Source organism: Castor canadensis, chromosome 14 (assembly GCF_047511655.1).
Source record: "Castor canadensis chromosome 14, mCasCan1.hap1v2, whole genome shotgun sequence".
NCBI classification, from domain to species: domain Eukaryota; kingdom Metazoa; phylum Chordata; class Mammalia; order Rodentia; family Castoridae; genus Castor; species Castor canadensis.
The window spans coordinates 67,110,361-67,182,300 of NC_133399.1; the positions used below are offsets into that span (position 1 = coordinate 67,110,361).

Here is a 71,940-nt window from a genome sequence, read left to right on the forward strand (position 1 = left end):
CTCCATTTGTACAGCAAACCAGCACCTCAAGTATAAAATTTCTAAAAGCCACATTAGTGTCTCACCTGCATGCATTACTTACATTACTTACATTAATGGCAATTCTACCACCATCCCCATGTCTTGTGTTCTTTTAAGCATTCTCTTAATTTAATCCCTCTCACCTGAACAAGTGGCATCATCTTTTCTCTTGGTCTACTTCCCATCTAGTGTATATACTTTCTAGATTGTTTTCCTTAAACAAAAATGGAGACCATATGATTCCTGTCTTTGTTTCAGTTTCTCCAAAAGCAGACCCTGAAAGAAGAATTTGCATGCACAACAGTTCACTTGGAAATGACCTCAGAATAGTGAGGGGGATGAAGAAGTAAGATAGCCAGTGCACTTCCCAGATTCCCCATAAAGGCCAAGGCTCTCACTGCCCAGCTGCTAGGTGTTTTGGTGGTTGTTGACTCTGATCTGAGTCCTTCATAGGAATTGCTCTTAACAAAACAGAGCAGCCTTACCCCAAGTCCTTACATGGGGACAGCCACACCCATTGACTAGGCAATAAGGGGCCATAAAGGCCCATTCCCTACCTTGATCTTAAATGGGTCAACTCTAAAGGGAAATCCTAGTTCCAGAGCTCTCCTGTGGGATCCTCTGAGCCTAAAATTGGGATGTAGTTCAGCAACTTTCCATCTAATTCTAATTCCTTTTCACCACATAAGTGTTGATCTCTGTACTAGTTTTGTGTCACTGTGACCAAAGACCTGATGTAAATGACTTAAGGGAAGAAGAATTTATTGTGACTCATGGTTTCAGGGAGTTCAGTCCATGGCCATTTGGATCCATGTTTCTGGACCTGTGGGAAGACAGAACCATCACGGTAGAGGGGAGTGTATGGAGAGGAGGCTGTTCACTTCTTGGCAGACAGGAAGCAGAGAGCAAGACAGGGACTGGAGGGCAGGTATCACCGTCAAAGACCAATCCCCAGTGACTTCCTTCCTGCAGCTGTCCATACTTCCTAAAGCTTCCAAAAATCTCTCAGAATAGTAACCCCTGAGAACCAAGCATATAAATCGTGAGCCTGTAGGGGACATTTCACCCCACAGAAGATCTCAAAGATCTAAAAGATCTCAAAGAAATTTCTCAACAAATTTCCTGCAGGCAACTCTCTATGGCGAGGTCTGTCTGTTTTCCAGACAACCCTCCTAAGATAACTAATAAAGTTGAATTAAAAAGTGAGATGTTGCCATGGGCAACTAAGGCTCCATTCGGTTGGAGACTCTGATAAACTGCAAAAACCTTAGTGTTGACTCATCAAGAAACAAGGAAGCTGAGGGATTATCCAGTAACTCCCTTACATTGGTGGAGGAATGTTCCCAGGGCAGTAATGTCCTGGCACTACTCACCTGCCTATATATGGCCAGAGAATACCCTCAGGCAGAAAGCTGCAGGAAGCTGTCATTTGAAGGCATTGTCTGCAAGTGACTTTCAGGATGGAAGATAGGATCTGGGCAAAGAGCACCAGCAGCATCTGCTTCTCACATACATATCAAAAGTCATCTGACTCCCCATTTTCTCCAGCAGGGCTCACAAGGTTAAAGCACAAGGTCATGTCAGCCACTGCTGTGATTCTTGGACAAATACAGCATTCTGACATTTTGCATTTGAACAGGACAATCACACCCAGAGACTTCACACAATTGCTATTTATCCATCCTTGGAAGGCTTTTGAGATTTGGTGCTTTGGTCTAAAAAATAAAGTTCAAATTTCTTTGGCCATACATTTGTCACCATTCATGACCTGTTGTTAAGCAAGCTTTCTATCCTGTGTTCTTCTGGACACTTCCTTCCACCCAGATCCATCTACCTTAAAATGTTGTGTGTGTGTTTGTAAATAACAGAGAAGAGTCTAACCCTTCAGTTCTTTTCCAGAGACTTTCCACTGACCAGAAGATCAAATTAGCCAAATGAGGATCACTGCTGTCTGGCTAACCCCTCTTCCAGCCTCCCACAACTCTTCTCCACACTTACATTGCATCTACACAAAATGTCTGTGGGTCTCTGTCTTCATCAAGGTTCTCGAGAGAAGCAGAACCAATAGATAGATACACATAAGGAAAGATTTATGATGGGAGTTGGCGCATGCAATTATGGAAAAAGAGAAGTTCTATGATAGGCCATCTGAACCTGAAGAACCAGAAAAGCCAGTGGTGTGATTCTGCCCAAGTACAAAGGTCAAGGTGCTAGGGGAGTTGATCGATGTAACTTTCGGTTCAAGACCAAAGGCCTGAGAATGGGAAGGAGAGTGGGACCTAGTGTAAGCCCTAGAGCCCAAAAACCAAAGAATCAGGCAATCCAATACGCAAAAGCAGAAGAAAATGGACGCCGCAATTGGAGAAGGAGAGGGTGATGACGGATGGAAAATGGCAAAGTACTTCACAAGTGTGTATGAAAATAGCATAATTAAATTCATTGAAAATTGTGAAAAAGGGGGTTGAAGGGGGTAAAATAAAGAGTAATAGAGGGGTGAATATGATCAAAGTAATTATATGCATATATGGAAATATCACAGTGAAACCCCTTTGTACAAGTGATACATGCTAATAAAAAAAATGAAAAAAAAAAAAGCAGTGTCCAATCTTTTCTCTCTCTCTCTGTACCGCCAGGTCTGGCATAATGCCCCGGGTCTGTTAAACTATGCCAACTGGAGGCATGCATTGATAGATGAATGGCTGGTGAGATGTAACTCTGGCTGCTTGACTTGCTGCCTTTCTGAGGGAATTTAAGTGCTTGCTCATTAGTAGCTGATGATTCCCTGCTTTCACTAATATGGTCCCTATCCCTCCCACCTTCAACTAAACATGGCCAACCGTGTAGTCAGCTGAGGGCCTTCTCAATTCCTTTGGTTTGGATCTGGAATGTCCTCCAAAGGTCCATGTGTTAAAGACTTGGTCCCCAGTCCATGGTGTTATTGGGAGTTGATGGAACCTTTAAGAGGTGGAGCCTCGTGGAAGGTTTTAGGTCATTGGGATGTGCTGTCAAAGGAGATTATGGGAAATCTTCTCTTCCTTTCTTTCTCCTTTCACTTCCTGTCCACCATGAGGGGAGAAATTCGCTCCACTATGTATTCTTGCGTGATGTGCTTCCTCAACACAGGCCCAAAAGCAATGAGGCTAACTGACCATGGACTGAAACAACCAAAACTATGACCCAAGACTAACCTCTTCTCTTTATTAGTTTATTAACTCAGGTATTTTGTTATAGTAACAGGAAGCTGACTACCACAACTATCTCTGTTGAAGTGGGTTCCTACCACTTGGGCTCCACAGAAGTGCTTAGAGGGAAAGATCAAACCCTGTTCTAGAGACTGGGAGTCATTAAGATGGTGTGGTATCCTGTTTACACTATCTGCCTTTCCGTTCTCATACACTTGCCTGCTTGCCTTGTGGACATACTGCTCTCAGCTCTGGGCTCCACTCTATTCTGGTGACACTATTTTCAGCTAGTACTTTTTCATATACTCCATCCTGACTCCTGGTCTCTGTTGACACCTAGCTCAGGGTGACAAGGAAGAAAGTACCACTTGGAATAAGTGTGCCAGCCTGGGTCTGATAAACACTCAAAAACCTGGATGGGTGTTTTTGCAGTGATTGCCCCAACATTTCAATCCAGTTAGATTCAGAGGTGAGTTGTCAATTATTTGAGAGGTGAGAACAAATGAAAGTGATAATACATTCAAAATTGTCTCCCAGGTTGCTTTTATATTGTTCTATTTTTGTGTGTATAGTACTGGGGCTTAACTCAAGGCCTACACCTTGAGCCACTCCACCAGCCCTTTTTTGTGATGGGCTTTTTCCAGATAGGGTCTTGAGAACTACTTGCCCAGGCTAGCTTTGAACTGTGATCCTTCTAATCTCTGCCTCCTGAGAACTAGGATTACAGGCAAGAGCCACTGACATACAGCTTGTATTGTTCTTTTTTATTTAATCAATAGGCCTCAGGTGTTGAGAAATACATTTTATCAGTCAATAGGTCTGGGTGTTGGGAAATACATTGATACCTTGGTATTTGTGGGGGATTGGTTCTGGTATCCCCCATAAATACCAAAATTCACAGGTGCTCAAGTCCCTCACCTAAGATAGCATAATATTTGTATATAACTGATACTTTAACTCATCTCTAGCTTACTTATGTTACCTAATGCAATGTAAACACTATGTAAAAGCTGTTACACAGTATTGTTTGGGGAATAGTAATAAGAACATAGTCTATACATATTCAGTAGAGACACAATTATTTTTCAAGTATTTCAATGCACAATTGGTTGACTCCGTGGATGTGGAGCCCATGGATAGGAAAGGCCAAATACACAGCAATGAGGCAGCAAACATTGTTTCCTTCAGGAAGCTTTCATTCTAGTTGGGGAGTGGAGGTAACAGAGCACAACAAGAAAATAAGCAAAATCGTAAATGAATACAGACTGAAACTGCTGTAAAGGAAACAAACAGGAGGAATATTGGTTAGCAAGAGTGGTCAGGCCTCTCTGGGCAGGTGGCATTGAAGGTGAACACAGGAAGAGGCTTCCAGAGGAAGCACAGTGCTGTGTGGAGTGTCTGTTCCACACACAGGAAGAAAGTGGGCAAAGTGACTAAGAGCTCTGTGGAGACTTCGGATTGGATCCTCCAGAAACAGGCCTAGTGTCCAGCTTCCTCTGTGTGTGAATGGCAGCCATGCCAAGAGGTGGGTGGCTGGAGATGGTGACCTTTGGAGCTGGGCATTCAGAGAATGTTGGTGACAGCTGGAGAGCTAGGGGCCTTTGGTGACTTTTGGGATGCTTCTCATTGTTCAGAGGTGTCTCCAGTTCAGTAGCCCAATTCACAGATTTTATGGTTTAGTAACAGCTTAAAGTTCATTTTCAAGGGTTAAGGCAAGTGCTGTTGTCATGATTACTACAGACACAAATACCTTGCCTGGGACTGTGATTAGCATTGTATTGAAATGGACTTTTGTACAGAGCTAAAAGGCAGGGCAACATTAAAATATGGTCAAGAACAGGGAGACACTGAAGAACATCCACTCTGAAGAGAGTTAAATTCCCTAAACATATCTTTGGCTGATGTATGTCACCTGATAGAGATTCTTCATTGCTATAGAGGGATTTTGTGAGTATCTTTACATTTTACCATTGTTCTCAGAAGCAACAGAGGCCATTAGTCATTCCAGCCAATATGTGAATGGCCTCTCCATACTGTAGTCTGACAGCAGTTACAAAGCAGGTCAGTGACAGCTGATTCTGAGCTTGACCTTTTATCTTTTGATGCTTCTCAGCATCTTCCAGAGTGTTGCCTGGTCTCTGCTTTGGGAGGTGTCAGAAGAAAAGATACATTGCTATCCCATAAAGTGTGGTTTTATGAACAATTAAACAACCATCTGTTGTTTTGTTTCAGCAATGAAGAAAGCACAGCTTGGTTGCTATAGGGGTCAAAATGGACATGGTACATTTGGGGGCTGCATTTGAGGTTGGTCCAGTGGTCCCAGTCATCATGTTATTAAAGATCCTGCCACACTAGCCAGTAGTTATTTGTTTACAATGGCTTCTCTGCCCAATGACAAGCACAAACTTCACAGCTGTCCTTGTTTGTCCTCTAGGATCCTCCACCCTGTCAGAAGTATCTGGCACAGCTAGACAATCAACAAATTATACTGAATGAATGAATGTTGATCCAACACAAATTAAAAACTCCTCTATTTTTAAAAGTGGTCTATGTCTGTAGTCCCAGCTACTCAGGAGGCTGAGGGAGAAGGATTGAGGTTGGAAGCTGGTCTGGGCAAAAATAGGAGACCCTCTATGAAAAAAAAAACAAACTAAAAAGCAAAAGGACTGGGGTGTGGTTCAAGTATTAGAGCTCTTGGAGGCCCTGAGCTCAATTGCCAGTACCACCAAAGAAAAAATAGAGGAAATTCTCCCTTTGAAACCTACATGAAATGTTAATGTGAGTGGATTTATTTCTAGTCCTGGTCTTTGTGTCTGAGTTTGTACAAGGAGGAGTTTTCTGGGCACGTTTCTCTTCCTTACTGATAAGCTTTAATTTGACCAATGGAATTTCACTCTTTTGGCTCTATTTCTTCCACAGTGGCTTGGTTCAGTGCTTGGGCATCCCTCTGATTGCCTGGTTATAGAAAAAGTTGTTCAGGGGATAATCTATTGGAAGTATCTCCTTCCTTGCTCTCTCTTGAGGTCTGGAATCAAATCATGACTAGCACCTTTCCTAATTCTGCTAGAATTCTTCACTATGATTTTCTGAATGATTATGTCCCTCAAAATTCACATGTTGAAATTCTAACTCTCCAAGTGAAGGGATCAGGAGGTGGGGTATTGGGAAATAGTTAGGTTAGGAGAGAGCAGCGCCCTCATGAATGGGCTTAGTGCCTTATAAAAGAGAGCTCCTGAGCCCTTCTGTCATGTGAGGTCACTGCAAGGGACTGGTATCCATGAGGAAGCAGCCTCACCAGACACTGAACCCACCAGCACATGGTTCTTGGATTTTCTAGCTTCTAGAACTATAAGAAGTAAATGTGTGTTTTTTATTAGTCACCCAGTTTATGGTATTTTGTTATAGTGGTACAAAAGGACTAAGATAGCTAAGTTCTCCTTTCCTTTTATTTATTTATTTTTATGGTACTGGGGCTCGAACCCAGGGCCTTGTGAATGCTAGGCAGACGCTCTACCACTTGAGCCGGGCTGCCAGCCCTCTTCTTTCCTTCTTTTCATGTAGTGAAATGCAACATCATGGGAAACAGGAGTTCTCAGGTCAGCTTGGGATGTGCTTGTTTAAATAAACCTGTCCTGGCTGGTTTTCTCTTGTGAGGGTTATCAGACCTGCAGTGTGCTCTCACGAGCTGTGACTCTCCAAATGGGGTGACAGTGTGTTAGAGGCCACAGAGACATTGGATTCCAGAAACTTCTTCATGGTGAGCATCTCTTGGGACCAGTGTTCCACACAAGACACTTTGGAAGAACAAAAGCATAGTTTGTTGCATTCTCGTGTTTATAGAAGCACATCTTTTTCTTCAGCATTTCTATATATATACAATAACCACATTCTTAATTTTTCCTCCATCGTAGCTGTACCTTAATCAAATGGACTGGTTTATTAAATACATTTTAAAAGGGCTTTATGTGTTTGGCAAATAGAGCAAGGCTTGGGGAATCTTGAGGCCCCTGATCTCTAGTGTACAACTGATGTCCTGCCTCCTTGGGACAGATGAGGTGGGCTTCCCTGCCAGAAGGGAAGTGTAGGGTCTTTTGTGTCATCTGTCTATAGCTGGCAGTGACCTCAGAAGCACAAGGAGCATATTCATTACAAAGTTTTCTAGAAGCTGGGTATGGTGGTGCACATCTGCAATCCCAGCCCTTGAGAGGCTAAGGCAGGAAGATATTGAGTTCTAGGCCAGCCTGGGCTACAGAGCAAGACCCTGTCTCAAAACCAGTCATTCCCCCTCCACCAAAAAAATTATTTTTCTAAGTCCCGATAATCTTAAACTTGTGACTTTCCAGTGGATTTTGGAGCCTTGAAATTTTTATGGCTTGTTTCTGTAACATAACCTCTTACTCATAAAAATGCCAGGTGGCATGTATTCGAGTTTTAAATTGAAGTGGATGAAGATTAAGGTTAATTTTTGCTTTGGTAGAATGTTTGAGGAAATATGGCCTCCTGGGGAAAACATTGTATTTTGAGATCCCAGAAGTACTCATGGCACAGAAGGTCAGTGGAACACAGAATTCACAACTAGTGACCCACGGGTGAACTGTGCCCCCTCTCCTAGCAATACTCCCTCCTGTCACCATGCAGGAATCACTTCACAGGCAGAGTGGCGAGTGCCAGCCCTAGCTGGGGGCAATGGAGTGGGGCTCAGCGATGACAGGATGAGGCTCTGGCTCTGTTGTCCCGGCACCTCCTCTCCCTTCCACAAACCACACACCCAGTATGACACACTTCCTGCACATTGTCCTTTTGTGCCCCCAGCTTGTGACAAAGCCAGACACCAGAAATTTCCAGCTGCCCTGCTCAAGGCTGTCACCCAGGTTGGAAAACTTTCCCAAAGCAATTTTTAATTAATGAATGTGTGTGCTATAGAACTTCCTATCCCTACTGCCTTTATAGCAAGCTGTTTTGCTCATTTATTTTGGTATGCTGTCTCAGGATGCAGGGGATATTTGAGAATTGTTTGGGGTTTGAGAACTTTTTTTCCAAGTCTGGTTTCCTCCTGAACACAGATTTTTGGCATCTGTCCATCCATTGTGTGGCCTTTCCTTTTTGCCTGGCATAGACCTCAGAAACCGCCTCCCCCAAGCACCCACATTTTCCTCCCCTGTTCCGGCCCTAGCTTTTCTTCTCTACCTCCCTGGACTTCCTTCCCACCCCTCTGCTGTAGGCCTTCAGACCCCTCCTCCTCCTGCCAGAGCTCAGGCCTGGCCCAGGTAACTTAATCAACTGCCTACCCATGAATGAGGAGGTTTTACTGGCAATCAAATCAAATTAAGGCTTGTGTTTGCAAAAGCCAAAATTTATTCTGCTGGGGCCCCAATGAAAGCCCTAAAATTCAATTTTGCAGCCTAGGGAAGCAAGATAAGGAGTCCCTGGAGTGGGACTGTCAGCCTTTTTCATCTGGTTACTGTGAGCAGCAGCTGGTGTGATGGGAATAGCTTGGGCTTTGTAGTCAGACAGATTTGACTTTGAATCAGGACTCTGCTATTTGCTGCTGTGTGATCGTAGGAAACTTGCTTAATTTCTCTGAGGCTCAGTTTTCTTACCTATAAACGGGAGGATGGTAACAATACCTACCTTTGAGGATATTGGTATAAAATACGTGAAGTGTCTGGTTCAGAGTGAATGGTCAGTCAATAATAATAGTCCTTTACTGCACAAAGCAGTGTGGGCTCTTGGTTTCCCTGCATATTTGTCTTTGGAAATCCTTAGGACAGACTTCTGTACCTTCCAGAAGTGGGCTTGATGATAGTTAAGGGGGAGGCAAAATAAGGTAATTATTCATTTCTTTCCTCCTTTCTTGGAAATATAAGGTGACAGTAACAATAGGAGGAGAGGAAACTACTTCTAACTGAATCCTGCTAAGGATAGTGTAGTGGCCTTTGTTCATCTCTGTCCTGAACCCATTTCTGGCCTTTTGTCCTTAATTTTGGGGGAGAAAATGCTCCTGGACAGAGAGGCAAGCATGGAAGCAGGCTAGCTCATTGCCTTGGCCACAGTTCTTAGTCCATTGCTCCATTGCTGTCCCTCCTGGGGCTTTTATCTTCTGACAGCAAGTTGAAGACGCTTCTCTTTCTCTTCAGTCTCTAAGTGGGGTTGACATTGGCCCACAAAAGTGAGAAACCATGTTTCCTGTGACGTGGACCACTTATCCCTAGATAGAGTGGGGCTTTTCTCTTCTGCAACCATGAGTTCCTGACTCACCCAGAACCACAGAGAAAAATCTATGGAAGTTGCAAAAGCAGCAGGAGATCTTGGCCCCTGAATTTGGACTGGTGTTTGATGGAAGGATCTCAGGTATCACTGGCTATGTCCACTTGCTTGGAAGGTAGTGTTTTGTTACTAGAGTCCTGAAAACTCAGTCTTTAAAGAACTCTGAAGGAGCATTGCCTGGAGGCAGTTCTCTGTGTGCTCCTGTGTGTTTGGACTCTTCATAATGAATAAGTACCTTGAGTATCCAGTTGCATCAAGGTGCCATGTTGAAGCTGGGTCTCTATTTCTTCTTAAAAATTTACTGACCTTTGGATCAGTGGGAATTAGCTTTGCATTTGGCCTTTCCATAGGTTTTGGGCACCAATAGTCAGTAGTCTCTTCCTCAAGATGAAAACAAGCTCTCAGGCCTGTGAATAAATCTTGTCCATCAGTGTTGGCCTGGTGGTGCATGCACAAAACCCAGCTAGTCCCAATTCAAGTTATCCTCCTTATTCAAGACCTCCAATGGATGCCTGATACCTGGATAGAACTAAGACGTACATACTATGTTTTAATCCTATATGTGCATACCTATGGTAAAAGCTTAATAAAGTAGAACAATTGCAGTTACATACTGGAATAAAAGTTATATGAATGTGCTCTCTTACTGTACTGAACTCACCTTTTTTGTTGACTGCAGGTAACTGAAACTGTAAAAAGTGAAACCACAGCTAAGGAGAGGGATCTTGTATCTAATCTGGACCTCAGTTTCCTTAGCTATAAATAGGAGATGCTGGACCAAAAGACACAAAGTCCTCTTTTTTGGGGGGGGGGAGGGGAGGGTACTGGGATTTGAACTCAGGGCCTTGTGCTTGCAACACAGGTGCTCTACCACTTGAGCCAGTCTGCCAACCCACAAAGTCCTCTTAACTCTTGTCTATGGCTCTGTAGCTTTCCAATATGATTTATAAACTACAGTCTTGGTATATGGAGTAGAATCAAGAAGCAACGACTTGGTATGTTCAGTTTTCCACCTGAGCAAACATTACACCCACAAAGTAGAAATTCCCATTGGTGAGGTAAACAGTAGGGCCACCCTAGCAGAGGAAGAGAGGAGGTTAAAGCCAGGGAGACGGAGATTATAATTTTCTCAGCAGCAAATAACCCTCCCACTCCCAGATTAGAGCTAAAACCAAGGTGTCCAACACAGAGAAATGGTGAAGCAGAAAATGGGTTAACATGCAGCTTCAGAACCTCATCAAGGAACTAAGTCTCACTGCTATATTTCATCATATATGGGTAAGTAGGGTAAAAACAAAACAAAACAAAACTGGGAAGTGTCAGGAAACAAGGTCATGTTCACAGGAAGTTCAACTTGGCTGAGTATGAAATTTATTTAGATGTTTCTCCATGGCTTTCTGATGATCACTACATGGTCAGAAGTCACTCTGGTAATTGTTCTTCCATTAGTAACACATTTTGGGTGGTGGGTTATTTCTTGCCTCTTTCCTGCCTGGATACTTGTAGCTGTATGAGTGTGTATTTGTGTCTCCTTGTGATGTGTGTGTAGCTCAAAAATGTTGCCAGTGTGTATCTGGATGCAGATTTTTTTAAAGTGCTTATACCTAAGAAATGTGAGTCCACTCAATCTATACAGTCTTGTCTCTCCAGCTTGAACATGTTTTCTTCTTTAAAGTTATTATCACTTGTTCCTATTCTGGTTTCTTCTAGTAATACCATAATTTTACAATTGGATCCCTATGTTCTTTATCAGCATCTATCTGTTTTCTCAGTAACTATGTATTTTTCTTTGCCATTTTTATGTTCTTTTTCTGTGCATCCACAAGACCTCTCAAGGTTAACCTCCGGATCAATGACTCCATTTACTACCCTGTCAAGCCCACCAGGCCTGGGCTTTTGCCATCCATTCTTATCTCATCTCTGTTCACATCCTATCTTACTACTTATCATCTCAGTCTTTTCTTTGTGTAAAGTTTCCATAAATCATAGATTATATCTTCTTTCATTCAAAGATATTTATACGTTTTATTTTGTTTTCTGTAGTAAACCTACTTCAGAGATCTCCTTTCCAGAGTCTGTAGAAATATCCTTTCCCCTTTGTAAATAAGCTATTCTTAGTTGTTTCTGTTTGCCTGACCTCAAATGAAGAAGTACTTGGCAAAGGTGATGCGTTTGGAATATTTACCACACACTTGATAGTTTGCAGATATTTTAGCTTTAAATTTGTGTGTTGTTCTCATACATCCAACACCTAACAATGACAGGAAATGTAGATCTTCCATTTCTAAGGTCTTGGCTCAATTAGCCCCCGGGGGGTGCTAAGAGCTCCTTAATGTTTCAGGAGCCTCTGAAGAAATTGCCTCCATACAGCCTTTGGGAATCCTGGATTCTCCTAAGAAAGATTGAGAACTTTCCAAGGATAGGAAAGGATGGATCCTAGTACTTCTATGAGTTTGCAGAAAGATTCAGCCCAGAAAGGGAGTGAATTCCCACAGACTGTGAACTGTGGGACTATAGCTTCTGCTGGTGATGGAAACTGGCATGTCACCCAAGTGCAATATTTTGAGGGCACGTGAGCTTCATGTCAGGCCTGCTCAGTCAGTGGTATCACCGAGGTCTACCTCGAGCTGCAGCTTTAGTGGGTGGCAAGGGCCTCGCTTCCACAGAGGATGGGCTGCAAAAGAAATGACAGTAAGGTCAGTGACCCAACAGTCTAAGACAAAGGGCCTGTTGCAGTTTCTGGAGCTGCAGATACCAACTGATGTCAAGTTTCTTTTTGGAGGGTTCATGTCCAGATTTTATTGTACTTAGAATAATTAAGAGATGTGACTTTGCTTACGTTAGGGTTTTGTGAAGTGAGTCCTGGGAATATAAAAAGTGTTCCAGGCAGGCATTAGTATTTCCATTTTAAAGACCAGGAAACAGAGGCACAAAGTTGATAAGCCATTTCCCAAAGCCTGCAGATCTTCCTGGTAGAATTGGCTCTCTAAGGACCAATGGCTGAGCTCTTAACCACTATACTTCGAATTTTCTCGGCTATGATGGTTACATGAATCTTCATCTTTTTAACTGTCTTCCTATGAGTTTCAGCAGGAAGTTAAAGCAGAAACTTCCTCAAATATTTTATAATAAATGTTTTCTTCTAATAAGCTAGGTCTTGATATTGGGACTAAAAGTTGATGGGTGGTGCTGATTTGATAGGAAGGGAGCATAGGAAAGAAAACTGCTTATTTATTAATCTTAGGAGAAATTTCTAGATTTTATGACCTAAGGAGAAAACTAAAAAGAAAAAAAATGAAAGAAGGAAGAAGGACAAAAGTCAAAGTCAGAGAAGAAAGGATAGGTTATTGTACTTACAGAGAAATGGGGCATGAGAAAATTAAAGGGAGACAAAAGTTCATACATTTTGGGGGGCTTTGCATTTGAAAATGACTACGGTATTAGAAGAAAAATATGGAATGGTGCCAAATATCTTTATTAAGCCTTAATATATTGTTGTGGCAATCTCCAAGGTTTAGATGGAAACACTGGCAAAGTTTGGGTTTGTATATTTTATAGTCCTGGCTATTTACCAAGTAAGACTCATACTAACAGTTATTGGGTTGTTTTTTGGTGAAGTGTAATTTTATAAGAAACTTAAGTAGCCTCTATAACAAATATGCTATTGTCCTCTGAGTTTTATTATACAGGGGGTAAAATAAATTTGTTAGACAGTAACTCCTCATCTGCCCTCCAAGATTTGTGCTTCCTCCAGAGTCTGAGCACAACAAAGTGGGGGGGAGGGCAGGGGAGACACATTCCCAACATGTATGATGTCCTACTTTCAACTGCTCTATTTCCAGCTCCGAAATGGCCTGTGGTTCTGTGTGGAGAAATCTTTAACATGGGATCTGAGAAGGAAAAATGCAGTCAGTAATTCTCTAAGGGATATCGAATGATCGAGAGGAAGTCAGTTCGCTTCTGTCTCTAACTTTCAAAGAAATTAGAGCCTGCTAAAAAACATAGTGGTGCACATTTAGGAGTCTCTGTACATAAATCCTTGTTTTTCCTTCATCCCTCAATGACTTATTGTTTTCTTAACACATCTCATTTTGTGTTCCTATGGGTGCCATCCAGGAAGCCTTGTGAATATCAGGCTGGAACCAGCTGAAATGCAATTGCTTATACAAAATCTGAAGTGCTCGACTCATTCAACTCCAGAGGCATGCAAGAGAAACATCCCAGACCTAACGTACAAGGCACACAGCGGCCAAGTTGCCTGTCACAGTTCTACAAGCAACTTGACATATTTTCCTCCTCAGGAAAATGCATGCCACTTGTCATGAAATTCGGGCTGCAGTTTTGCTAGACCTGGTATCATCTGTCTATAGAGTTACATGTTTAAATATAATTTGTGATCACACTAGTCGAGAACAGGGGATGAATGAGTGAAGAGTATAAATATACATTAGGGTTTAGCCTAATGCTGTGTAAGCCTGTGGCAAGGTGGTATTCCCTAGTTCCCAGCCTCCCACCTTCTCCCTGACCAGCATCTTCTTAAGGCCATTTAAGTCAATAACATGGGCTGTGAAGTCTCCACTCATAGTACAAATTGACTGTGTGTTCTGAGAGTCAAAGCTACAGCAAAAGAGGAGGTGTGCAGCTATTTTCACCCAAGCACAGAGCATAGGCGTATTAGTAAAAATTCTCATACAGCTTTTTTGTAAAATGAAGTGTAATGTGCCCAAAGTCCACAAACCAAGACCTTATTAGAATTATTTAACTTACTTTTCCCCAGGAGCAGGAATGAAAAAAAATGAATACTAACCTTTCTTAACACAATTTGCCAGTATGGACCAAGTCAGAAAACTGTCTTCTCTACGGCAAGGAGGTCTGTGCGAAATAATCAGGAGTGTGCACAAAGATTTAAATATGAAGATGCTTCCCAAGAGTATTTATAATAGGGAAAATTTGGGGGAAAACCCTAGGTGTTTCACAATAAGAAAAGAGTTAAGGGGGTGGGGGTGTAGCTCAGTGGTAGAGTGTTTACCTAGCACATTCAAGGCCGGCCCTGCACTAGACCCTATCTGAAAAATAACTAAAACCAAAAAAAAAGTTAGGTGTGTGGCTCAAGTGTGAGGCCTACCACGTATGAGGCCCTGAGTGCTGTCAAAATAAAATAAACAAATGAAATAAAATAAAGTTGCATATAATCTCTCCGTATAAAGAACATTATGTAGTCACTGAAAAGCAAATGTCAGAAAAAATTTAATACTAATACACTCAAAATGAAAAGCAGTCAAGAATTAAAAGTTGAAAATTAAATAATATCTATCTATATACATAGTACTATGATCCTGATAATATAATATTTATGCACAGAATAAATACTGAACGAAAATACAGTGAATTATACTGGTAGTTATTGCTGAGTGATGCTGAATCTAAATCGATCATTATATTTGTCTGCATTTTCCACAGTGTCTACAATGACCTTGTATTAGTTTTATAATCTAAAAAATAAAAACACAAAGTAAGGAAATCAGGCTCACACAAAGCAGGAGCGCAAAGCATGAACCTGACGTAACTGTGGTCTCAGAGGGACTCTGTAGTTATGTAACTTTTCATTGGTTTTTCCTGGGGATCAAACCCAAGGCTTCATGCAAGCCAGACAAGCACTCCACCACCGAGTTACACCCCAGCCTAGGCACGTAGCTTTTAAAAGAGAGAGCTCTACATCAGTCCCACCCCAGCAACTCCAAAGACCTCAACGCTGAGGAAAACGCCCTGCCAGCCTGTATGAGCTTTGACTGTAAACTTCTCAAGGTCTCCTCACACACCCAGGGCACATTCTCCACAGACAGAGGCTTATAAAGTTCCTCGGTAAGTCGAAGTATTCATCCGCCTGTCCCCATAAAATGTGACCTTGCAAGTCCATGTCAGTGGAATCCGAAAGAGGGACAGAGGGCCCCAGGTAACATAATGCGCCCAGAACACGTCTGCAGCTCTGACAGGTGCAAACAACTCCACTGTCTAAATATAAATCAACTTGGGCAGTTTAGAAACAGCCTTTCCCACTTTCCATTCTGATGCAGCAAAAGAATGTTCTCTTCTTTACTTCTGACTCTTCATGCTGGCTATTTTTATTTAGAGTCTTTTTTTGCAATAACCTTTATTTGAAGAAAAGCAATGCTAGAACTTTAAAACAGATATTGTCTTCCAAAATCTTAGATGAGATTTTTGAAATGCATTAAGTTGAGGTGATTAACACATGAACAGTATTCTTAAAACTTTCTGGATGAGCAGAAAGCTGAGTCTAATATTTAAACCACCAAGTGACCTAATTTTTAATCAGCAGAGTGGAAATTCTAGAGCAGACTCTAGAATTCTGTGTCTCTGCCAGTTTCTGCCTTGCTCTCTCCAATCATCCCTCAATTCCACCTCCCTCCTCAAGTTCCTGCTCAGTGGCCACTTCTCAGAGAGACTTCTCTGACCTTCCCCACTCCCCACCCCCATCCCCTGCTGCCCCATACACCCCCAGGCATCCTCTTAGTTCCCTAGACATAAGAGATTTACCTTCCTTCCTTTCATTCCACATCATTACTTATTAGCCTACGAGTTTAGTTGGAGGTAAGATTGTATGTATTTCCTCACTTTTTCCATTACCACCATCCAAACTCATGGTGGCTACCAATGAAGTACTGTTGAATGATTGGATGGATGGATGGATGGATGGATTGATGGATGGATATGAGAGGACTGAAATGGTCAGATGAGCTTAGGTGCAAGGAAGAAGGAAGGCAGTGCTACTCCTGACAGCCTTGAAAAAGAACAGTTTATGAAAGAAGAATAATTAGCTATGCTTAGCCACTGCTTAGTCTTTTGGTTTATTTTTCTGGGGAGTGTTTTTTTTTTAATAAGTGAAATTAAGTCTAAAATCAATGCCAGATATTTTTAAAGGAGCTTGGTGTGCATTCACTAAAGGGTTGAAATTTTCCACGTTCACTTTCCCTCTTTGTTGCCATGTAATGAGAGAATGGGCCAGGCTAGCTCTCTGGTTCTGGGTCTCTGGACCTGCTGTCTTCTACTGGAACAGTCTCCCTGCGCTTGCATCCCAACTCTATTCTGATCGCAAAAAAAGACTGGGCTCTTTTCAAACTCATAGACACCACACTCCTACCTACCAAGACTGTGGTGTGCCACAACTAAGTTTAGCCCCACTCTCCTGGTCTGAAATAGTCATCTAAACCACACAGGAAATTATTACCCATGGTTTCCTAGATCTATGGAGGAAAGACACTTTCAAACCCTAATGCTATAAAGTTCCATTTACTTGTCCCAACTCCTTCCCAGTGTGGGTCAGATCACCCTTTGCCTGCATGCATTTTGCAATACCTGTTGGCTCTTTATTTTGCCCACTCTTCTAGCATGCTCACTATACTTGAGAAATGCAGCCAGCACTTGGCTTAATACACCTTCAGCCTACTCATCAGCTCACAAAAAGGGGGTTAGAGTTGGCAGAGGGAGTACGCCAACCGCCTACCAACAGCAAGTTTCACAGGTGGTCCTTTACCAAATTTGCCCATCGAAAGGAAGTGAGAGCACTAATGATCACCATTTACCTTTCAGACGGGGAGGCTCTACAGAACTTAAGGCTTGAATTGGATTATCATAACCCATTGGTGTTTTAGTCTTGCATACCTAGTAAAATTGGAAGCTACTCTTATATTAGAGTAGAAATTCCCAAATGCCATTTTCAACATAATGAATCTTCATAAAACTAAATATATTGAATGTGAGGGACTAAGAATATGTCCTTCCTGTATTTTGTTGTTCTTGTTATTAAAGAGTACTTAAATAGAAAAGATGTCAGGATCTGTTTATTTTAGTGTGTTTACTCTGCACTTCAAAAAGTTGGCAACCCTGTATCAATTAACAACATTCTAAAATTTCACTGGTCATTAAAACTTGAAAATTAGGAGCCTTCTTTCTAAAGTGGCTAGCTCAGATCCACTGGTAGATAAGATGATCTCCCAGGACAGGAGGGCCTCTGGCTCAAACTGTACTGGTTCCGACTACTCTGATGGACTTCCAGGTGAATCGAAAAGAACAGAGAGGTCCTGAACATCCGAGCAGTTATTATAATAGATTTAAGTCAAGTGAGCTCTAAAATATACCCACCTGAGAATCCTAGAGTACTGTGTGCAATAGGCGATAGGCCTCTGCCCCGCCCCCCCATCAACATTTTCGGGATTTTGCTGTGTATTTTTCTTCCAAAGTAACACCTGGACATGGTAGGCACAAATCAAGGTTCAGAAATTTGGGACACTAGAAACACACTTGATGTCTGCCTGCCCCTCGGGGCTCCGTGAATGGTGTGGAGGTCAAGGTCTTCTGCTTACGGGCTGCAGTATCCAATGAGTGCCTTGGAGGTCAGGATTCTGTTTCGGAAGGGGAAATTTTGCATGCTGTCTGCACTCAGCCGGCTCACTAAACCATGCGTTCTTGGGTAGGCAATCACCTCTATCCACCCTCTGGCACCCGTCCTCCGGCTCCTGATGAAACGGTGCCCCACCGCCCTCTTCCCAGACCCTGGACTCCAGCCGGGTCACTCCCCGCACGCTGCGCGTCACGTGGCGGAGCGGTGCTCTCCCCAGCCGCCGCTATTGGTCGGTGGCTCAGGTCCCGGCGGCGCCCATTGGCTGCGGAGGGCCATTCACGTGAAAGAGGCTCTGGGACGGGACCCCGAGTCGGGAGAGGTGTCTGGAAAGTTAAAGGGTGTCAGCGCGGCCGCGAGAGCGCGAGTCCTGGGTGACCGGCCGAGGGAAAGGCGAGCGGGACGCTTTAGCGCGCGGACGGAGACCGCTGCTGGCTGAGGGCCCGGAGCTGAGCCCCAGTCCCTGCTGTCGTGACGCTGTCACTGTCACCCTCCACGCGGATGGTGCGCCGGGCTGGCGCGTCTGCCCTCGGGAGTTATGAGTTGTACGGGGTACGTATCTCCCCAAGTTTCGATCCCAGGTTCAGAGGCAATGCACCCGCGGCAAGGGGCGCACGGCGGAGCCCCCTTTTGCGCCCCCCTCCTACACTTCCACCGCCCCACTTGCAGTTACACGCCGGTGATGGAACACGATAGAGGGGTTCGAGTAAACTGTGGCTTCCACGTGGAGGGGCGATCTAGGCACCAGAGCTGGACCTTCATGACCCCCGGAGCTGCGGGCCCGGGATTTGGGGCTGGTACAGCAGACACCCTTGAGCCCTGTTGTCCCGGGTTCGAAAGTGGCACAAAGTTTCCAACCTGGGACCTGAGACTTTTAGAAGTTGTCTACGGAATTGGGCGGTGGGGTCTGAAGCACAAGGACAAGTCGGCTGCCTCTCTTTGAGGCTCGGTTTCCTGATAAAAGACCCCTCCAGACCTTAAATGCTATAAAGTTGAGTTTACTTCTCCTAGCTCCTTCCTGGTTTGATTCAGACCACTGTTTGCTGCATTCAAGAAGGGGACACACTTGGTAGTCTGGGACAGGGACCGTCCGGGCCAGTGTGGTGAGGCGGCCCGCGTGGGGGTGCTCTTGTGGCGCGGCGCGCTAGGGACCCGGTGGCCCCGCCGCCCCGCCCCGTCCTGGTGTGATAACTTGGGCTCCTCCCCCTTGTCGTCTTCATCTCCGGGAACGCAGCCCAGGCCCTGCCTCCCGGACACACCGACGCTCACGTAGTCGGGTGGCAGCGGCCGCCTTGCCACCTCTCTCGGGGCTCTCGGATGCGGCCAGCGAGCTGGGGCGGGGGCTTGTCCGCCGCCCGAAAGGTGGGTGCAGCGGAGAGGAGGGGGACGGGGTGCAGCTCCGGGCCTGTGGGACGAGGAGGGCAGGGGCCCGGCGGGATCCTATAACCTGGACGCACCGGCCTGTCTTGGTACCCAGCTCATGCCACCCTTTAGAGCCCAGAGAAAGAGGTGTGGACGAGACTACCTGCAAAGGAAGGAAGGGGTGAGGATCCAGAACGAAATACGACAGGGTTCTAGGATTCGGAGGCTGGCGAGGTATTGCTGTCTGAAAAAAGCTGTGGAAACACTTGGGAACTTGGGAGAGTTGTTGAAAGGTGGCCGTGGCCACGCCTGTGGTCTTTGTGGCCAGTTTTCCTGAGAGACCCAGGGTCCAGGAGAAGAGTCAGGACTTCAGCTTGAGGGGGAAGAGAAGAGGAAATGGTTCGCTTGGCAGAGTTGTTCAGGAGCCAAGACTAAAGTGGAGACAGCTGGAGGACTTACCACAAAAGTAGAGGTGAGGTATTTGGGGGAAAGCTGGTGGAAGAGAAGAACCTTCCGTGTTGTTAGCAACTTGGAATGTCAGACGTAGGAGGGACTTCAGAGGAGAATCCTCAAGCTCAGAGAAGTTGAGTGAGTGGCCCAAGTAGCACAGCCAGGTGGAGAAATTCTTAGGTCAGTGCTGTTTACCCTGTCATTTTTAGGTGGCAGGGGCTGTGACATTTTAACTTACCTCTTTCCTTGTGATGCAGCCTAATTCACAAATACTTATCCCCAAGTCACTTTGGATGACAGAATGAAGTTACAAGTAACTTTTAAGGTTCTCATGGTCTGCAGACAAAGGAAAGAAAGATCATCTTTACATGGTATCAGGCAGACCTCTTAGAGGGAATAAAAGGGTTGTGTGTCGATGACCTAATTGTGAATGTTTAATGTAATTTGGCAGTTTTCATTGTTGTTGGTGGGTTCCTGTGTGTCTGATTGTTTGGTTGTTGTTTTGGTTTTTTTGGTGATACTGGAGTTTGAACTCAGGACTTCACAGTTGCTAGGTAGGCAGGTACTCTACCACTTGTGTGTCTTATTTTTCTGTCTTAATGTCAGAGAGAGAGGGAAGGAGAAAGAGGGAAGAGAGAGAAGAGAGTGAGAGAATATGAAGGGAAAATGTTTTGGTCCCAATACAAAAACAAAACAAAAACTGCTTCCTATAAAAAGCATAGCCAGAAAGAGTAGCTCAGCTACCTGAAACTAGGAGGGTCATGGTGTTATTTTCTGTGCAGATCTACCATTTTCATAAGAAAAATCACCATGAAGTCTCAGCCTCAAGCCAGATGTCTTGAGAAAGTGTTCTTTGTCACTAGTGGATCAGAAAAGGCACTTCTGCACAACTATCCATGTGCGCTCCAATTTGGAGTTTGCGCAGTTGGGCCAGAAATCCACCCTGGGGCATGGCCCAGTCCCTCATCCGGCAAGGTTGACCTCTGAGATATCCATTTGGGAGCAGAGTATTTGAGATTTCACTAGCCTGGGGGAATGGCCACTCATGCTCCCACGGTCCTGTCCTGCAGCTGGTGTCCAGATTGTGTGTCACACTCTGCAGGGTCAATGTGCATCTACCCATTGACTCTGCTTTTTACACTGGGATTAGAGCAGCCTGAGAGTCTGTAGAGAGAAGAGGCCTGAGATTCAGCCTGGACTGTCTCCTGGGTGGAAGCGATCATTTTCATGTCATTTGCACATGAAGCACCTGCCTGGCTGCTTTCTTTTCAGGGACTTAAGAAAGTATTGCCTTGCATATCTGAGTTGGTTGGAGTGTTTCTGGGTGGTCCTCATTCTCTGTTGGGGACTTCCTGAGCAGAAGTTCAGGAAAACCTACCCCAAACCAGCACCTTGGTGCCCTGACTCAAGGGAATATACAACTTAACAAAAGCTGGAATCTACTGTGAGGACCAGCAAGGTGGCTGACTGTTGACTGAGGCAGCAGGGGTGAATGTCCTCACCTGTAGGTATGGTGACACACAGAAGTAGTGAAGGGATTTGGGTCAGGGTTACTTGTGCAATTCCCTGGGCAGTAGTCCCATGGTAACTCTTGGGCTATCATAATCTTTCATGGAAGAATTTTGCAAAAAGTTTGGCTCTTGACAATGCTAGCAAAATCGTTTAATTAACTCTGGCTCTGACTAGAAGCTCACCTCCCCACCTGTTTCGCTTGTCTCAGGGACATTCACACCAGTGGGATCCAACAGTGCAAATTTGTCAAGATCCTTCAACCTGCAGGATCAGAAATTGGGTGAGGGCTTCAGGGGGCTGCAAGAGTGCAGTGTTTAATTGATCCCTTTGCTCTGGAGCTCTGTTTTCCACAGTATCATGAGAGTTTCTCAACTTGTCTCTAATGAGCTACTTGAAAGATGAGCAGGAAAGTGTGAGGTTGGTCTATGCACTTGGTAGAGGCCCAGAGAGAACTTACAAGTTGACCTTGTGCTGACTCAGGCCAGAAGGATGCGTGGCAGGGGAAAAACCTTTACTCCCTAGATTGCACCCAGTGTTTCAAGGGTGGGCAACTCTGGGATGCAGGGCATGGGCTGTGTGATTGATTGGCTGTTTGGGCTTAACAAACACAAAACAAGAAATTCCTGTTTTAAAGTTAGAGCTGAGGTAAAGCTCCAATAAATTCTAACAAAATTTTGTAATGGGCAGTTGGAACTAAAATTCAAGAAAATTTTAAGTATGGAGTCTTTTTTTTTTTTTTTCAACATTAGTCAACCCACTGATCCTCTCTGAAGCCATCTTGTCCAATTCAGTCAGAATTTTCCTTTCCAGAACAGTTACACGGGTGAAAGAACAGAAAATAGCAAGCAGATTGGCCCCAAAGTTTTTCACTAAGTTGACTTTGTTAGGGGAGAAACAATAAGGCATTAAATATCCTTTCAAACAAATGTTTGCTTAACTGCATATAGCTGTAAGTTATTGTTTTGTCTCTGAATTTGTGTGTTTCTCCAACTGGTCATGGCCAAGTTTTCGAAAAAATGGAACCAAATCTAACATGTCTTTGTCCTTTCTCATTTTTTATTATAATTTCATTAACCAGAATCAGAAGTTGAAAATGATTTATTGAGCCAAACCAGTTGTCCCCCAGTCTTGTCAAAAGATGAGCAACATTTTGGCTGTCCTTTCTCAAAAGCAGCAGTGGTGACCTGAGAGTAGACACCCCAATGTACCACTGCATATCTGAGCCCACCCCATATCTACACCTTTGCATTAAGAAGGGAGGAGTTATGGGGAACTAGTTCAGATCCTGTGTTCTGTATCCTCAGATTTGAGATCTGAGTCCTGTTTTGTTACTCACTTCTTCAATTTAGCCTGTTGTAACTATCAAATCACATAAATCGGCCACAGTAATCAGACTGATAAAAGGTACTCAACTTTGGTGAGGCAATAACATCAGGGTAGGGGTTTGATAATTTTTTAAATAGTTGAATTTTTAAGATTCATTTTTTTCTGACTATAGAAGTATTGTTTTAGAAAGTATAAAAAAATACAAAGCAGGAAAATTAATTTCCTGAGATCTTGTCACCTGGATATTCTGACAGTTTTAACTAGACAAGCACCTCCTCATCTCCAGGGGATACATCCAAGACTCTTGTGAGTGTCTGAAAGCTCTGGTGGTATAGAACCCTGTGTGTACTGTGCTTTCCCTGTGTGCCCTGCAGCCGTGTTACATCTGTCCTTCTCTGCTGTATGCTCAGGTGCATCCTTTGGGTCACCACTCTTGTGCTCTGGGTCATTCTAAGTAAAACAAGGGTAACTTGAATATGAGCACCATGATATTACCACAGCCCACTTGATACCAGAAATGCTCCTGAGTTTCTAGGGCAGATAGCATATATATTGTGATATGCTGACCAAGGGGTCATGGATATCCCGGATGAAGGGATGATTCAGGGCCTGGGAAGAAGAGGAACTGAGCAGGATGCCATAAGATTCTTTCACACTACTTGGAATGGTTTACAACTTAAAACTTGTGCATTGTTTACTTTAAAAATTTCTCATTTAATATTTTTGGACCCATTTAATATTTTTGACCACAGGGAGCTAAAACCAGGGAGACCAAAACCTTGGATAAAGGAGGACCTCTGTATCTCAGTCTTTTTTCTACATGTCTGTAACATTTTCTCCTTACAGGTCTGGTCTTCAGGTACAACTTTATCGTCTCCATTTTTTACGCTAACAATATATTTAAAACATTCCTATTCCATTTAAATATTTTCAAAAGAATGATTTTAATGATGACATAAGATTGATTTAACCAGGTAACTGTCAGTGGTCACTCTTGTTCTCATTATTTTCCTCCTCTCTTCTTCCACTGAACATTTTAGTACATTAGCTTCCTGCACTTTAATTATTTACTTAGGATGAATAACTATGTGATATTGGAACAAAAATAATAGCACTTAGATTGTGCCAATTTAGGCTAATAAAAATATTCTTATTATCTTTTACAATTCTTTCCTAACTTAACAGGCAAAATAAGTACCATTTAGGCTTTAATTTCTTAAATTAACTTTAAGACTAGACATGTTGCATATTTATGGTCCACTTTTAAATTTTTCACAAATTTTCTATTAATGTTCTTGCCTCATTTTTTGTTTGACTGTTATTGCTTTGTAAAAAATCTTTATATATTAGAGTATTAACTCTTTTCTGTCATGCTTTTTGTAAAATATTTTCCCAGTTTGTCTTTAATCTTTTTTGGTTTTTTTTTTTTTACTTCTAGAAAAGCATAATTTATGAGAATTCAAATTTAACCTTTATTTAGCATGATTCTATTTACTTTTTATTCTTGCAGCAACTTTTTTTCGCTTGTATACAAAACAAATGATCGCCCCAGGTAAAATAGTTTAAAAATGCTAAATTGCTGGTTCTTTTTAAAAAGAAAACTATGCTGGAACATAAAAACCTACCATAAGTTTAATGAAAACAAATTTTTGTCTGTCTTTACTACTGAATTCCAGTGTCTAGCATAAGGGCTGGCTATAGTAAACACCAAATCAATGTTTGGGTGATGAATTCATGTCTTTTTATTGGATTAATGCAGTATTTATGATTAAAGCTACAATGTGATATCACCTCGTACCTGTTAAAATGATTATTTTTAAAAAGATGAAAGATAACAAGTGTCAAAGAGAATGAAAACAAGGGACTCTTATACACTCTTGGTGGAAGTGTAAATTAATACAGCCATTACAAAAAATGGTGTGGAGTTTCTTCAAAAAATTAAAAATAAAATTTCCATTGACCCAATAATCCCATTATAAGGTACATATTCCCCCTCCCTTTTTGGTTTCTTTTTTTTTTTGCAGTACTGGGGTTTGAACTTAAGGCCTCGTGCTTGCCAGGAACCTTGTCTTCCTAAGTAGGGGCTCTACCACTTAAGTAGACACACCTCCAGCTACGCAGGGTGTATATTCAAAGGATACACATCAGTATGGTGAAGAGATAGTTGTACTCCTATGTTCACTGTGGCATCATTCACAATAGCTGAGGTATGGAATCAACCTAGGTATCCATCAACGAACAAGTAGATGAAGAAAATGTGGTACATATACACAATGCAGTATTGCTCGGCCACAGAGAAGAATGAAATCTTGTCATCTGCGTAAGTCTGGAGGACAGTGTGTGCAGTGAGCTAGGTACAGAAAATGAGTGCCGGATATCCTCACTTCCACGTGCAATCCAAACAGGTTGATCTCACTGAAACAGATAGTAGAATGGTGGCTACCATGGCCTGCACACTGAAGGACCAGGGAGATGTGATCAAAGAGTCCCCTAGGAGGAAAAAATTCAAGAGGGCCATTGTACATTTAGGAGCTCCAATGTGCATTGTACGTTGTACATGTGATTATAGTTAATGACAATACATTGTATACTTTCAAATGGCTCAGACAGTAGATTTAAGTGTTCTCGTTCCTTTAACATAATTCAGATTGCTTTAGACATTCCGCAACATATATATAGCAACATATCAAGTTCAGGTTGTACACCATAAATATATATGACTTTCCCTTGTCAATCAATAATAGATAGCAGTGTTTACCAAAGTGTGCAACTCAGGCCAGCTGTTTGTGGAATGTACTCCACCAAAAAAGGTATTCTTTAGTCAAATAAGTTTGAGAAATTCTGTAAATAATGTGCCTTTTTCTTTATCCTCCATGGCATGTGAGCATACTGAAGGGCCTAAGACATTCTGACAGGAAAACCTGTGAATTCATTTTGAAACTAGGAATTCCATACTTTTTTGATTGTTTGTTTCAATCTCAGACACGCTTGCCTCCTCCCTGCACATTCACTTAATTTCCCCTGAAACCTGTGTCCTGTGAGACCACACTGGGGTTAACACTGGACAGTAACCACGTGGGCCCAGATAAAAGGGAACACTGTTTGCCAAGTCTCTGCTGGAATGAACGTTTAAACATGTATCTGATCTCGTCACTGTTTTTTTATCTCCTCCCCTTTTGTCAGGATTCTAGCCTATCCGTCTAACCCCATGATGGCTGTGGACATAGAATACAGATACAGCAGCATGGCCCCTTCATTGCGCCGAGAGCGGTTCGCCTTCAAGATCGCACCAAAGCTGAGCAAGCCACTGAGGCCCTGTATTCAGCTGGGCAGCAAGAAGGAAGCCAGTGGAGTGGTGGCTCCAACGGCCCAGGAGAAAAAGGTGAAAAAGCGAGTGTCCTTCGCGGACAACCAAGGGCTGGCCCTGACAATGGTCAAAGTGTTCTCAGAATTTGATGACCCATTAGATATTCCATTTAACATCACTGAGCTCCTAGACAACCTTATGAGTCTGACGACAGCAGAGAGCGAGAGCTTTGTTTTGGATTTTTCACAGCCTTCTGCAGATTACTTAGACTTCAGAGATCGACTTCAGGCCAGCCATGTCTGTCTTGAAAACTGTGTGCTAAAGGACAAAGCCATCTCGGGCACTGTGAAGGTTCAGAACCTTGCGTTTGAGAAGATCGTGAAAATAAGAATGACATTTGACACTTGGAAAAGCTTCACAGACTTTCCTTGTCAGTATGTGAAGGACACTTATGCTGGGTCAGACAAGGACACATTCTCCTTTGACATCAGCTTACCTGAGAAAATTCAGTCTTACGAAAGAATAGAGTTTGCTGTGTGCTACGAGTGTAATGGCCAGGCGTACTGGGACAGCAACAAAGGCAAAAACTACAGGATCATCCGGGCTGAACTAAAATCTACTCAGGGAACCGTCGAGCCCCCAAATGGACAAGATTTTGGAATATCCTTTGACCAGTTTGGAAGCCCTCGATGCTCCTATGGTCTGTTTCCTGAATGGCCTAGTTACTTAGGATATGAAAAGCTAGGACCCTACTATTAGGACTACAGTTGACAGGTTGTGACTTTGTCACGATGGAATGGAGAAGCCAAGAGAAGAGCAAAGTTGAACTGCCATTAGGCCCAGTTTTTGGAAAGAAAGGATCTTGTTCACTTTTCTTTGAAACCAACAAATCCAACCAGGCATAGATCCCAGAACTGGTTTCTCACTGAAAAGAGGAGGTGCACTGGTCCATTGTGGCACCCTGGTGGCCACAAGGGCATGGAGCAGGATGATACAGAAGGGTCTGGAGAGGAACTAAGCCTGCAGGCAGTGCTGGCAATGCTGGAAAGCCTGGCCTCTCCTCTGCAGCCGGATGTGGAAAGTCAGTCACCTTAGAGAACCCTCAACTTTGGGTGTTCTCCACCAGCCGCCCTTTCCTTTGTGGTGCTGCTGTCCCATGAATACTGAGAGCCACCCTTTATCTCTGGGCTGTGACACACTGATGTTGCACATTTCTGTTATAGCTTCAAGAGAGATGGGATCTGCTCCTTTTTATGCAAGTTCATTTGTTTTGCATTTCATTTTCTTCCACAGTTCATCCGATGTTCAAGCAAAGATAATAAAGGCAACTAAATAGCCTGTGACTGAGACAGGCATTTCCTCTCGCCTCCTCCTGACCCCATGTTTATCTTCCAGCATTGGAAAGTCACCGGTTCCTGTGTGGGGTCACAGATTGGAGGGTTATAAGCAGACAGGGCAGTCAGGAGTTGTAGCTTTTCCTCTTGGCTTTTGGTGGAGCTTTCTAAGCACTCACTCTCACCCCAAGTTACCAGAAGTCTCAATGACAAGATTTGTTTTCACTTGCTTGGCTGGTTTGCAGGCCTCTTCTTTATGAAAGAATTGTAGCTCTTCTTTCGGGGAGAGTCTTCCAAGCTGTGTTAAGGACATTTGTTTTGCAGATCCGGCAGATCCTCGAAGCCTTCAGAAATGCTTACTTTTATTTTGCCTGTGCTACACAATGTTCAGGACACTTTACAAGCAGCTAGAGACATTGATTTGGGTGTTTTTATTTATGGTGTGTGAGTATGTAAAAGGACATGGGATAAAAACCTCACCAAGTTCTCATATGTTATTTTAAATGTTTGCCAACTCTGAAATACCAGAAATTAATTGTTCTTAACCATATTGGACTAAAATGTGTTGGTGAATGCTAGTGTGAAACTCCCAGGACATTCACTGTTGGATGGATTCCCCCAAACCTGTGATTTTCTTGGGCAAGATTGGTTTTTACTTAGGGGGTATTTGAAAAATATTTTTCATGTATAACTATAGAATTTTTTCTATTTTTTTGTTTGTTTGTTTGGAGTTTGGTTAAATGACTGATTTTAATTCTCTTTTTGCCTGATCTTAATAAAGTTAGGTTTTCCTAAGGCATATGGGGAAAAGGAGTGCATAGTTGCCTGAATTCAAAGGTACACATGGCTGCTGGATTTGCCAAGCAAAGAATCTTGTGCTTGAATTTTCCAGATTAATTAGAAAAGATCTCCTTGTTCTGTGGCTTTGTACCTTAGTGTCAGGCAGGTATTGAGTGCCTTGGCTCATCGAGTTATGTGGTTGGGGTTTATTTTTATTTTTTTCTTTTTGAATTTTAAAATGTTTTGACTTTTTAAATACTAAGTGGTATTTGTTGTAATTCTTATTCCTTAAACTGGCTGTTACTAGTCTGCAATCTAGTGCTTTGTTTTTTTGTGCCTGTCCCGGGTGGCTAGCACTCTGGGATTACATGATACATGGGTAGATCATATTTGTATCTTATGCTGAAATTGGGCAGGGCTGTGCTTTATCTAAGCATACCATAAGTACACAGACAGAGTGGGTGATCAGAACTAGTAATAGCATAAATCTAAATCAGATGGAAGCAAATTGATCTGATGTGGGTTGTGGATTTAATTTTGTATGAATTTCCTCTCCAATGCAGGAAAGCAAGAGGGTACAGTTACTTGCAGGTCATCAGACTAAGGATCATTCTGTATTCAGAAGAAAATGGGACTCAAGTGATTTTAAAATAAAGTCTGTAAAAATGATCCCCAGACATTCCCAGGTCAAAATTTGAAATATGGTAATTGAGTGATAAGTATCTCTTATAAAATACCCGTAAGCCCTCCCCCTCCCCTTTTTTCTCCCAGCTCACCGCAGCTTTCTTGCTTGGGGCACTGGAGGCAAGCCCCCAGCCGGCACACCTGGGGTGTGCACATATCCCCAGCTCAGCTACAAAGGCAAGTCCCCTCCTGCTTTCAGAGGTCCTTGTCCCTGATCAAAGAGTATGCTTGCCTGATTTCCCTGAAGTCTGTCATCCACTGAGGATCAGAAGAGTCTTCTGTTTATCCCTCTCTCTTCTCCTGACACAGCCCTCCTCCCTCTGGCCTAGTCTGCCCCATGATTCTCCCAGCCTGAGAAACTGCCCTGATGGACTCCCCACCCTTATCTCAGAGCTCCCCATCATGGACAAGCCCACACACTTGGGAGGGGAGGCACCCTCCTTTGCTGGGGACTTCACTGGCCTGACCTGTCACTTTGCCATCACGTGCCTTTTCGTTATGGTGATGAATGGCCCCCATTCATGGCGTCCTTCCCTTATTGCTCAGAAGGACCAACACCTGTTCGGTGCTGTTCTCCAGAACTGTGTTGCCAGATCTGGGGTCCACAAATGGGAGAGCAACTCCATTTTCTTTTCATATTTATTTCCCAAAATGCCCTGAAGTGCTTTTGCAAATAAGGTGCACTAAATAAGCTGGACTACATAAAGATATATAATAAATAAGCTTTCAATGTTTCTTGGAAGATAAGAAGCATGGAATGGGTTTTTGAAAGTGTTATTATAGGAGAGCCAGTGAGAAGTGATGGAGCCCTGTAGTTCTCCAGAAATTGAAAGAATCTGAGTCATTGGTGGAATTTATTTTTATCTCTAAGATTTAATTTTAATGGGGATAAAACATGATACATTTTTAAAGACATAATTTTGAATTGCTTTGTGTTATTCGATCTTTGCATATTATTTGCTTTTTAAGAACAAGCATTACGTGTCATCTTGATGTCAAATGGGCAAAATACGTGCTTTCTTTTAGAAGGGCCCATATCAAGGGTCTTCCGTCTAGATGGACAGTGACCAAAACCTTGATGATCTTTCATTCATTTCTGTTTTTTAAGTCCCCCCACTAGATACAGGCCTGTGGCCCTTTGTTCTGAGGGGTCTGGATCTAGTCATATGTCCTAAAATTGGAGATACAAAGTTACACATATAATGAGATCCTTCATGGGATCTTATAGGATTACCCTAAAACATTATGGCAGCTTATCTTAATTTCCTGAAGTGGGACAATAGGACACCTCAGGAACAGGCAGTATTTCCTGGCGGTGGTTGTAAGGTATTGTGTCCCAAGTTGCAAAACTGAGAATTTTCTTCCAGTTTTGTTGATTGGTTCTAGAGACACCTGGGCCAGTGAGGACTTGAGAATTCAGCTATGAAAATGTCTCACTTTTACTTTGATGTGAATGTAGAAACCAGGACTTGTCTTCTTTTTATACCTAAAAGTGCCTATCAAGAAATTCCTGCATGTTTTTAAGAAATAAATATTTTTGTACACAAAGTTAAAGGGGAAATGCACTTTAAAATCACAAGAATAGATGTTTTGTGTGTGGTATAAGAGAGTGGTTTGTTTGTATCTATCTCAAAAGCAAAAATGTAATAAAGATAGAAACAACAAAACTGAAACTGTCCCTCTATTCTTAGAGCCAGAGGAAAAGAGCAATATTTTAAGTCAATGGGTTTCCACATACACATCTTGGGTTTCCAAAAGTATAGATCTCAACAGTGGCTGCTATAAAGCCATAAGGCACAGAGGTAGGGAAGGGGTGTCATTATGTTTTAAGCTGTCTGGACAGTGAAGACCAGTCATAGCTGAGAAGATAAGTGCCAGGGAGGAGTCCAGGATCAATATTATTCTGTCCCCATTGTTAATGACCCAAGGTCATAGCTCTTTCTGTGCTTGCTTTTGAAGTGTAGCACACACAAGCATATCAAGAAAACTATCAGCGCTGTCATAGTTTTGAACCATGATCAAACTCTGTAACCAGAAGAGGAACCAGCTCCTGGTGGAACATCCCCTCTCCATTGTGTATCAGACATTCACCCTAAGAAAGATTTTCGAAGATGCTTTATTTCAAAGTTCAGAAGAAGGGATGGATAACAGCTTCCAGATGTGTCACATCCACAGCCTCTGCCCCCAGCCCAGGGAAGGTGCCTAGTGGTACTACTGTGGAAGGATAGAGTGTATGAAAGTTAGAAGCTAGGGTATAGATGCAAAAGTAAGTTCATGCATAATTATCTTTCGCAAAAATTGTTGTACACTGTCCAGAGTTGCCTTCCCAGAAATGAGAAGAGGGGGAATAACACTTTTTTTGTGAATGTCTACTCGATATTCAGTACACTTTTCATAATCATTACCTAAATATGAAATCATTACCTCACCTCTGAGATGGCTGGAGTAAAAATATTAAATGAAAAAGAAAACCACTTTTCTAGAACCATGTGCCCAGAACACCAGGTGTCCAACTCTGGATGATTCAGTAGAACATTCGCTGCTTGTCCACCTTAGACAAGGCAGGGTGGTGTTTTGTCCACCCAACCCTGGTAATCGGTGCACATGTGTTCAGTGAGTTCTCTGGTGGGCATAGGGCCTTCAGAAAGGCCCTGGAAGTTGAGAAACCTAAGTCTTGATCTTCCTTTTTTTTTTTTTTTTAATTTTTGCAGTGCTGGGGATCAAACCCAGGGCTTCATGTGTGCAAGGCCAGCACTGAGCTACATCCCCAGCTCTAAGTCCTGCTCTTTATTCTGCCACTGACCTCTAAGGCTTCTTGTCCCATCCCCTGGCCTCCTGAAGGGGACTACGTGTGCTGAGGGAAACCAGGCTCTTAACAGAGCCCTGAGTACCAGTCAACATGTTAATTCTTTAAATGCTTCCAAACATAAATTCCTGTAAGAAGTCCCAGGAACACACATGCCTTCTCCCTGAGAATTGTGAGGGTGAAGACGACCACTTGAACTTCATAAAGTCATTCAGGCTGGAGGGAATAGCAGAGAGAGCTGTCTTTCTGTGGGCAAATAGATGAAGGCCCTGAGTGAGCTTCCTCATCTCACAGGGCCCAGTAGGAGGATGATACGTGATCTTTTGGTTTTTTTGTTTTCCAAGAACTGTCCCCTTGAGTCAGAGTCAATTTCACAGAACTAAGAGAGCAAATTGATGTTTCTTAAAAGTGGCCCTTCATGCTGGAGTAACTCACTTCCCAGGACAGCAGTGAGCAGGACCATCTTTATACAGGAAAAAGCATGTTCCTCCCAAGGGCTTCCCTAGCCTGTACAAGGCCCCAGTGCAAGTGTAAAAGTTAGAAGGAAATGAAGGGGTATCTTTGAGAGCCTGATTGGAACTCAGATGTGACTGGAGGGCAGAAACCACCAAAGGGACCTGTGTTATCACAGTCCCAGGAAATAGACAGGACTCTTGGCCTCCACCTTCCTTTTCCCAGAGTAGGCACTCAGGAAAGGAAGGCTCTCACTAAATCCCATTTTTCTTCCTTCCCACTCTATCCTTTGTTGGGGGAAGAAAGAGGAGTCTCAGCAGATGTCTCTTGCCATCCTCCTGGGATCCTCCAGCAAGTACCATGCTTGAATTGATGTCATTCCACAAACACTGATGCCCCCCCAGCATTGAGCCAGGGCTGGACCTTGGATTTGACAGAGACAGGATACAGAACAGTCATCTATATTTGGGACCAAAGACATCAGTAATGATCCAAGATTCTGGTCCTCCACTCAAAGCAAGTCCAGGCAGTCAGCTACAAGCTACCAACCTTTTTTAAATATATATATTAAAGCAATGGATAGTAGATATTTTGGGTTTTGTGGGCCACAAACAGCCTCTTACCTATTCTTCTTTGTTCTTATCTGAAGACCCTTTAAAAATGTAAAAACAAATCCCTCATTGGCCACACATAAACAAGATAGGGCTGACTTTCCTTCAGGCCAAGTTTTGCCAATTCTGATGAAGAGACGAGTGGCTGCTTGCTGAGGTCTGGAGAGAGGTGGTTATTTTTTATCTGCTTGCCTTGTTTGGTTTGTTTTGTTTTAGGATGGCCATATTACTTATGGTCCAATCTGGGATACTTTTAAGACTGAATAGGGCGCTGTAAATCCTCTGGGAGCACTCAGTGTGTCAGAGCATCCGGAGCAAAGCCTACTGCATCAACACCATCAGTGCTCACCTGTGGGTCCCTTGGGCTTTTCCTAGACTTCCTAGCTCTCTCTTGGGAGACAGAGATGAGACAGCTGAGAGAGCTCGGGGCAGTCGTGTGCCAGAATCCATTCTGTCTGGATAGTGCTTTTCTTTTGGATGAATTATAATAGAATGGTGATTTAGTCTGTGGCTTTGATATATTTTTGTTGGTTGGGTTTTCTGTTTCCTAATTGTAGGGCTGATGACCAAAAGTCTTCTGGAAATTCCAGTCAATTCACGGGTAACAGTAGCTTGTTTAAGGGGAAAGGGGTGATTAATGGTTTGGGCTTGTTTACCCCTGCCCCACTCTACCCCTGTGCCCTAAAACTAGGGCCTGGCAAAGCTAGGAGGTACTTCTTATGGACAGACTGAGGCCACATCTGTCAGCATTCCAAACTGAAGTCCCCAGGAGGAAACATCCAAGCACTCCTGGGAAATATTGCAACCACAAGGTCTCATCTTTCTCTGGTCCCGCAAGTTCAAGAGCGCTTCAGCACTAGAGGAGCCCAGAGAGGTGGGACTTCATTTCCAGAGTGCTCTGGGCCTAAAGAACCCGTTCCCTTAGTGGCCACCATGAGCTGTAGCACAGATACTCTTTTATATCTGTCACCTTCTCCTACAGGTATTTACCAATACCCAGGGCTGAAGATGGGCCTGTCAAGCTGGGAGAACCCCAGTGTTAGTGCTGGGGGGACTTAAATGGTTTGAATGAGGCCCCAATATATCAAAAGGTAACTGCACCAAAACAGGAGGGCTCATTTTGCAGCACCCATCCCTCTTTGAGAAAAGGTGTTTTCTCTGCAAAAATCCCTCCCACAGCTGTTGGCTTTTCTGCTTTAAAATGGCATGGTTTTTCTTCAGAGCCTCTCTAGGCAGAATGCACTCTCTCCTCACCAGGGCACATGGCAACAGTGAACAAGCCACACTGGGTTGGCAGGGCCTAGAAGAGAGTGTAACATGGGCACTCTTTCTGCGGCATTTCCCAGCACCGCCCACTCCCCATCTCAGCCTCTCCACCACATCCCCACAGGGAATGAGACATCTGTCCCAAGTTGCAACCTCAGCGCTGAGCAATGGGTGAACTCAGAGGGGAGTGGCTGGTGGTTTTCCAAGTCCATGAGGCAACGGATTCTGTTCTTAAACCAAATCTTACATGAACCAAATGTGCAAAATAGAAAAGGAGTTGTCGAGCTGTGGCGGCGCTGCTCAGTGGTACGGTGCATAGGCAAGGCCCTGGGTTCAGTCCCTAGAACCAAAAAAGAAAAGAAAAGAAATTGCCCAAGGTGCAGGAAGAGGGAAGGACACCCATGCCCCTCTACAGACCCCCGAGGCATTCCTGAGCTCCAGGTGACAGCCTTTTCCTTAGCACACAGGAGTCCTGTGCTCCACCTTCCCAAGTTCACAGACAGAGCTGAAGGAAATCCTGAAGAAAAGACAAGCAAGCTCACAAACAAAACCATCATGGAGGAAACACAACTATTTAACTCTGTATTATGCAAAAGGACTCCAGTTATGTTTTGGTTTTTTTATCAAGGATAATTATCATCTTCTTTAACAAGAACATTTCACATTTGACTTGTCTATAATGACTTACATTTACAATCATAAATTAAGCTTCTTAACAAGACTTCTATTCCATGCTAATAATACATAAAAATAAATTACCAAGTGCTTCAGTGAACAAGGCTATGATTTGGGCCAAGTGCTCTAGGGAATAAAAAAAGAAAAAGACATATCAGTCTCACTATTTAGAAGCCTCCAATGGTTATTTTAATCTTTTTTTCCAAATTATACATTTTTTATTCTTTTTATTTTCCCAGACTCAGCCCAGAGAACCTTCATATTTTTTTTAAATGAAATGGCTATTTTGAGATCATCATAGATTCACATGCAGTTGTAAGAAATAATACAGACAGAGCCAAGTGCCACTGATATATCGAAGAATGCTTGAGCTGTGTGGAGTCTGGGGCTAGTATGAATAAAGGTGTTATGGAAAGCATACATATAGGTTTGCAAGCAAATAAAATTTTCATTTTCCTAGGATGGACTCCCAAGAGTGACACTGCTAAGCGGTGTGTATAGTCCTACAAGAAACTGACAAACTTTTCCAGAGAGGCTATGCCATCTTACAGTGCCACCAAAAGTGAATTCAACTTCTCTGCATCCTGTCAGCTTTTGGTATTATCCCTAATTTTTTTTTTTTTTTTTTTAGCAATTCTGATAGGTATGTGGAAACATTTCATTGTGATTTGAATTTGTCTTACCCTAGTTGTTATGGTGACCATTTCTTCATGTGCTCATTTGACATCTGTATATCTTTTTTGGTTAAATGTCCTTTCATGCCTTTTGCCCCTTTTCTAAGCGGATTTTTTTGGGGGGGTGGGTAGGAGATCACTATTGAGTTTTGAAGTTCTTTACATATTCTAGTCTTGTTTGAAAATACTTTTACCCAATCTGTATTGTTTTTTCATCCTTCTCACATGGACCTGTTCAGAGCTAAAGCTTTTACTCCATTATTTTTGTCTTTATAAAATTATGCTTTTGATGTGAAGTATAAGAACTCTTTGTCTAGGCCTGGATATCAAAATTTTTCTCCTGTATTTTCCTCTAAATTTTTTCTATTTTTATACTTTAAATTTCAATATGTTATCTATTTTAAGTTAAGTTTTGTATAAAGTGGGGGGTTAGGCTGCCTATGGAGGACCACTTGCTGAAGAAAATGGACATGGTAAGGCTATCCTTACTCCATGAAACTGTTCTTGCACCCTTGTCGAAAAGTAGCTGGACATATTTATATGGTTTATTTATGGGTTCTCTATTCTGTTCCAGTGATGTACATGCTTATCCCTACACATATCAAACTATCTTACTGTGGCTGTATCATAAAACCTAACGTAAATATTTCTTCCAATTTTATTATTCTTTTTCAAGATGTTTTAAACTATTATAGGATTTGCATCTTTTCATATAAATTCTAGAACGATCTTGTCTTTGCCTACAAAAGCTTTTGCTGGATTTTGATCAAAATTGCCTTAAATCCATCAATTTGGGAAGAATCGACGGCTTACTGTATTGAGTCTTCCAATTTATGAATGCAGCATGTCTTCATTTATCTAAATCATCTTTGACTTCTTTCATCTGCATTTTGGATTTTCAGCAGACAGACCCTGGGTGTAAGTATTTCATTTTATTTGGAATGACTTGAACATGAATTACGTCCTTAATTTTGGTTTCCAATGTTCATTGGTAGTAACAGAAATGTGGTTGGTTTTTGTTTGTTGATAGTATACCCTGCAAGTTTACTAAACTTACTTGCTATTCCTGAGTTGGTCTTGTTTTTTTTTCCTTTTGAGGTTGTCTATGTAGACATTTGTGGTTGAATAAGTTGAATAAGTGGTAAGAGTGTTCATTTTCACCTTGTTCCTGATCTTTTGGATGGAAAGTAGTCTTTTGCCATTAAATGTGATGTCTACTGTAGGCTCTGTATCAAGTTGAGGAAATTTGCCTTTAGTCTTAGTTTGCTGAGGGTGTTTTTTAAAATTATGAGTGAGTGTTGGATTTTGTCAAATGTTTTTTTCTCTATTAATTGGTATGATCTTGGGATTTTTTCTTCTTTATAATGGATTACACTGATAATCAATTACCTAGTCTTGCACACCTGAAATAAATGCTCGTTGGTCATGGAGTATAATTCTTTTTATACATTGCTAAATTTGACTTGAGTTTGTGGAGGATTTTTGTGTCTAAGGTAATAAGCCATATTAGCTTGGTGTTTGTATCAAATTAATACTAGCCTTGTAAAATAAAATAAGTGTTTCTTCTCTTTCTGCCTTCAGAAAAAATCATGTGAAATGTTAGCTCTTTAGATGTTTTGTGGAATTCACCATTGAAACACTCCTTTTTGGGAGCTTTTAAATTAAAAATTGGATATTTTCAGTATTGTACCTAATAACTAATATTTTAATTAATTATTTTAGTACACACTTCTACACATTTGGGCACTCAGCAAAACAATAACCAATCATAAATATTTCTACTCAGTATAATAAATTCTCTTGTCTACTGTGCAAAGTTCTTATTTTTATAGTTTAATAGCTTCAATGTTTTAAGCATGTCAGAACTTGCCTAATAAAAAACTTTCATTAAACAAAACTTAACTAGGTATGATGCACTCTGGTATTTTCTGATCTATTCCATATTATTTTTCAACTACTGGCTGTAACTCATTAAATATACTTCAAGACCCACTAAGGCACTCCAACTTCAATTTGAAAAACACTAATTTGCACATTCTCTGCTGTCCTTTCTGTAACTCTATAGTTCCATGACACTCACTTTTTTTCCTTGACTATAGTGCAAAGCCTGTTAGACACTTTAAAAGTTATTTTCAAGTCATTTCCAAAGTGAACTCAAGGCAGTTTACAATAAATGCAGAGTCATTTTTAAGGCAACAGGGACAAATGAGAAATCATGTGAAATGCTTTGCTGCATTTCAGGCACAGAAACAACTATGGAAAGAAAAATAAAGTATAAAGTCTTCCAGCTATCAATCATTTAGTCTAAATAGAATGTCTCTGTACTTTGTTAAAAGGGGATCAGAGGGCGAGCATGGTGGTGGATGCCATGTGAGAGGTAGATGCCTAGAGGATCATAGTTCAAGGTGAACCTGGGCAAAAAGTTAGTGAAATCCCATCTCAACAAACAATCCAGGTGTGGTGGTACACAGCTATAATCCCACTTATGCAGGAGTAAGTAGGAAGATCCCAGTAGGGGATCCGAATTTGAAAGACTGAAAGAGGTTGCTGAGAGTAGGGGAACATCAAGGCAGAGGTAGGTAGACCACCTCTTCCACCAGCAAGAGCCTTAGCCTGCTTTATCCTCCTAGCTAGGAAGGGAGCAACCATTAAGTGCTTTCTGCTGCTTTTCTGTAATTGCAAACAACAACACAGCAACAAAAAACAACCACCATGATAGAGAAGTTTGAATCTCAGTGTCTGGAGACTGGATTTTCCAGTGCTAATCTAGGCTGCACTTTCACTCTCAGTGTTCCTTTTCCATTTCTGGGCTACCAGTCAGGATGTGACCATGTCACAAGGCCTGAGTAAAACAAGGGCAGAAGCACAGATGCTAGGCGATCATGAGGTCAGCCTCCCTGCACAGAGGCAAGCGACGAGGCCAGGGAAACTTGCCGGAAGTTGAGCAGAAAGTTCATGGCAGCAACTGGCCTATGACTGGGGCCCTGGTTACACCCTGAGCCTCCATGACCTGCTTCTCAGCCCTGAGAATGAAACAGCAGATTCAGCAGAAAGGTTAGCCCTATACCAGGGTCATTTTACATTAGCGTCCATCAATATAACTCAGAAGCAGGGAAGGAGGCAAGGAGGAGTGGAAGACAGAAGGGGAGATAGAAGAGGGCTTTGCTTCCTTCTCTCCCTTGTTGACGGTTATAGATTTGAGTCCTACATAAAATATGGGGCGGGGGTGTAGTTCCAGTGGTAGAGCACTTGCCTAGCATAAGCATGACCCTGGCTTCCGTCCTCAAGACCACAAATAGACTGGAACACTGTAGAAAAGCAGGCATGAGTCCTCACCCAGTGTTATGGTTCATGGTCTAGCTAGGAAACATCAAACCTTGAATCATCAGCTTTTAGTCAACTGCTCTCTGCAAGTTGCTATAGGTGGTGACATAAGTGTGCTGTTCTGCCCCTTGCCCTTATGGAGCTTGTGACTGGTTAGGAAGGACTAACAAATGCTCACAGACCAAGTAACAGCTATAGAGCCCAATAAGAACAACCCATGATTTTTTCTGGTGCTAATTTCAACAGAGGTTAAAAGATAGGAACACTTGATCTCTCACATTTCCTTTTTCTTTTTTTTTTTTTTTTTGGCAGCATTGGGATCTGAACTCAGAGACTTGTGCGTGCTAGGCAGGCACTCGTATTGCTTGAGCCACTCCAACCCCCTGATCTCTCACATTGTGTCCAGTATTATGCTGCTGCTAGCACTGTGTCAGATCCACTGGGAGAATGCACAATGGTGAACGTTTAGAACAATCACTTAGCTTTCTAGTTGGCATGGTGAATTTGATCTGATCTGGTGGAATCTGAAGAATAAGGTCCCTCATAAACCCTCAAAAACGTGAAGGTGATAATGACATAATCCATCACAAATGGAGCTCCCCTGGGTAAGCACCTGTTTGTATCTCTTAGGGGTTCTCCATTGGCATTTGAATGGTACAAGCCATTGTCATGCAAAATTGTCCTGCAAGACAGGGTCAGTAATACAACCTCTTGGTACAAGTGAAAAATCTGTTTGTTCCTTGTTCTTCTCTCATTAGGCACGATGCATGTCTAGACCAGTTAACAAGTATTCTGCTGATTAGCAGCATTCAAACCAGCGCAGACAGCCCTATCCCTGCTGCTGGAGCCAGGGCCGAAACACACTGCAGAACTCACAAGTACCACCTCCTCACGCCCCCTGACATGATTACCGTCCTCATGCAGACTTAAAGGTACTTAAGACCATTTTATTTCAACATTTCATATCATACTGGTAGATGGGCTGTCTTACAGTTTAAATCCTAGTGCCTCAGTGAACAAAGAAGTAACTCTTGCAAGTGATCCTTATTTAGCCTTTGCTTGCTCTTGATTCTAATTAAGAAACAATTTGACTTGCTCCTTTTCTGTCCTAATTCAGCCCAGCAGTCACTGGGCAAGCACCAGTAAGGGTGCGGAAGTGGCCAGGGCAAAGATGTTATGGGGGAAGATGGCAGGAACAGCAGGGGATGGTTGGCCATGAGGCCTTCGCAAGGGTGGTGTCAGAGCAGGGTGGGAGCAGCATCATGTAGTCAGGAGGGTGGCTACATATAGAGGATTGAGCAAATCAACATACTAAGGATAACAGAAACAGAGACAGAAGAATAGATTGAAAGGCATGTGTGCATCATTCTTATGTGTCCATGCATTTGGGTATGGATAAAAACACAGAGATTTCTTAGTTTTGTCCACTGAGCGGGCCTGGGGGCAGCAATACTCCAAGAGCAAAGAGCACACTTAGCACCGAGCTCTTGGCTTCTAAATACAAATCTCCATGAAGAGAGGAAACAAGACCCCTTCAAAACCTGGCTGGTCCAGAATTAGAGCAGAAAGCTATAAACTATTCAATCCCTAGCACAAGAAAGGAAAGAAGGAGGGAAGAAAGGAAGGAAGGAAGGAAGAAGGAAGGAAGAGAAAAGCATAATATAGCCTGGAACAACTTGTTGTGATGTGAAGAAGTTGCTCAAAGAATGACAGCCACATGTTAAAGGGCATAGAAGCCATCTTCACAGAACTCAACTGTCAAAATCTGGCTCCATTTAAGCATCAAAATAATTAATGGCTGTGAAGGATTAGAACCCATTGAATAATAGATTATAGTGAATTATTCATAAACAAGTGAGTTTTAAAATGGGAGACGAGTAAGTTCTTCCTTGTAAGAGAATGCTAACTAATGTAGAGAGAATGATACAATTATAAAATTACCACTTGGTAAACATCACAGAGAACAATGCCAGCAAAAAGCATCAATGAGTATTAAAACAAATACTAGATAGCTGGGTGCCGGTGGCTCATGCCTGTAATCCTAGCTACTCAGGAGGCAGAGATCGGGAGGATCGAGGTTCAAAGCCAGCCCAGGGAAATAGTTTGCAACACCCTATCTTGAAAAAACCCATCACAAAAAAACAGGGATTGCTAGAGTGACTCAAACCCCAGTACCACAAAAATAAATTAAAAAATAAATAGAAAGATAAATAAAACAAGTAATAGGTAAAAGCAGAATGAGCAATGGAATATTTGTATAATACTTATTAATTACAAACCAAAAAAAAGTACCTAGTGCCCATGGCTCACATCTGTAATCCTAGCTATAGGGAGGATATTTCATGAGACCCCATCTCCAAAATAATCAGAGCAAAATGGACTGGAGGTGTGACTCAAGTGGTAGAGTGCCTGCTTTGCAAGCACAAAGCCCCAAGTTCAAACCCCAGTCCCACTAAATAAATAAAAATTTAAAAAGTAACTTTGCAGTCAAATATAGGAGCAAGCACTATCTCAATCAATGATCAAAGTTAGTACCACAAGTCATGGAACAAATTGACATCAGGGGCCACTTGGTCAGGTGCAGTGAGAAGACCACAGCACTCTGTGACATTCTTACCCCAAGTTCATGATCCAGGGCCTAACCATGAGGAATCACGGGGCAAACCCACGTTCAGAGTTATTCTACAAAATGCAGTCTTCATAGAGGTGAAGGGAATGACACTGAAAGTTCCAGGTAGATGGAGACTAGGTCATGTTGTCATGAATTGGACTTCCCATAGCAAGCACACCACAGGCAAAACTTGAATGGAGTCTAGATGCAAGGCACACAGTCCTTTGTACAATTCTTGTAACTCTTTTACAAATTTGAATTGTTTCAAAATACATGAATCTTTTTTGAATGTTAAGACAGACTGATAACTGACTATAGGTGGTAGAGATTGTGAAGATGACATAAGTGCCAGCCATGTGTGTGTCAGTGCTCCTCGAAGTGCAGTCTGCAGGCAGATGTTGGTTTGCAACGGTTTCTGTACCGCATCAAGAGAGGGTGCTTGTTCCATTATGTGTGTCACCTGCCTTGCCAGGAACACTGTGGTTTGTCTGACAGGGTTTTTAGAGCCTGACTTTCTCCATGAAGGATCCAGCCCCTCAAGTGATCAGAGACCAACACCTCGAATAGAACTGGTGTAAATGACAATGAAACATGTATTCCGATGGCATAAAAGAGCATGCTAATGGTAGAGTTTTACCCTGGGCATCACAGTGAAAAATAGTTATATAATAATCTATAAAAATAATATAATAATCTATTATAAAAATAGTTATAATGATAATCATATGACCTTCAGGCCATACTCATTGAGGTATTTGAATGGAAGAGACAGATCGGCATCCACCCGACCCAGTTTGTGTCACAAGTGGCCCAATAACCCCATGGCCCTTTATTTTGTCTAGATGATTTCCATCTCTTGGCGACTTTACAGTCCTCCTAGGAGAATGCTTCACTACACTTCCTTTGATCATCATTGATTCTTCACCAGGAAGAGTCAGAACACTGCTCAGACTGTTGAAAGAAAGAAGTAAAAGTAGTAATTGAAGAAAAATGCTAAAGTGAGTTAGTGGAGGGGAATAGTTTTGTACAACTTTAAGAAAAACCTCCCTTGGGTCTAAAAGAGATGTTTCTTGCAGATATCATGTTTAGCACTTGTATATAGTAGGCTGGAAAACAAACAGCTGCACTTGATTTTGAAAGCCCTTAGTCATCTATTCATGATTTTCTTCTTTGAAAAGAATCTTAGTTGGCATGCCTTCTCACATGATTGGAGACAGTTTTCCTGCGTGGTTTTACATTTTGCTTTTTCGGGTGATTCCATTTGCTCATTCCAAACAGTTCTGCTGCCGTTGCCAAGACCTTGCATTGCCAGGTAAATAAGATCACCTGCTTTGTAGACTGCAGTTCAGAGTGGCAGGGAATTCAAGATCCGGTGGCTTCGGGTGGCTCTCCAAGTGGGGTCCAGGGCCTCTTGGACCATCCATGTCTACCAGCAGGAGGAATGATCAAAGGAACCAACAGGGTTTTCAGTGCCAGCCCAGCATTGTCAGTGATTGATTTCAATGCCTGACCTTGACCCTCATCAATTGTCCTTGCTGCACCACTTCTTCTCCAGCATCTGGCGGTGAAACCAAACATGGGGACATCTGCTCAGGGTTGATTGTTCCAGCCAGTGCTGTTTGTCCTGGATTTCCAGAAGCTGTTTCACAGCACTAATAGATCTGATAGTGTTGACAATACATATCTGAACAGCACTGGAGGGACTGGAGGGGTTCTCAGAGATCAACAGGACCCTGGAAAAAAGAGCATCTTGCTGCAAATATGGTGGCTGCCAGGGCAGTTAGAGCTTGGGAATGGAGCTAGCACAATGCTTATAGACGTAGATTCTCCTTCTGGCCTCTGCCTACATCCACATCTCCTGACACGCACTGTGTACTGCCACCAATGCCAGATTGCTTGGCACTCCCCCACAAACCCCATGCTATTTCCTACCTCTCGTCTTTGCTCATATAATTCCTTCTGCCTTGTTGACTAAAGGCCCAGTATTCGGCATGAACCAGATGAGTTTCCGAGACTACAGACTCCTTTTCTTCATGGGGACAACAAAAGCCTCTACAGATTACTTTTTACCCATTTCTTAAGGCTGCTCCTTGATCCATTCCGCACAGATGACAGACCTGACATGTCTCAGCAGTAAGCCAAGCCTAACCCAGAGATCAGAATTTCAATCTGGAGAAAATAACACTTTACATGAGATTAACCAACAACACAAGGATAGCCTACACAAATCTCCCAGATATGGAAGGAATTGCCTCATCCAAACTAAAATATACCCAGGGTGTGACAGTGTCTTTCTTGTGTAAACAAAGCACCTATCGTCATGGTTCTTAGTTACTATGGTAATTTTCTCTGATGACTTCACTTCCATAGATGAGCATATAAAGTCTCTGACACTCCCCATCATTAAGGCAATCTTAGACTTTATCATATAAACTAGGACATTTTTAAAAGCCAGAGGATTGATATTAATAATTACACCAATGCAATAGGTATAAATAGGACCATCCCTAGAAAACTGGGCTAGGTGGCCACTTTTCTCATTAAGGTTTATGGTTATCTTGCAAAACTGCCTCACGTGTTTTCTGGCTGAATGTATATTAGGCTTCTTTTCTCTCCCTAGTTTCAATTTGAGGCCCTAATGAGCAGGAGTGATGTCTACTGCTTTTCTAGATTACCCATAGTGCTGGCTATATAATGTCTGCTCAGAAATAGCTGTTGGCTGACCTGTGCTGAGATGTTTTTCCCAAGTGAAAATTCCCTGTGATTAACAGAAAACACAAGAATGGAGCTTTGCTGAGAAATTAAAGTTAGAATGTTTGGGTAGGTCTTTAGCACAGAAAAATCAGAGCTAGCTGGGAATAAAAATCCTCCCAAGATATTATGTATGTCTCAAGGAAACACAAGTCACTGATGAGACCTGAATATATTCATGGCAGATGAAACCCTGTCCTTTTCTGATATAGAAAATGGCAAAGTTATGGGTTTTTACTATTACTAATACTTTATATTCTGGAAGGGGGAAGGAGAGAATCTCAGTTTAGGTTAACATCAGCCTTTGATAATTATTTAATGCAATAATAATAAAAAGACTTTCAGACAGTTGAAATGGTAAAACATTTTGGACCACCAGGGACACCTGCTGCCTTATTTTACAGATGAGAAAACTAAGGCCCAGTTAGGCCATGAATTTAAATGACATCCACTTAACTGTTGACATTCTGGAAAATTCTTGCCATGAATCTGACATCTGATTATCCATCAGTACCCCTAAGGAACCCCTGAGGGAACTTCAATCTTCATTCCAAGGCATGGATCTTTTCCCCATTAGACAGGAAATAGGAAAGTTTTCCCAAGTTTTGCCAAGCTTAAGGCCTTTTCTTCTTGCTTAGTGACTCTAATATCCTAGAAGGTCAAGATTGGCAAATGTGGACCCATTCTTGCAACCAACAGAAGTGTGAGGAGTGAGAAGCAAATACAAGTCATAAGTAAAGTAGGTGACACCAGGCCTTCCTGTGTGTGAAGACCTGGCCTTGTCATTGCTGGCACATAGGCTGTCAGAGGCCAGCATCCCCAGAACAAACTGAGGAGTTCAGTCTCAAAGTAAATTGAGGACATAAATTTATGATGAACCAGAAAGCTCCATTTTAAAATACTGGTATAGTTCTAGCCATAGCCAGAAGTGTCACCTTTGTAATGTCACTTTATTTTTCCAAGGCTCTCCTAATATTTCAAGAGTTCTTGTCACAAAATTATGAAAGGCAACACTTTGGCATCTATCATTCACAGTTGGACCACTGAAAGGTTAAATTCATTTCCCAGAGTTGTACCATGCATCAAAGGGATGTGTAGTTTGTACTCATAACCTCATCCTAAAACCATTTCTGGGAAGATTGGGGGAGGTACAAACTTTTGACTGTGACCCAGCTATCTTTCTCAGTAAAGTCACTGCAGCACACTGAGTTGGCATGGGCCTCCTTCTCCTCTACTTTCTCTCTTTTTTTCAAGTAGGATGATTTTTCCAACACAAATATTTTAAAGATAAAAGAATAAAAACAAGGTAGGTGGGTGGGAAGGAGAGAGGGAAAGGAAAAGGAGGCCTTGAGAGTCCAGAAACTGACAAGATTCTGGCATCAGAAAGACTATAGTCAGAACTTAAATTCTTGAATGTCCCCAGTGAAAACTTGTGGATTGATGAGTATCTCAGAGAAAGGCCCTGCATCCAATCTACTGTACTGCTGGTCTAGAGCTGAGCATAGTGGCTGAAACAAAGATAAAGAAAATCAGTTCCGGAGAAGTCAGAAGTGTAAACATCATTCTCTCCCACCCTAGACAACACAACAGGCACCCACCTTTCTGTAGGTGGGAAATGTCAGCCCCCATCCCCAAAACACAGGATATCAAGACAAATGGCTATCACACCTTTGAGTTTTTTCCTTTGAAGAATCATTGTTCAACAAGCAAAAAGAAGTGACCCATCCAGGATTAAGTTGCCCTTAAGGAATGATAAACAGGCCAGTAGCACTGACCTGAACATGGTGGACCCAGGAGGATTCCTCTCCTGAAGCTCCAGGAGAGAAGCTTTAGATGGCATTAGAGATCTGAAGAACACCACGTCAAGAACTTCTGGGTTTATTATCTGAGTTTACTTGTTGGGAGATATCTGGGGATTAAAGATATCACTGAATGATACTATAGATACCATTTAATTCATGGTCTCCAAGCAAAATTTTGCCAAAAGACTTCTTTTTAGTTCCTGGCCACAGAAATCAACCTTAGAATTAGGTGAAGTAATTTTGGGAAAAGATCTCAGAATTCATCCTGACTTATTGATGAGTAAGTAGAGATGAGGAAAGGCACCATGACCTACCCAAGATCACAAGGGAGTTAGCAACCATGGGCAACTGCAACCAGATCCCTTGACTCTTAGACAAAAACAAATCTTCTATATCTGGATGGATTCTCTCTAAAGTGATGTTGACCTCAAGATCAAAAGTATTATCAGAGATATAAAGGGACATTTATAATGACAAAAGTATCCAGATAATAACAAAGCTTCCAAAAACATAAAGTGAGGATGTTGTGTGTGACATTTTATTATTCTACAAAGGAGAGAAGGTGATAGGAAGTAGAGTGTTGATGGCAGGTAGAGAGAGACATAATTTCAGGTGCACTTGTGTAAACTGTCACCTCCCCCCACAGGGGAAAGCCTGTTTATTTATGAACAAGACAGCCCTATGTTCTCAGACATTCTGATATGATTTCTATAACAACCTTAACGTCATATAGAAATGCTTGATCAGAGCAGATGAATAATTGTGTACATAATTACTAATAATATGAATTTAGACTCAACTGATTTTCCTGAGATCTATGAGAGCTCACTGTATGCCTACCATTGTGCCATGTGTCACAAGCCTTGCCTTCACAGAGCTTAAAATACATTTGGGGAGATAAATCAGAAAGACATAAGAAGTAATTTCTAACAAAACAAAGCCATAACTGGTTTCAGATAATCACTGCAAATACAAACTTACCAGGGAAAGAGGACATTTAAGAATGGGTGGTATGGCTCAAGTGGTACAGTGCCTGCCTAGCAAGCATAAGGCCCTGAGTTCAAGCCTCAGTACCACAAAAAAAAAAAGAAGAAAAGCAAGAATGGGTAGGATTGGAAAGGGATAGGCTAAGAGATTCCAGGAGTGGGTGTGCTGGGAACAAAGGTTCAAACGCAATGATCTTGGCTTCCCAGGAAACAAAGAGCTGAGCAGCCTGGCTGGAAGGGAGCATCATAGAATAATCCCGCCCTTCAGATGACCAGTGCAGGATGAGACCTAAGGTTATTGTTGGCTGCATCCTGCAGCATTCAAAAAACAATGTACATGTTTGAATTAAAGCTTTGCAAACAACAAGCAGGGACTGTGCACCAGATGTACCCTACAGGAGGTGAGAAGAAAGCATAAAGTCCTCCTCACTTCATGCAGGGAAGATATGGTTTTTGTGCCAAGCGGACCCCGCCCCCACGATGGTATAAAAAGCCAAGATCTCTGTGGTTGGTATGATGGATTTTTCAGGCAAGGGAGAATAACGGGAGCCTTTCCTTCTCTCTGAAACAAAGGAGGGTGGCTGACCCAACACCAAAGCAGGCAACCTAAGGAAACTGAGGGAATGCTGTTACCCACCCCTGAAGGCAGAGCCTTCCCCAGCCCGATGGTTCCTTGGCATTTTGTGCATGGCCCTTCTCTCTAACAGGCACTTGCTTACTCAACATCTTCGGGATTTTCCTGTCATCCTCTTGGTTTTGGGTGCCTCACTTCCACGTTACTATAAGCTCCCCAAAGTAGGGGCCACTTCCGGTTCCCCTTCAGGTGTCTCTGTGGTCCAGGATCCTGCAGTGTGCCAACGTGGGGTGTGTTTAGTGCCTTCTGGATGGATCTGGGGAGGGCTGCTTTCACTGCAGCTGACTGGCTATGGGTTCATATAACCAATTGCTCAACCAGAACTCCCAAGGAGGCAGCCCCTGATAAACTGTCCCCTGCCATGTTGTTCAGTGTCTGTAACTCTGCCAGCACAGTCAGTTCTTCCCTGCTTACTACAGAAATTCCATGGTGCAAGAGACAAGACCTAGCCTTGAATCAGACCCAGCTTTGAGAAAAGTAGATAGCAGGACCAGAGGGTGTTATGGGTAAAAACAAAACAACAGTAACAAAACCCAGGGAGCATCATGAAAGGGGATAAACTGAGCAAAATAATACCACTTAACTGTGCAACTTTCAAAAGGACATGTCTACCCCATCACTTGAGCGCAAAAGCTACCAATAGTTAATTAGCATCGGCATGCACAGAGCCCAGAGCACATATGCTGGCATATGGCAGTGCCAAACACTTAAAGCTTAGCTTTGAGGAAAGAATAAGATTGGATTTCCAAACCTGGCAACAGGGCCAACTAAGAATGTTTTAACAAAAATGTTTTTAAATGCATAGATTAGCTTCCAAGAAAGAAAACTTCACTCTCAGGTCCCCAAAATGCAGAGGAAAGTTTAAAACAAAAACAAAAACCCATGAGCTGGTGCCATCAGTTCTCTCAGGGAGAGGCTGGAGGAACGAGAATTATATAATCTGGATCAGGACAGCACTTCTGAAGCTGTGCAGCGTGCACATCACTCACCTGGGGAGCTTGTTAAGAGGGAAATTCTGATTCCTGGGTCTGGTGGAAGAAGGACACTGAGATTCTATATTTCTAACAACCACCAAGACACCGCAGCTGCTGCAGGTGTTGGCACAGGGGCTGTGCAGTACTTCGGCAGCCTGTGGGCATCAGCAAGGCTTTGGGCCTGGCAGAGATGCTGTTGAACTGGGAACTGCATTAAACCAGGCCCCTCAACAAGCTGCCTCTGCAGTTAGAAAAGGGAGTAGAAAATCTGCCCATCAGTGCCTCGCCACCACAAGAAAGGTTTCTGGTTCTGCCCAGAGCCATGGTGGGGAAATGAAATCTCCCGTGAAAACAGCATTCTGGGCCTGTATCCTGCATGAATAAAGTTTCAAATTTACCTGTGTGGTCTAGGAACCCTGGAGATCAGGAATGAATGTTAAAAAAAAAACAAATAGTCGTTCAAGTCAGTGAAACCCATGAGTCCCTGGCAGAAATAGTGGCAATAAGTTTAAGATACACTCAATAGAAGAAACTTTACACACACACTGTACACACACAAACACAATCTTAATTCGAGCATAAATAAAAACTTACACGATACCTAAGGAACGATTCACCATTAGCAAGGATGAGAAGACAAAGTAAACAGTAGACCTGAAAGAACAGAAAAACAATTGGAAATAGCATAGAAAAGAAATATATTTAAAATGGTTGGCCTGGGGGAGTGGCTCAAGTGGTAGAGCACTTGCCTAGCAAGCACAAAGCCCTAGGTTCAATATTCAGTACTGGAAAAAGAAAAGGTTAAATAAATAAATGGTTAAATACATACTCCAAAAGACAAAACCCCAAGAAAAGAACAATGAATTATGAAAAAAGGGAAAAAAATAAAAGACTTCAAATGTTTCCTAAAAATGAAGGTCACCACTAAAATGCAGTGCACAGTTTGACTACAGATCAGAGAAACTGAAGAAAGAATAAGTGAATCACAAAACAGATCGTTGTAATCTGTAATTGTAAAATATTTGCACTGATTACCCATGGTGCAGTCAGAAAGATAAAAGAGATAGAACAGCTACTAAAGATAATTAAGAGAAATGGAAGATAGAAAAGAAGAGCCAGCGTTTAAGTGGAGTTTGAGTTTGGGGAGAATAAATGTACACCTTATACCCTGTTAAGGCTACAGAACACATGCATGCACTCAAGTGCCCACAGTTTGAAAAAAATTTAAGCACTCAATGGAAAAAGTGAGAGGGAGCCTGGGGACATAGCTTAAGTGGTAGAGCACTTACCTTACAGTGTGTGTGTGTGTGTGTGTGTGTGTGTCTGTGTGTGTGTGTGAGAGAGAGAAAGAGAGAGAGAGAGAGACAGAGAGAGAGAAATATGTGGGGCAAGAAAGGAAGTGATGAGAGAGAAAAAAATGAATTATACCAAAACAACAAATTGCCCTTCATCTCTTGGTGTCTCCACCTCAGCAACAGACACCAAGCAAAAAGGGAATGAAATTCCCAAGTGTGAAGGGAAAATAATTTTAATGTAGATTTTCTATGTATGGCTAAACAATTGAACAAAAGTAGAGATGGAGTTGTGGGGCAGAAAAAGGTGCTACCTCTCTTCCCACCTATCATAACGTTTACAGCAAACACCATTGTAACAAGAAAACACATAGCATGTTTATTTAATCAAAGTTTTATGTGACATGAGAGCTGTCAGAAATGGAGCCTCAAAGTTCCAGAGAAAAGTGACCATATTTATGGTTAGATTTAACAAAGGAGGGACAATCAAAAAATTTGGAGGCTACTTAAAAAGCTAAACATTGATCTACCATTTGATCCAGCAATACCACTCTTGGGGATATACCCAAAAGACTGTGACACAGGTTACTCCAGAGGCACCTGCACACCCATGTTTATTGCGGCACTATTCACATTAGCCAAGTTATGGAAACAGCCAAGATGCCCCACTACTGATGAATGGATCAAGAAAATGTGGTATCTATACACAATGGAATTTTATGCAGCCATGAAGAAGAATGAAATGTTATCATTCACAGGTAAGTGGATGGAATTGGAGAACATCATTCTGAGTGAGGTTAGCCTGGTCCAAAAGACCAAAAATCATATGTTCTCCCTCATATGCGGACATTAGATCAAGGGCAAACACAACAAGGGGATTGAACTTTGATCACAAGATAAAAGGGAGTGCACACGAGGGAGATATAAGGATAGGTAAGATACCTAAAAAATTAGCTAACATTTGTTGCCCTCAATGCAGAGAAACTAAAGCAGATATCTTAAAAGCAACTGAGGCCAATAGGAGAAGGGGACCAGGAACTAGAGAAAAGGTTAGATCAAAAAGAATTAACCTAGAAGGTAACACACATGCACAGGAAATCAATGCAAGTCAACTCCCTGTATAGCTATCTTTATCTCAACTAGCAAAAACCCTTGTTCCTTCCTATTATTGCTTATACTCTCTCTTCAACAAAATTAGAGATAAGGGCAAAATAGTTTATGCTGGGTATTGAGGGGGTAGGGGGGAGTAGAAGGGGGTGGGGTTGGTGGTAAGGGAGGGGGTGGGGGCAGGGGGGAGAAATGACCCAAGCATTGTATGCACATATGAATAATAAAAAAATAAAAATTAAAAAAAAATCATGTAGAAACATGACATGGAGTAAAGGGTCTGGTCTAATGGTGATAGACAGAGGGGGATCCCAGCAAAGCTGTTGCTGCAGATTCTTACTTTCTCCCAGGTGTGGGGCAGGAACCTTCTGGAATGAGCATTTTATGATCCACTATCAGACAAGGTAGGTCTGAAGACTTCTTTATTGTCAGTTCCTACACAGAAAGACAAGGGAAGGTCTGAGTAACACTTCTTGGTCTTATGGCTGGCTTTGGGGGAGGAGTAGAGCTGTAGTTTCTATGGGCTGCTTTGGGGGCGAAAGGAAGCAGGAGAAAGTGGGGAAAGAGGTCAGAAGGAAATTTTGTTTCTGAGATCTTTTCGGTGCCCTCAAGTTCAAAGTACCTAGCATACCAAAATGCCACACTTTGGGAGTATCACTTGCTGACCACCAACAAAATAAAAATATATTCAGACCAAGACCAAGAGAACATATTACTATTCACAAACCTGCAACAAGAAGGCTTTTCTTTAAGAGGGAAATTGAACCCAAATGCGAAAGATAAGATGCAAAAAGCATTGAGATTCAAATCAATAACAACATAAAAATGAGCTAGGCATGGGGCTTGTGCCTGCAATCCCAGCTACTTGGGAGGCAGATGTAGGAGGATTATGGTTAGTTAGTGAGACCCTATCTCAAAAACAAGCTGGGTGTGGAGATTCATACCTGTAATCTCAGCTATTTGGGAGGCAGAGGTAGTAGGATGGCTGTCAGAGGCCACTCCCATGCAGAAGTGCAAGAGTTTATCTGAAAAATAACTAAAGCAAAAAGGGCTGGGGGCATGAGACACTGAGTTCAAATTCCAGTAATGACAAAAAAAGGTAGGAAAACAAGGGTAAGGAGAGTTGGAGGCTCTTCTGGTGAATGAAATAGTTGAAATGCACACACTTTGTCCTTTGGGGGACTCTGTGCCATCTGAGACAGCGGGGGTGGCAGTCTGGCTATAGCTGAGCGTTCCTGGGGTGTCTAAGCATGAAATAAAGAGGCTCTGTGCCCTGACCCTGTCTGTATTTTTCACAGAACTTTTCATACTGACATTATTCCCTTTGTTTTTGTTGCTTCTTGACTTTCTCTCTATCAGAATCTAAATCGCATGAGGACAAGGACTTGCTCTGCTGTGCTCTCCAGCTGAGCCCATAATTGGTGCTTGTGTGTTACTTGTTGCACACTGGAAAGGAAACAGTTGTGCAAGACTTCAGGTGTGTGGAGCTCATATTCTTCCATGGGGAACAGGAAGGAACAAAGAATCCATGAATGTCTAACAGGTCTGCACACAAGATACAGATGACCTCATTTTACACGGGGTATGGAATAATGAAAATCATATGTGAGTGAGCAAATGAATTGTGCTTCTAACATAACTAAAAACACGAGATAGGAATTTTTTATCTCAATTCATTGCTTATAGTCTTGACTGACTATTTCCAAGGCAGAGGTGGTCTTCGATCTTACGTCCAATGTAATATAATATGTCTGACTGAGGCAGAAGAGATAAAAGCCTGCACTGTGCTCTTAGGAAAAGCTTTCTACACCCTTGACATAGCCACACTCAACACCACTTAGTGATCGAGTAATTCCAGTTTTCCAACGCCTACCTACATATAGACCCCAGTCCACAAGAACCCTGAAATTCCGGTTCTAACCACAAATCACGAACTATCAGAAAGCCCCACCTTCAGCTCACAGCCGGCCTCACCTCCTTCTAGATGAGGCCCCTCACCATCTGTGTTCTCAGCTGTGCCGTGAGGACATGTTCTTAGGCCCTTCGTGGATTCTGGTCTGCAGTAAAAAGAATGTCAAAATCTGACCATCAGCCCCTCACCTCACCCCACCCCCAACAATCCTGCAGCCAGATTCAGATGACACTGACTAGGAGAGGTCTTTAATGAATTGTGTCGGACACTGTGTCCTCATTCAAAGTCCTGATGGCATGAGAGTAGCTCTGTAAACAAAGAGTCAAGGGCAAAGGACAAAGTGATTTCTAGTCCTCATCACCAGCTAACACAAACGTGGACGAGACCCTTCAGACAGCAGATCTAGTGGACAGTCAGCCATGAGGAAAGTTCCCTGGCTGTACATCTACAGGATAACAAAACGCCTCAAGCCCTGCTTATGGAGAAGCACACCAAGTGTGCCCCTGCGTCCCTGTCCTGCTTCCAATGGAGTCACAGTTCCTCTCCCTCTATGCCTCCTCTGGTACCTGCCACCTTACCCTCTCTACTTGCTTCTTTTTTGGGGGCCCTTCTCTTTGCTACTGCCTTTATCTCCTGTCTCCCACTCTTCCTGACTTTGTGTCCAAACAGCCGTGATTTTGAATCTTGTGAACTACACTCCTGTCCTTTCTTAGTCCTGTTAGTGCAATTTTGATGCAGTCTTCCTTCCCAGGCAGTGAGCTCTGAGGGGGATATTTTGGTCTTCCTTGTGAACCCCACTTTGTATATGGGAGCTCCCCATTTGTTGGACAGCAGGGAAGGAGAGAAAGAGGGACTGGTATGGTGGAGGATGTCACTGCGTGGAGTACTCTTTCAAGAAGTGAATCCCTGGCCCACAGACCTTGAAGAAACTTTCAAGGTCTTCAGCCCCACCTGGAGAACGCAGAGCGATGAGTTTCCAGTTCTCTTATCTCACCTTTTTTTATCGCATTGGCTGAGCCAGTGTTTGCTTTTGTCCCCTGCTAAGTTTATTTATCTAACAGGTCCTGCTGCCACTCAGGCCATGTCTTCTTGCCTGTCACTCTCCAACTTACAGACAGCTCATAGTGCAGATTCTGCTGTACTCAGAGAAGGGGGAAGGCAGTCAGGTGAACGCTAGCTGGAATCTCCTTCCATGTTCTTGGGAGAGTGCAGATGGCTGGGTACCTAGTGCTTACTCAACACCGAGTGAAGGAAGTGTGAAAATCTAAGTAGAAGACACAGACTCAGATTCTAAGGAGTTTTGGTCTTGTTCAGACAAGATGAAAACCACAAAATGATTTATGAACTACACAGGCGACTTCTTAGCCACCATAACAATTTCCATAGGCAGGAGAGAGCTGTGTAGATAGGAGAGTGAGGGATAGCTTCCTGGAGGAGGAGGGGTGGGAAGCTTGTCTTGCACTATCCCAAAACCATGGCTCTCCAGTCTGGGGCACAATGGGAAACCAGATTCTTTCAGGGTCACTGTGACAAGGTGCCTGAAAGATGTGACAATGTTACAGACAGTTTCCAGTTCCCTTCACAGGGCCTACAGAAAGGGAATGGAGCATGGGAGGGCCAGTTACCATGCTGTTAAATGGACAAAAGGGGCCCTAAGTCCTTGCTTCCTGGCCTTCCCACCTGTGTACACCAGGGACAAAGTGTGAATGCTCTCCCCCCACCACTTTCGGTGAAAGTTCCCATTTAAAAAGGAACTTCCACGAAGTCGTGCTGGAGCCAGCCCTGTGCCCGTGACCTGGGGTGGAGTTTGCAGACGCTGAAAGGGGGTGACATGTGTGGGGCCTCTGGTGATAGCTGTGGTTATATTTAGTCCTGAGCTCAAGTTAAACAAGGGGCCTCCTGCAATATGCATGAAGAGCGCACCAAGAGCAAACACAAGTGCAGGACCGTGGAAATAAAAGAGCAAAGTGCAAGTCTTGAAAGAATAAATATGCACAGGCTCCAGCCCCAAGATAGATGGGGCAGGTGGAGCTCGTCACTGTGGACAAGGTCGGCAGGAGTGGCCCAATCCCATTGCTAGGGGCACAGAATTAACATGAGTCATGCGGAAGGTGCCTTCCTTAACTATCCACTTTGCCTGTAAACAGCAAAGAAGGCCATGAAACCTTAGAGAAGCCACATAATCTCCCCAGCCCCAATTTCACTTATAAAATGAGGCCACTGAGCTGCATAGGGACCCCAGTGACCCTCTAGTAAGGATTTCTCCAGATCTTGCTCACTGCCTGGACAGGCAAGAGGCTGAAAGGCACTCCTCTTTTGTTCTCAAACATTGTTGACATAGTGACCCTCCTGTAATAGTCATTGTGTCCTTCCAGAGATGAATTCAGCAAAGAACATACTCCCCGCTGCCCCTGCCACCAACTCGAGTTAGTCCACTTTAAAGTTTAATAGCTCAGTTCCCAAACAAAAACTTAGGCTTTGTGTAGCAGCAACAGTGGGCTGGCAATCTGAACAAATCAGAGAAATTGCCCCCTCCAGGGACAAAGTCCTCATGTCCCCCAGATTGGCAAGGGAAGCTCAAGCAGTATCTCATACCCCTCATTCTTTCCCCCTCAGCTGGCTCCTCTGGACAAGGTGGGACCTGTGCACTTCCACAATGACAGAGCAGCTGGCTATGCATTAAATGTGAGAGTCAGGAGGGTTTATTTCCTCAATTTCCAAGCTTTGTCTCTGCTTACATGCATCATTCTCGTCTCTACTCTAGCTTCCCAAGACTCTTCTGTTTTTTTGCTTCAGTTACTAATCTTTGATGTGCAATCCATGTAAATATAAATAATTAGTATGAGAACACACAGGTCACAAAGCATGGCATATCTTTATTCACTACTCTAAGCTATAAATTCCTAGAGCAGGGACAGAGTTTGTCTGAACAAAAAACTTGATTCAATAAATTCTATTGATTGAATGAAAAACAGTCTCATGGTGGTTTTGAATTGCCTTTTGCTATAGTTTGGATCTTAAATATCACCCTCAAAGGCTTTGTCCCTGCCATGGAAGCTTTAAACGGTAGGGCCTAAGTGGGAGGTATTCAAGTCATTGGGACATTCCCTTAAAAAGTACTGTGGGACTCAGCCCCTTCCTCTTCTCTTTTGTTTTCCAAGCAAGAGGTGATTGGTTATGCTCTGCCACAAGCTCCCACCTGGATGTGCTGCCTCACCACAGGCCCCAAAGCATCAGGGTCTGTTCATGGACTAAAACTGTCAGCCAAAGTAAACCTTTTCTCTTTGTAGGTTGATTACCTCAGAGATTTGTCACAGTAACATAACAGCTGATCAGCACATCTTTGAATCATGGATTTCTTTGAAATTTGATGAAAGCCAAGGATGTTTTCCCACCCAAATACGTATCTGCAAACATAAAAAATTTTGCATATGTTTTGGGAGGGATCACCAACTCCTAGCAGGAAGGAGTTTAGATTTCAAATCGGGACAAAAAGGTGGAAGCCCTTGGGGGGTGGGGGTGCATTGGAAAGAAGTCCACACTAGCACTCACCAAGACCCTCGGGCCTCACCAGGCTGTTGGGCAATTTTCTTTAATCCTCACCACAACCCTCTAAGACAGTGCAGTCCATATTCTACTGATGAGGAAATGGGGGTTAATAGCATTCCACTGTGAAATATCAGATTGAGAATTCAGCCCAAGGCTCCTTTACTCCCAAACTCCTGCTCTTCCTACTGTATCATTCTCTCTCCACGTATTATGTGTTCTCAGATTCCACAGAGTCAGTTTCTCTTTATTGTGCTTTGATGGATGAAGTTCTCTAAAGAGCTATAATCTAAATCAAGTGAAAAATAAGTACATTTAAAATATAGTCATTTATTTGGACTAGACATCTTTATAAATGATTTCTATGGAGTCCTATGAAAGCAAGCACATTCTATTTTCCTTAGATTCTTAGGCTAACAGATGAAACATTTCAGCTAACCAGAGCCTCCTCCCCTCACTAATTCCTGTGACTAACAGAACATGTGGCTGTCCAGTCTGAGAACAAACACAGGACAAGAGTTTTGGATGTTATGCACATTGACTCACTCAACCATGCTTAGGGATAGGAGCTGTGGGGTCAGAAAGACCTAAGCTTAAGTTCTGAGTCATTTAGTCTTGAAAAGCCTTCATGTACTCATCTATAAATACTGAAAATCATAGTAGCTGTTCCAGAGGAATTATTGGAAGGATCAATGAACAATGCATTTAAAATTCTTAGCACCATGCCTGGCATGTAATAAGTGAACAATGTTAGCTCTTATCTTTCTTCACCATCTTTGTCTGTATCTGCTTTGTTGTAGCATGAGCTGACATGAACAGTGATGACCCTGAGCAGTGTCTCAGAAACTGAAACGTGAATTCACCATAGGACCCATCAATTCTATGCCTAGTTGCCTACCCAGAAAACATGAAAACATGTCTACACAAACACTCTATGCAAAAGTTCATAGGACAATTGCTCATAATAGCCAAAAAGTAGAAACAACCCAAAGGTCCATCGACAGGTGACTGGGTTGACAACTTGCTGTATCACGCAACAGCAAAGAGTGTGAACTCCTGACACAGGTGACAGGAATGAATTTCCAAACAATCATGCCAAGTGAAGAAAGCCACACAAAAAAGAATATATATTGTCTGTCATTTGTATCGAATTCTAGAAAACTCAAACAACCTACTATTGCAGATCAATTTTTGCTTGGAGAGAGAAAAGGAAAAAGCACAAGAAACCTGAGGACAATGAATGTGCTCACTGCTCTGGTTTGAATGCCCCCTCCAAAATGTAATTAAATGAAATTTAATTGCCACTGTAACAGCCATTGAGAGGTGGGACCCTGCCTCATTCCACATGTGAAGACACAGCAGTGAGGTACCTTGCCAGAGGGAAAAAGTAAGCCTTCTCCACATGCTGGATTTCCTGGTGCCTTGATCTTAACTTCCCAGCCTCCAGAACTGTGAGAAATCAATTTCTGTTGCTTATGAATTACCCAGTCTAGGGCATTTTGGTACAGTAACACACAGGCACTGAGACACCTGGAAACACCTCCATTTCTTATTCATATCAGAGGGATACAGACCATTTTGTTATAGTACCATAATGCTTATGAAGTGCTATCATGTTTTGACAACAATCACTGCGGGATTGAAGAAAAGGAAATTAAATGCCTTGAATGTAAATAAGATGAGGTCTTTAAAAGAGATTTTCAGACTTGAAATAAAAAGTCCGTTGACACATCTACTGGCTTTAATTTCTAAATAAGTAAAATCAGTCTCCACAACCCATACAAGCAGATGCTTCTGGAGTCCTTTCTTAGTAGTAGTAGTGTTATTAAACCATAAAAGGTCCTGTGGGTTATGCCCAGCCGTGACTGGTTCATTTCTTGTTCTGACCTCACAATGAGCTGAGAGAATTTCAAAACATCATCCTGGCTGGGACTAGAATTTTGTCCATTGAGCTGTGGGAACTCAGCTCAATGTTGGTGACCTGTTGGCTTCACACATAGCCAGCTTGTTTGTTTTTTGTTGTTGTTGTCATTTTTTTAGTTTTGGTTTTGAATTTTTTCTTACTTTTTTTCATTTAAAAATTTTTGTTTGCTTCATGTTACTTTATTTTTTCATTTTTTACTTAGCATCACTAGTTAGCATTGCTACCCACAATGTGTAGTGAGAGTAATAGGGAGATAGCAACGTGGTTCACATGGCTCAGCTTTGTGGCCAGTTTCAGGAGCCCTTCATGGCTCACTGTAGGCCCGACGACCATCAATCACAACAGATTTACCCAGGAGAAACTGGCCTGCCACCTTGTGATGGGGCCCCAGGTGGCTGTGGAAGTCACAAAAGGGGGAACAGAGCAGATATAATGGGGACATTGGATCACCCAAACATGATCATACTGTCTTGGTCACTTAAACAGTGGGCCAAGACCTACTGCATCCCATCTTCTACGCCTGCAGGGGCGGAGCTAGGAGAACATTCAGACAGATCACAAGCACCTGTGCTACTGCCACAAGAAGGGTGTCCTGTACAGAGATCTGAAGCCAGAGAACATGTTGGATACTAGAGACAACATCAAGGTCAGTGAACTTGACTGGGTCCATGGCCAGGCAGAAGCTGGCTATGTTCTGCAGCACTTTCCTGGGTGTCCTTCTGTACCTCATGGTTGCAGAGCCCATCTTATTTAAAACCACCACCTTTTGCAGCAGCAGAAGCAGGTCCTGAAGGCAAGGTACAGCACTCCTTCTCACCTTTCTGCAGCAAAACATCATCACTCCATTACTAATCATCAACTTCAGCAGAGGCGGATACTAGAGCACGTCATGGGGCACCTGTGGCTTAGCCACTGTGTGAAATGTTCACTGAGTCATGAGTCATGCTAGTGAAACGCTTCCCAACCATTCAACCTCACAGTCATGAGCATCATCTCTGACAAGGTTTATGATTCACAAGAGATCCAAGAATCCTGCCTAAACAGAAAACACAATGTGGCGATGGCCACACCACATATCTCATGCTCCAACCCCAGGTACACCAGGGGCTTGGTTGCACATGCCAAGTTAAGCTCGGGCATGGGGGTATGTGCTTATTCCACCATTGGTCTCCAGCACCAAATACAATGCCTAGAACAAAGGCACTCAATTATTAATGAGTGAACAAGGAATGGTGGGTCATGCCTGTGATCCCAGCTATCCAGTGGCAGAGATTAGGAGTATCAAGGTTTGAGCCTGGTCCCGGGAAAAAAGCCAGGCCTGATCTGAAAAATAACTAAAGCAAAAAGGACTGGTGACATGTTGCAAGTGTTAGAATACCTACCTAGCAATTGCAATGCCTTGAGTTCAATCCCCAATACTGAATGAAAGAAAGAAGGGAGGGAGGCAGAGAGAGAGAGAGAGAGAAGGAAGGAAGGAAGGAAGGAAGGAAGGAAGGAAGGAAGGAAGGAAGGAAGGAAGGAAGGAAGGAAGGAAGGAAGGAAGTGAGAGAGAGAGAATGAAGAAAGAAAGAAGGAAGGAAGAAAAAGAAAGAAAGAAAGAAAGAAAATCATTAGAGGCCTGAGGAGGGAGAAAGAGCTGTGGGACTGAATTGTCACAAAGGCTTCATGGGGAGGATCTCTAAGAATGGAGGTGTGTATACAAGCAGAGGGAGTTAGAGCAGCAAAGGCAAAGATGAGGATGGTTGGGACTTAGGTAGGAAAAGTAGGCTTCACCTAGACCAGTGAAGAGCCTTAACTCCCATCACAAAGGCAGGATTTGAGATGTGAGGTGGGCGTGTGAGATTAAGAAAAGAGTGCAGTGGGGACACCAGATGGAGAATGGCAATAGACTGGAAGAGACAGACATTCCAAGGACAAAACTTGCCAAACTTTGGCTCCACCTAGGACCCTTCCCAAAGCCAGCCTGAAATGTACCATCAAGGCCAAGCTGCTGTACCAAGCTTCTAGACCAGGCCTGGGCCACAGCCCCTTCCCCTTTACCATCCGCATGATGGCCCCCATGGCCCAGCAGCTACAGTGCCTGAGAGCTCTTGTGGATCTCCTCCCCTGATTACCCCCATGGGAGAGAAGATGAGGCCTGTGGGGTGCTGGAGACTTGAAAGAAGGAAAGCCAGATCCTCTGTGAAGGACCATGCACAAGTGTCCTCAGACACCTTGTTTTTGTGTCTTGCTGTTCCCCAGACCCAAAAGTCTGGGACCTGGGCTGGGACTGTAATCCAGTCTCTCTTTAGAGACCTGCAGGAAGCACTTAAAGGGCCTGGCTTTGTTTTGAAGGGAGATGAGAGGAAGCAAAGTGACTGAAAAGGCACTGTGTGCTTTTCATTCAATGCTAAAGTCAAATAGGCTGTGTTTGCTCTCTGCAGAATACCTCTGATGGAGAGTTTGTGTTTGAACCTCATGAATGGCACAGAGTAAATGTCCCTTCTATTCCAAGCCCATGGCAGTGCATTCAGACAGGGCTTCAAGTTCAGCCAAGACTTTTCACAGACATGATCTCATCGGTCTCAGGTCAGCACTATGACAGAAGTGGGAGTAGGCTGATCTCCACGTTACAATAACCCAGTGCCTTGGCGCCAGTTAGCAGCACCAACTAGATGCTTCTTCCATGAGGCCAGTAAGGCCAAGTGACTTGCCCAAGGAGCTGGGGTTCCATGTTATTACCTTTCCCCTACAGATGATCCTTAGACACAGTAAGGCTCTACTAGAAATGTGGATCCCATGGACTGGAGCATCCCAGCCTCTGCATTTGCATTGCTGCTCCAAATCATTGTACAGATTCTAATAAGAGGTACTTTTGAGCTGGGCATAGTGGTACATACCTGTAGTCCCAGTTAATTGGAAGGCTGAGGCAGGAGGATCACTTGAGTTTGGGGCCAGCCTGTGCAGCATACTGATGATGATGGTGATAACAATAATAATTGATACTCTGTATTGAACACCTGTAATATGCCTGATGTTTTCAGCCAGCATCTTTGCCACAATTCCAAGAATGTAAGTTATATTAGCCTCTTCTTGCAGATGAAATTCAAGGTCAGTGAGGTAAGTTACCTTTCTCAAGTAATGAGCTATTCCAACAGCCAGTAAGAAAAATGCAATCCAAACCAGACCTCCTGGTTCCACTGCCTGTTCTCTTTCCATTGTGCCATGATGGCTTTGAACCTGGGTCCCTTTACCATCCATCACTCAGATACTCCCCACCCCCATAGCATGTATATTCAGCAGCTGCCTGTGCACGCAGGAAGCAGGGTACTAATGTCTTGAAAAGAGGAAAAATCTCTCCAACCTTTCTGTTTGGTTGAGCCTTTAAACTTAGCAAACACTTCAGGGTTTCCTGTCTTCAGATAGACGGCCATTGATAGACATTAGGGAAGGGCTGTTTCTGTGAGAGATTAAATACCTTGCAATCCCCGAAGCAATGAACCCAGCAGGAACTCACATTGTAAAACAGACCAAATAATGAGAAACACGTTTATGTTCCAAAGGAGACATAGTCTTTGTTGTGAGCAATTGAGTTGCTGGAAAGCCACCATCCGTCAGAACTCAGGGCAGAGAGAGGGCACCAAGCCCTCTCCCTTGTGGGCACAACAAACAGGTAGGGCAGATGGTTGAGATGTTTTACCCTCATCAAGGAGGTTCACAGAGTGAAAAGGTGGAGACTGCAGAGAGGGATTGCTAAGCAAACAGCCCCTAACGCTTGCTGAGAGGCCCCTGGAATGGGGCCCTTATCAACACCGAGAATGGGAGGGGACCCTGTAGATTACCTAGACTGGCTATAAATGATTCTTATCCACATTGTATGATACTATTATTTTAAGAATTGGAGCTTGTCAAGAAAAACCCCAGCTAATTTTATCAAAGAACTCATTTATATAACAACTATTAGTAATTATTGAAGCTAGCTGATAGCATGTGGGATCCCATGAATTAAAAACAAAATCAAAAACAACAAACACTAACAAGCTTTCAGGTGTGGTGCTACACACCTGTGTTCCCAGCATGTGGGAGGCTGAGGCAAGAGGATCATGAGTTCAAAGCCAACCTGGGCTACCTAGAGAGACCCTATCTCAAAGAAAAGAAAAAGCAGATTTTTTTCTGCACTTAAATGATATAAACATTTTAAACACATTAGTGTCTTCTCTTCAAATTCACACATATCCTTCCTTTGACAACATAATTATTTTTCAAGTCTTAACGCTGTTTCACCAACATGATTTTTATGGATGCTGTTACTTTTCATCTCATCCCTTGGCGTTCTTATAGCTTCAGCAACTGTTTTCTGGTGGATGAATTCTCTAGAACACTCAGGATTTATGTTCTACTTCTTCAAATGCTGTCTTGCTGTCTGTGGCAGATGTGGCATTTGCCTGCCCCTGGGGAGAGGTTAATCCCCACCTGCTTTCGAGTGATTGGACACCGGGAAACTTTCATTAGTTACTAGTTCCCATCGGTTTCTCGGTGAAGGACATCAATCTGCAGATGAGACCAATGACCTTTAGAACTAACAGTGAAAATTTCTAGAACCTCCTCTGTGATACGTGCACAGTGTCCACTCACAGCTGAAACGAGGCAAACTTGAAATACCAGGATCCCATCCTGTCCTGCACATGACCTAGGCTGTGGGCGTCTGCTCTGACAATGCACAATTGCCCAAGTTAAAACTTGACCTGATGTGGAATTAGTAAGTTTCTGAAATAAAGAAGTCAATGACACTACTGACCTTGAAAAACGGAAGAAATTCTGAGAAATCATAAACCACATCTCACATACTTTTCAATCGAGCCACATGCTAGTTGCACTTCTAGCCAAAAATAACACTGATACGTGACACATCCTTCTACTGTCTAATTCAAAGGTAATGCCACAAACGTACACAACACGTAACCGCCGTAATCAGCAACATACAGGTTTTGCACAGTATATGAAAGAGTCAAGTAGTCAGTGTCCAGAGAAGGCCAAATTAGTTTTCACTATGCTTATCTTGTCACCCCCAAAATATTAGGCACATATATATATACATCTCTGTGTGTGTTTCATGGATTGCATCGTGTCTGTCCACCTTCTCCCCAAATTCATGTGTCAAAGTTATAACTCCCAGTACCCCAAAATGTAACCTTATTTGGAACTACGGCTGTTGTGGACCTAATTAGTTAAGATGAGGTAATCTGGGAATATGGTGAGACTCTAAAGCAATATGACTGATATCCTTATTAAAAGAATAAATTTGGAAACATATGTATGTACAGAAAAAGTGCCATGTGCACATAAAGGATGTGATGTGTCCATGAATCAAACAACACCAACAATTGCTAGCAAACCAACAGAAGCCGGAAGAGACCTGGAACAGATTCTCCCCACACAGTCCTCCGAAGGAACCAGCCTGGCCAGCACCTTGAACTCAGACTTGCAGTGTCTAGAACCATGAGACAATAAAACTCTGTTGCTCAAGCCTCCAAGTTTGTTATGGCAGCCACAGCAAACCATGGCAAAATATATCTATAACTATATAAATCGTGTCTTGAAAACTCAGAGTATGAGGAAGTAGAAATTTGAATGCAGTAAAAGTGACTGTCTACTGCCCACAGTCCCTGTTCCTCATCGCTCAGGGCACTATCAGCTCACAGCCCTCAATTTCATCCTAAAAGGCTGAGACATGTGGGAAGGACTGAAGGGAAAGCTGCTCATTGGGTTCCCAACAGACTTCAGTGAAGGCCCAGATCTACTTAACCATGGCAAGAGAAAATCTTAGTTCATATGATACTGTGTCCTACTTGATCAAATAGCCAGTCTGTGGATCTAAACAGAATGTGTGCTAACAGAGATGAGCCTGACCACTAGGCATCCATACCACGTGCAGACAGGAAGAGTCTAGACAGTACGAGAAGCCCATATCCACACTTCTAACTCCTCTCCAATGAGGCTTTTATGGCATTTGGGTGACCCCATCATCAAAACACATACACACACTATTAGTTCAGGGAGCTCTTTCCAACAACCAGAAATTAACACTTTTGTCCCTGGTCCTTGTAGAGGGTATTTAAGAATGTCTCTCTCTTTAAAACTTATTTGTGGATTCTGAAATACCATTATAAATCCAGAACTGTGTATTTGGCTCCTAAATATATTTAATGTTTTTGGGAACTTAGATAATTTGTTCCTAAGAATTGTCATATACTGACCAGACAGATATGTCCCCTGGGAGTTCTCTTGAAAACTCTCATAACATTAGACTTTGACCTAAGAACCAGTGTCAAATTTATTTTCCCTGATGAGTTCATTTATAGAGGCAAAGTTCAACCTTCAGCATTTGGCATTCAAATGCAAAATAAGAGGAACATTTTCATCTAAGCATAAGACCAAGAAACAAGGATTCTGACTTCTTGTAGTGGTGTTCTCTAACTTTCTTGCATGTCCGCTGATTTCGTGGGGGTTAGTGGAATGCCAGTGAGGAGACAATTAATTTCTGGGTATTCCAGAGGAAAACCACACAATTAGCCCACAGTGTTATTTTAAACTCACGGACGAAAAGAATAGAGTGCATTTAAGTATAAATATAAAAGTCATTGACTTAAAAAAAAAACTCATTATTTGTGCTCTTTGCTAAATTCTGAACTCGATAGAATTTTTAACTCCTAAATGCTGAGGAATTTAGAAAATACAGAACATAAATAATATTCCAAATTTCACCTCTCAGGAACAGTTCAGAATATTTCTTTTCTATCTTATGTTCATCCTACACCTCTCTACTTGAAATTATAATGAAAAGTAAATATTTTAATCTTGTACCTTTCTTCCACTTACCATGAAAGCATTTTCTGGCTTCACTGATTTCTTCTCCAAAGTATTATCTATACCTGATGATGATGTAGAGGTGAGAGGGAGAGGTCCTCATTTTTTTCTTTTAGATTACTTTAAGTTTTAACAGTGTGTGTGTGTGTGTGTGTGTGTGTGTATGTGTTACCTTTTCCTTTTTAAAAAAACCCAGAGTATCTAAACCATCATCTTCCACCCTATGGATGTGTACTTATTTATATATTTCCCTCCCTTGATCATGCAGATTTTTCTAGTATTTTATTATAATAAATGATATCATAGTGGAAACTGTTTTTTTTCTTTACCTGGATTTGCCTTGCATTACACTGCTATAACAGGATGTTTGAAACTGACTAATTTACAAAGAACATAGATTTATTTTTTACTTTTCTAAAGATTGGGAAGTCCAAAACCAAAAGGCCAAGATCTGGTGAAGACCCTCAAAGTATACCATCCCGTGACGGGAGGCAGAAAAGCAAGAAAGCAATAGGGAGGGAAGGGAGCCAAATGTGCACACCTCTTAACACGCGCCTATGGGAACTCAACCATTTCTCACGCTAACTGCATTAAAACATTCACGAGGACTCAGCCACCTAAAAGGTCCCACCTCTCAACACTTGCCTTGGGGATTAGGTTTCTAGCACTTGAACTTTGACGCACACGTTCAAGCCATAGCAAATTCTTAGACATAGAATTATTGGATCAGCAAATAAGAGCTTTGAAAGGCTTTTGAATATCTGGGCAATTGTTTTCGACTAGACCCCACTGTGCCTCACCAGCAAAATACACCTGAATTCATCCCATTCCTCCTTGCATTGCTTCACCACCCACCTTTTCTCTCTTGCAAAATTTAAGGAGGAGGATGAAGTACTTATGTTTCTGGATAATTGGGTTCAGCAAGAATTCTGGGTCTTCGGGTGAGGTTTTCTTGCAAAGAGGAGGTAGGAATTTCATTACCAACTCCATGTCTGTGCCACACCCACACATGCACAGATAGGAAGCGTGATGCATCATGAGACTGATGCCAGTTCAACAAAATGCAGAGTGTGATCTCGTCTTGCTGCCAGTCATCCTTTCTTAGAAAGTATCACACCCATTTTTCTATCACTCAAGTCAGGAGACGCTCTTGGTAATTTCAGGGAATCTGTCTCATGTTCAAGTTCACATCCTCCTTATTCCCAGTCCCACTAGAAAAATGCACTTCAACTCATCTCACCACACCTCTTATTTCTCCACTGAAAAGCTAAGTAAGTAGACTCTTGCCTAATCTGCCTAGTTTTCCTAATAGTGTAAAACAAAGGACAAAACCCCACAGAGTGCTTTGGCAACCCAAACCTTGTCATTTCCTGCTGCTCATGAAGAAGAGGTGGAAAGAACAATAAAAGATTAGATGATGTTGGCTCCTGGTGAGGATGGACATGGTGACGGGGAGAAGAAAACCCAGTCTCTCCAGAATTCTAAGGTGAGAGTAAGCATCCTCAATGACAGACAGGACTCTTCTGTGCTGGGCTTCCTCTCACCAAGATGCACAAGCACTCTCCCCATACACTCTGCAACACCTGCAGGACCAGGGTGAACCACCAGCAGCCCATGGGACAGACTGCGAATCCCTGAGTCAAAGCCCTTCTTGGAAAAGAAAGCCGAATCTACAGTTCTCCAAGGGAAAGAGGTACTGGCTCTAAGCTTGATGACACCATGCACACAGAGCTGAGAAGAGTCTGGAATATGCTCTGGATTAGCTTTATTCTCAGTCTGTATGGACTGCAGGCCCCAAAGGAGTCCAGGGGTGGAGATCAGTAAAGAAGGGAAAAGACGAGGGATGTGGGAACTGTGCTATTCTCCTTGTCCATTTGAGGAAACTGAGACTTCATGAAGTCAAATGACTTGCCAAACAGCATCTAGTTAAGAAATGGTTGAGCTGCAGTTCTGTTCTAAGTCTGGTGAACTCTAAAGCCAGGCTTTCACACTGCTCCCCGTATTCTGGCTCTGTGGCCTTGCCCTTCAAGGGAGAGAGTAGAGAAATGCCTAGAAGCCTATTAACTCACCCACATGACCTGCCCAGGGAGTATGAGTGGCCAGTACCGTGGAGATGCTGTCCTTCACGTCCCTGGTAGAGCAGGCTAGCACAGTGCGACCCACAGGGAATGATGTGTTTGTGAGCAATGCCACAGATTCCCTGAAATTACTCAGGGGAACATCCTGACTCAGCCAGCAGGAATGAAGATGAGCTACCTCCAAACACAGGCTCACTGGTAGCAAGGTGAGACCATAACTGCCATTTGTTGAGCTGACATGGGTTCCATTAGATGTCATCTCTCCCACCACCTACAAATGTGCACATGGGTAATACTCAAAGAGACAGTAACTGTGACTCTCCCAGCAGTTTACACAGACTTCCGCTTGCATCACGTGTTACATTTCCTTCCCCACCAGCTGTGGTTTGCTGGTCCCACTCTGGATCCAGTTCCTCTTTCACTTTACTGATGAAAAGAAGGGTAAGAGATTTAGAGGAAAAGGCACCTGGGGCTAAAGCAATACAAAAGAGCCAACTTCAGCAACTTTAATGAGCTCAATGTTTAATAATAATGAAAGTGAGAAATTAAGTAACTGAATAACCAACTTGACCTGAATTATTCAAATAAAACTTCATTTCATTTTACTTCCTGAGGCTCAAACACAGAACAAACTCATACACTGGGCTAACTGCAGAGAAGAGAAGGTGTTGTCACCTGAAATGAGCTCTTCCTTCTTCACGGTCAGGACACATCTTCCGAATGCTGACCCATCCTGCCGAGCTCACAGTCCTCCTAGTGGTGAGACTCAAGGGTCAGAAGTTTCCTTAGATGCCTCTCCAAAGCCCACATACCACAGAGTGTATCAGGAATTGATCCTCTGTGTGCTTGCAGAAGTACTAACCAACTAGTCCCACGGTACCTTGGCTTTTCCCAATTAATCCTAAAAGTTTTATATCCTGGGAAATCCCTCTCAGTCCTGGGCCCACTGAGGTGATGGCCATCCCACTCAGGAAATGAGGGAAAAGCAGAAGATCCCATGTGTTGGGATAACTTGTCATTATCTTCTTTTTGGTTTGGTTGTTTTTGTTTTTGTTTGTAATACAGGGTCTCACTATGTAGACCAGGCTGGCTTTAAACTCTTTATCTTCCTGCCTCAGCCTCTTGCATGGGAGGATTACAGGCATTATACCACTATGCCTGGCCCTGTCTCTCTCTTTCCAGCTCTGCAGAAGTACTGCAACTTGTAATCCTTGTGTGCCTAATGTCCCATCCAGCTGCAAGAGGAGGACATTTATATCAAGAGCAGAAAGCAGGGTGTCTAAACATCTTGTTTAGGTTATTTAAATGTCTTCTTACTTCTTGAAACTGAGATGTATGTGAGTGCATACACATGAAAAAATATATATATATATTATACACGTCATTCACAATCACTGTGGAAAAATAAAAATAAAAAAAGACAAAGAAATCAAAATTATTCATAATCCTATCCTTCAGCTAAACCCATCTTAAGAATTTTCAGGTGTGGCCTTATAGATTGTGATATAATTATATACCTAAGAGGTACACATAACAGTCCATTCCAGAAAAATAGAGTTTAGAATATGAGGTTGGAAGCTATAGCCACTCAACAGGATGAGAATTTACCCACATCAACAAATATCCTTCTACAATATCATGTTAGTGATCACATAATACTCAACAATATGTATACACCACAGTTTACTCAACCACATTGATTAGTGGGACGTTTAGGCTGCTTTTGATCTTTCCTTGTTAGAAACATTGCCTAGCATACATGAGGCTCTAGGTTTGATCCCCAGGACTACAAAAAAGTATTATTATTATTATTATTATTATTATTATTATTACAAACAATGTTGAAGCCAACATGCTTGTTGTTATATTATTGAATACCTCCTTACTTATTTTTATTGCAAAGAATTCTTAAAAGTAGAATTGCTGGGGCAAAGAGAATGCATAGTTTTTAAGGCTCTTGACATGCATTATAAGTATGTCTTCCAGAAAAGTTATCACAGTAGCATTGGATAAGACTAGCTATTTCTTTCTTCCTTGAACAAGAATGCTTATTCCCTTCTTTCTTGAAGATCCTAGGTCTGAGTGCTACATGGTTTCTGAGAGAAATTTTAGAAACTATAATCAGTGCATTTACTAAGCAATTTATGCATTTTTAGAATGAGGAAGGATCTTAGAGATCATTTGTTCCCATCCTATCATTTACATGTTAGAAAACTGACCACCAGTTCAGAAAGATGTTTGCTCAAGACCAAGTGTCCTTCACATCCAGGCTCCTCTTTCATGGCCCTGGGCTCACTTGGTGAGGGAGTGGGAAATGAGTGGAGCCTTCACTGTGTGGTTGCCTCTTCTTCAAGCAGAAAGTTCAGCAGAATGGAGCAAAGCCAGGCTAAAGAACAGTTGTCTATACTTGGTTCTGAAGAGTTTTATGGCTCTTCCACCAATCCCAAATAATTCATCCCAGCCACACTCTTGGCATCCTCTGAACTCAGTTTGCAAACTCACCACCGTTATTTTTCAGCATTCCTGAGGGCTACCTAAGCAGGACAGATAAACAAATGAGGATCTGGAAGAGGGTTGAAGTTAGTTCCCTAATATCAGGATAGAATTGCACCTCTTTCCTGTGATAGCTTCTGGTTATCTGAGAGATTACTGTCTTCTGAATAAATGCACACATGTGCACTTTTTAAACAATAGGTGTTTAAATTAAATAAGAGCAAAGATTGTCATTTATAGACATTGGAAATACCGGTTATTCTGCATCTCACATCATCAGCTAATAGTAGATGGCCATTTCATGGAAACTGATCCTGGCAGCGATACTTTGGGATATATTAGAGTCAGGCATCCCTGCTCCATTCTTATTGACTCATCCTCTAACTTTTATTGACTCATTTATAGCGAAATTGGGATCAGCAGACTTTCCTGGAAAGTGCCACATAGTAAATATTTTAGACTTTGTGGGCCATATGGTCACAAACCACTCAACTATGCCCTTATAGCACAAAAACAGACAGACTGCTGCTCGTGGTAGTGTTCTTTGTCAGTATTCATTTGAAATTTTTCTTAATAAAAAAGTAAAATTTTAAAAACGCTATTTTTTGTTTCATTTTGTTTGAGACAGAGTCTTGCTATGCAGCATATGCTGGCCTTGAACCAGCGATCCTCCTTCCTCAGCTTCCCAAGTGCTGGTATTACAGGCAGGTACCACTATGCATGGCAAAAAGGCAATTTTAAAAGCAGAAAAAAAACAAAAAGAAAAAAGAGTGGCATGAAACAGTGATTTCTGAACCCTAGATAGATAAAATGCTCTCTTCAAGGGTATATAATAGAAGACCTTTGGATAGGAATTATTCCCAGATCACAGCCATTCCCCAAGGATGAAAAGAAGTGATATTTTTTGCTTAAAGCAGGCCAAGATAAGGTATTATTATCCCTGTGTTTGCTTCACCCTGAAAAATGCACTAAAGCCACTTGTCACGTTCAAAGGAGGGACAGAAGTTCTGATTGCCTGGGCCACTATTGGGACTGGACTTTTCTAGAATTATCAACAAATAAAAAACATATAAGGCTCAGTGAAAACTGATTTTCAGATAACTAGCAAAAACATTTTTTACAATGTGTGTCCCATGCAATATTTGAGCTATGCTTATGTGAAAAATTTATGTCATTGATCTGAAACTCAAATCTAAGTGGGTATCCCCAAATTTTATTAGGCTGCCCTACTCCTATGGCTTATAAAAATTAGATGACAACCTCCCCACCCTTTTTCAATTCGTGGCATGCCTTAGTTTATCCTGAACTGACTAGACTGGAGTCATATATTTATGGCTGTCTGTGTATTTCCTTGCTGACTTTCTTCAGGTTCCTAGAAAGCCATTCTCCCACACCTTAGATAGGTCTGGTATGGACTTTCTCCCTGACCTCTAGCCTTTGAAGCGAAGTGTGGAAGAAGAGAAGCCATTTGCCTAGATGCTTCCAAGCCTGTTCTCTAAGTTTTATGTGCTCCATAAATTTCTTTTAGTATCCCTCCAACACAGCTGGGATTAACACTGATACGAGTAATTTATTCCTACTGTGGCACCTTTACACCTACAGATAGTTGCTGCAGAGTCTGGACTTCAAAGAAACAGAGTGATTTCGTGCCAGAAGGCAGGAGATAGCTCCTCATCCAATTTAACTCTGGCAATCCTGTCTCAGTTTGTCACTATCAGTTCCAGAATATTAACATCAGAGTTCCAGTTTAGAGAACAGAAACTCCTTCCATTGTTTCCTGCCCATCTTCACTTGACAACTCATTAGCATCTTTACTGGAAGTGAGCCAAAGACAGGAAGTGATAAAACATCATGAGTCAACATGTTACTTGCCAAGAAATTTTGGTAAAAGAAGCAAGAGGAGTATAAAGGAAGAGAAATAGGTAGAAAACAAAGAGTTTTAAGAGGTTTTGGGGATTCCTATCTCTTTCCCCTCTAAACCAGGGACAATTAAGACTTGACTCCCATAGTTGACCTCTCCTGATGGAAAGTTCTAGACACTCAGTTCCCTTTACTGGAGTCATAAGAAATGCCCATCATTCATGCTTCCCATTCTGCTCTGAGGTTAAACAAAGGCCAGAGTTCTAACAGGGGTGGAGACCTAGTGACTTTAGAAGTCACTGGCTGTAAGATCCAGATGGGCAAAGAGGAACACAGCCCTCTTTAGGAGGAGAGAATCATTTTGTTTGCAAATCAATATCAGTGGTATGTTTAGTCATAAGAGAGTAGGTTCTTCTAATGAAAAGTCTGAGCAAAGAAGAATTAAATTGCCTGCTTTGTGTAGTGACAGGATTTTTGTGGTTTTTTAAATAGTGTTCCTCTGAAGTAGGAAAAACAGGAATTTTAGTAAGTCATAGAAAGAGGTAAAGAAGTGATTGGCAAGGGGATGGGGGACGTAAGTAAACATATTAGAGAGAAATGGCCTATGCCAGGGATGATTGAGGGATTCTAGTCCAGTAATATCTAGCATTCATTTTGTTTTAAAAAAATTATTA

At 42.5% G+C, this 71,940-nt stretch overlaps 2 protein-coding genes across 18 annotated transcripts; one reads left to right on the forward strand and one right to left on the reverse strand.

Annotated features, from left to right (window-relative positions):
• Window positions 1-18,177: 18,177 nt before the first annotated feature.
• On the forward strand, window positions 18,178-30,308 carry Ppp1r3b (protein phosphatase 1 regulatory subunit 3B). Of its 2 annotated transcripts, none has more exons than XM_020168299.2 (2): window positions 18,178-18,438; window positions 25,720-30,308. In XM_020168299.2, exons 1-2 carry the CDS (start codon window positions 18,425-18,427, stop codon window positions 26,600-26,602), a joined length of 897 nt encoding a protein of 298 aa, XP_020023888.1. In that variant the 5' UTR covers window positions 18,178-18,424; the 3' UTR covers window positions 26,603-30,308. The 2 variants fall into 2 exon arrangements, with proteins under 2 accessions (XP_020023888.1, XP_020023889.1); XM_020168300.2 differs by lacking the exon at window positions 18,178-18,438 and adding an exon at window positions 18,448-19,248.
• A 1,013-nt stretch (window positions 30,309-31,321) lies between these two features.
• LOC141416882 (uncharacterized) lies at window positions 31,322-52,758 on the reverse strand. Of its 16 annotated transcripts, none has more exons than XM_074054695.1 (6): window positions 52,582-52,758; window positions 50,948-51,042; window positions 48,810-48,862; window positions 34,537-34,578; window positions 33,931-34,117; window positions 31,322-33,811 (listed from the first exon to the last, which is right to left on the reverse strand). In XM_074054695.1, the coding sequence occupies exons 2-6, from the start codon at window positions 50,986-50,988 to the stop codon at window positions 33,529-33,531; spliced, it is 606 nt and encodes a 201-aa protein (XP_073910796.1). In that variant the 5' UTR covers window positions 50,989-51,042; window positions 52,582-52,758; the 3' UTR covers window positions 31,322-33,528. The 16 variants fall into 16 exon arrangements, 2 of the variants coding, with proteins under 2 accessions (XP_073910796.1, XP_073910797.1); XM_074054696.1 differs by having other exon boundaries at window positions 34,025-34,294; XR_012441476.1 differs by having other exon boundaries at window positions 31,322-34,117; window positions 48,803-48,862.
• Between the last annotated feature and the right edge of the window lie 19,182 nt (window positions 52,759-71,940).

Coding starts and splice junctions, on each gene's coding strand:
- LOC141416882 (XM_074054695.1), bottom strand. CDS start 50,988: ATGCTCATTCCAGAAGGTTCCTGCCCCACACCTGGGAGAAA. Junction 34,118..34,536: donor CTTGTTCACTGAAGCACTTG/GTAATTTATTTT, acceptor TTTTGGTTCTAG/GGACTGAACCCAGGGCCTTG. Junction 33,812..33,930: donor ACCCATTGCTCAGCGCTGAG/GTTGCAACTTGG, acceptor ACTCTCTTCTAG/GCCCTGCCAACCCAGTGTGG.